Consider the following 72,089-nt stretch of genomic DNA (forward strand, 5'->3'; position numbering starts at 1 on the left):
TAGCTGGGATTACAGGCAGGCGCCACCACGCCCGGCTAATTTTTGTAATAGAGACGGAGTTTCACCATGTTGGCCAGGCTGGCCTGGAGCTCCTGACCTCAAATGATCAGCCCACCTTGGCCTCCCAAAGTGTTAAGATTGCAGGTGTGAGTCACCACGCCCATCCTTAACATTTATTTTTATGTAGAGATGGTGTTTCACCACGTTGGCCAGGCTGGCCTGGAACTCCTGACCTTAAGTTATCAGCCTGCCCCAGTCTCCCAAAGTGTTGGGATTACCGGCATGAGTCAACATGCTTGGCCCCATTTTAACCTTTTAATGCTGGAAGGCCCCAGGACCTAGTCCTTAGCATCCAGCATTCCTTTGAATCTCATCCTTTGAATTCCTACCTCATTCAGGCTCCTGGCTTTAAAATACCATTTCTAAGCCAATAACTCGTAATTGCATCTTTAGCTCAGACCTCCCTCCTGAACTCCAGCAGTCTCCACATGGGTCTAAGACATGTCAAACTCAACATACTTAAAACCCTGAATATTTCCTCTAAAACCTGTGGTCATGCAGGGTTTTTTTTTTTTTTTTTTTGAGACAGAGTCTTGCTGTGTTGCCCAGGCTAGAGTGCAGTGTCATGATCTTGGCTCACTCCAACCTCTGCCTCCTGGGTTCAATAAATTCTCCTGCTTCAGCCTCCTGAGTAGCTTGAATTACAGGCACCCGCCACCATGCCTGGCTAATTTTTTGTATTTTTAGTAGAGACAGGGTTTTGCCATGTTGGCCAGGTTGGTCTTGAATTCCTGACCTCAGGTGATTCACCCGCTTTAGCCTCCCAAGGTGTTAGGATTACAGGTGCGAGCCACTGAGCCCAGCCTTTGCAGCTTTCCTTGTCTCAATTTGTTAGCACCTCCAGCTCTTCCAGGGGCCCAGGACGAAACCCTTGGAGTCATCTTAGGCCCTTTCTCCTCATATCCTACAGGAAATCCTGTTTGCTTCACCTTCTCCACCTCCTTGGCTCAAGCCATTCTCCTGCCTCAGCCTCCTCCTGAGTAGCTGGGACTACAAGTTGCATGCCAGCATGCCTGGCTAATTTTTCTTTTTCTTTTTCTTTTTTTTGTAGAAATGAGGTCTCGCTACGTTGCCCTGGCTGGTCTGAGCTCCTGGGCTCAAGCAATCCTCCCACCTTGGCCTCCCAAAGTCCCGGGATTACAGCTGTGAGCCATCACATCTGGCTACTGTAGCTTGAGTGAGGAAAGTTCATTGACCACTTCCACTGCTAACCCATCTCTTCTGGAATCTTGCCATAGTCTCCTGATAGGTCTCCCTGCTTCTCAATCAAGCAGCCACAGTGGTCCTTCTCAAAGGAAGTTAGATCCTATCACCCTATGTCCCTGCAGTGGTGCTTCTTTTCATGTGGGGTGAAAGCCTATGTCCTCAGAAGATGGTTCCTAAGCCCCATGTGTCTGTCCTGTGCCCTCACTCCTCTGTGATCCCTGTCCCTCGCTCGGTTGCAGTCACGCTGGCCTCTCTTGCTCTGTGAACACACCAGGCACCCTCCTGCTTTAGGACCTTTGCCCTTCCTGCCTGTCTCCATGGAAAGCTTTTCCCGTCTTGGCTAACTCCCTTGTTCTTTGTCTTAGTTCAAATAATCAACTTGTTGGTGAAAGTAGTAGACACTATTCAAACCTGACCACCTTAAAATTGCAACTCAGCCCCTCCTCAAGCCTCCACTCCCAACCACCTTCACCCTGCTCTTGCGTATCCTTTTGCCTTTTTTGCATTAGCATTCATCAACTTGTAATATGTTGATAAATCACATTTTAGTGATGTTTTAAAAATCTGTATATTTATTTTTCAGTTAAATGTAAGTTACATGAGGCTGGGCGTGGTGGCTCACGCCTATAATCCCAGCACTTTGGGAGGCCAAGGCAGGTGGATCACTTGAGGTCAGGAGTTCGTGACCAGCCTGACCAATATGGTGAAACCCCGTCTCTACTAATATTACAAAAATTAGCTGGTGTGGTGGTGCATGCCTGTAATCCCAGCTTTTTGGGAGGCTGAGGCAGGAGAATCACTTGAACCTGGGAGGCAGAGGTTGCAGTGAGCTCAGATCGTGCCATTGCCCTCCAGCCTGGGCAACGAGAGCGAAACTCCATCTTAAAAAAAAAAAGGTAAGTTACATGAGGCCAGGGGTCTTTGGTTCATTGGTACATTCCAGAAAAATAGGATCATTTCTAACATATTGCAGATCATCAACAAATAATTGTTAAACGAGTACACTTTTGGTATTTTTATATATTTTCTTTTCCTTTTTTTTTTGAGACAGAATGTCGCTCTGTCACCCAGGCTGGAGTGCAGTGGTGTGATCTCAGCTCACTGCAGCCTCCATCTCTCAAGTTCAAGCGATTTTCTTGCCTCAGCCTCCCTAGTATCTGAGACTACAGGCATGAGCCACCATGCCTGGCTAATTTTTGTAGTTTTAATAGAGACAGGGGTTTGCCATGTTGGCCAGGCTGGTCTTGAAATCCTGACCTCAAGTGATCTTCCTGCCTTGGCCTCCCAAAGTGCTGGGATTGCAGGTGTGAGCCACCATGCCTGGCCTTTTATATGTTTTCTATGGTAAACATAGGTACCTTGTAATTTTTATATCTTTGTAAAAGATATATAAAAAAGAAGCATCATATTACTTATTATGAAATCAGAGAAGTAAGTGAAGGAAAATAACTAGCTTAGGGCAGTGGGCAGGGCAGGAAGAGAAGTGAAAGGTAGGAAGACAGTTTTGGAGGGAATTGCAGAAGTCTGGATTATAGAGGCCTAATATAAAGTGATGGGGATGAGGGAGAACCTTACAGGTACAATGACGTGGAGTTGGTGAGTCCCTAGTTGTGGAGGGGGCCTAAGAAGATCTTGCTGTGGTGACAGCATGGGGAATATGAGCAGCTGAAGTGTCTTGCAGGAGGCCGGAGCTGGAGGTAAGGTGTGCGCTGAGATAGCAGGGAAGTAATGGTGGTTGCAGGAAAGAACAGTGAATTATTTTCTTTTCTGAGTTCTTTCTTTTTTTTTTTTTGAGACAGGGAGTCAGTCTGTTGTCCAGGCTGGAGTGCAGTGGCACGATCTCGGCTCACTGCAACCTCTGCCTCCCAGGTTCAAGCAATTTTCCTGCCTCAGCCTCCCAAGTAGCTGGGATTATAGGCACCTGCCACCACGCCCAGCCCATGTTCTGAATCATTTCAATTCACTGCCATTAATCTTGGTTTACACAGATGCGGCTCTCTAGTGAGCAGCTGGAAATTCAGCTTTGGTGCCAAAGTATTGTCACCTCCAGCTTTACCCCACAACTGGGATGCATCCTTCAGGGGGTCATGAAGTTTGCCCTAAAGAGTAGTGATTCATGGAGGTTGTATAGCTCATAAAACAAAAATCCACTGTGCTATATATTTGGGAGTCTTTAGAACACAGGCGTCTCTCATGGGAGATGGTCATGTGTCAGAAAATTCAATCCTATGGAATTGTACAGTCATGTAACATCTCAGAGTCTTGGCTCTCTCTGGCTCCTCATTTCCTCTACTTGAAACACCCTCCACCCATTCTTCTCACACGTAACTTTTTAAGAAATTCTTCTCACCCCCCACACCCCATCGTCAAAATGAATGGTCTTTCTCTATGGGTTTGTGTTTCCATTTGTTTATCTATTCAATTAATAACTTTGCTTTTTTTTTAGTCTCACAGAGTGAGACTTTTTTTAGAAGTCTCACTCTGTGACCCAGGCCAGAGTGCAGTGGCATGATCTCGGCTCACGGCAACCTCCGCCTCTTGGGTTCAGGTGATTCTCCTCTCTCAGCCTCCTGAGTAGCTGGGATTACAGGCACCTGCAACCATGCCTGGCTAATTTTTGCATTTTTAGTAGAGATGGGGTTTCACCATGTTGGCCAGGCTGATTTGGAACTCCTAACCTCAAGTGATCCTCCTGCCTCAGCCTCCTTTGGGAGGATTACAGGTGTGAGCAACCATGCCCGGTCTCAAGTAATACTTAAATTGCCTTAAAGGAGTTTATGGTCTGGAGTTGGGTGCCATGCGACACAGTCGCTATGTGTGACCATTTAAATTTTATTTTTTTATTTGTAATACATTTATTTTTTTGAAAGCTCTGTCATCTAAGGCTTGAGTGCAGCGGTGCCATCTCAAATGCCCGAAGACTGTCTCCTGGGCTCAAGCAATCTGAAATATTAATTCAAATGAAATTAAATAAAAAATTCTAAGCCAGGTATGGCGGCTCACACCTGTAATCCCAGCACTTTTGGAAGTTGAAGTGAGGGATCACTTGAGGCCAGGAGTTTGAGCCCAGCCTGGCCAACGTGGTAAAACCCTGCCTCTGCTAAAAATACAAAAATTGGCCAGGCATGGTGGCGTACATCTGTAGTCCCAGCTACTCAGGAGACTGCGGCAAGAGAATCACTTAAACCCAGGAGATGGAGGTTGCGCTGAGCCGAGATTGTGACACTGCACTCCAGCCTGGGTGACATAGTCAGACTCTGTCTTGGAAAAAAAAAAAAAAAATTAAAAATGCCTTCATTGCCCTAGCCACATTTCAAGTGCTTAATAGTTATATGTGGTTAGTGGCTGCTGTAGTGCACGACGCACAGAATAACTCCGTTACCAATATTCTACTGGAGACAGACTCAATCCTATGGAATTCAAATTCCAATCCTATGGAATTGTACAGTTATGTAACATCTCAGAGCCTTGGCTCCATGTCCCTGTCTTGGCTCTCTTTGGTTCATCAGTTCCAGAATAACTCCATTACCAGAATAACTCCATTACCAAAGTTCTACTGGGCAGCACTCTACAGGAGGGACTATAGTCAGACACCACATATACTGCACATACAGATAAAATGGATTAAGGGAAATAAGGTCATAATAGTGAGAGGGACTGTTTGGCTACTTTAGATTGAAGGACCAGTGAAATGTCCAGGGAGGTAACATTCAAGCCAGGATAAAAATGAAAAGGAAAAAAGTGAAAATGGTGGGACCGGGGAGCTAGATGGAGAACACAGCCATGGAAAAGGCCTTAGGGTTGAGGCAAGTTGGAAAGAAAGCTCTAGTGGCTGGGGCTGAGTCAGTAGGGGAGAGAGTGGTAGAAGAAATCTATGGGGTAGGTCAGGGCCAGACCACCAGGGCTTCAGTAATTTGAGTAAAGACTTAGGAATTATTATTATTATTTTTTTTTCTGAGAGAGGTATGAGAGGGTTATAAGTGGGGGAATGACGTAATCTGATCATATATTTACCTTTACCTCACTCATCCTGATTTCATTAGTTGCTTACTTGCCCATGTCACTGCCCGATTGCACAATTCTGGATTTTTCATATCCTTAGTATATTGAGTCATGTCCCATCAACTCAATATGTTAGTAATGACTGGTTGAATTGAATTAGCTTAACTTTTTGTTAAATCTTTTTTTTCCTTAAGAAACAGGGTCTTGCTCTGTCACCCAGGCTGGTGTGCAGTGGCACAATCATAGCCTCCAACTGCTGGGCTCAAGAAATCCTCCTGCCTCAGCCTCCTGAGTAGCTGGGATTACGGGCGCCCACCACCATGCCCAGCTAATTTTTGTATTTTTAGTAGAGACGGGGTTTCACCACGTTAGCCAGGCTGGTCTTGAACTCCTGACCTCAGGTGATTGGCCTACCTCGGCCTCCCAAAGTGCTGGGGTTACAGGGGCAAGCCACCACGCCTGGTCAAGAAATGAATTTTTAAACGCTGCCATACAAAACGCTTGTAGGCCAAATAGTGTCTGGGTCACCAGTTAGTAGCATCAGACATCATGTCAGAGTATAGAGGCTGCTGGCTGCTGGAGTCAGGGGTTCCCACTCCTGGGAGCCTGCGACCCATGGCCACATTAAGCCAAGACCACTTCCTCATGAATCCTGTCATGAGATGCAAGATACAGAACACCACTGCCTCCTTGGAAGTTACCGAAATCTTAGACCAGAAGAGGAGTTAATGAAGTACTAGGCAAGCTTACTTACGTTTGCATGGTTTAATGATTAAGAGCAGAAGTCAACAGCCTGATTTAACGCATGTGGGTGCTTGACACAGAGCCTGCTATATAGTATTCTCCAAAAACCTTAGCTAGTGCTGTTAGTGCCTATGTAGGTTTAGTTTTCGAAGTTCTTCCGTGGCCCTTTTTGCTTATTATATCAATCCCTGGTGGGAAACAGAGGAAACATTTTTAGTGCTATTTTACAACTGAGGAAATAGAGGTTTGAAGAGAACTCAGGAAGGCTCAGGGTTACCCAGCATTGTGAGTGACAGAGCTTGGATCTGAACGTAAGTCTGCTCCAGACTTCTGTTTTCTGAAGCGTTCTCTTGAAATCCCATGGTAAGGAGCTGCAGTCTCAATCACGCTGTCCAGGGGCTTGAAAGGTTAGGCACAGTGATTCATATTCACTGTCAATTCCTCTTGCTAACGGCAAACTTGGCAATGTCACTGTTAAGGCTGGGGATGAATCGTTGTAGCCACTGAGCAGGAAAAGCCCCACGTCCACCAGAGGCCCAGTTTACTCTAAAAAGCAAGTGCAGCTCTGCCACTGGAAGGCTGGCCTTTGCTCTTGTGCTGCCATTGAGCCACGCTGGCTCTCTGCTGCCAGTTTCCTTTTTGTTTGTTCCCTGATCCCCTGTATCAGGACCAGGAGTCAGTTTGGAGGCTATGTGTGGGGAAGAAGCTGGGAAGTCAGGGGCTGTTTCTGCGGACAGCTTTCCCGGTCCTTTGGAAGGCACAGAGCTCTTAGCCGCAGGGAACTAACAGAGCTCGGAAGCCATTGTATGTGGTCTCTCATTTCCAGCAGAGCAGGCTCATATGAGTCATCCAAAGATAAGTTGTAATCTGAGAATTAAGACTTGATCAGATACCGTCTGGTGGGGGGTACCAACCAGCCTGTCTGCTCATTTTCCTTCAGGCTGATCCCATAATGCATCCTCAAGTGGTCATCTTAAGCCTCATCCTACATCTGGCAGGTAAGTGAGTAGGTGCCCTGGGCGGGAAGAAAGGAATAGAGGGGGATTAGAAGCCCAGAGAATGGGGTAGGGGAAGGGGAGGGGATGGTGGTGGTGGATGAAAGTAGATGTTCTTTGTGCACTGTTGTATGGCTATGAATTAACCAGTGAGCAGGACCAGAATAGAGTTTTAGGCCAAAGAAATTGCTTAACTGCTATGAATTACGATATTCATGGCTAAATGAACAAGGCAAGACGCAGCACAGTGTGTCACATTCTGCCATTTGTGTTTAAACAAAAAGGGACTGGTTAGACATATATGCATAGACACATGTATACAGGAAATAGTGACAGTGGGTACTGCAGGATGGGGGCGGAGGGTGGGAGGTGGAGGGAGGGTTAATCCTTATTGTATTCTTTTGTGCCTTTCGATTTTTTCAGCCACATTCAATTCTTTCTTTCTTTCCTTCCTTCCTTTCTTTCTTTCTTTCTTTCTTTCTTTCTTTCTTTCTTTCTTTCTTTCTTTCTTTCTTCCTTTCTTTTCTTTCCTTCCTTCCTTCCTTCCTTCCTTCCTTCCTTCCTTCCTTCCTTCCTTCCTTCCTTCCTTCTCTCTCTCTCTTTCTCTCCCTCCCTCCCTCCCTCCCTCCCTCCCTTCTTCCTTCCTTCCTTCCTTCCTTCTTCCTTCCTTCTTCCTTCCTTCCTTCCTTCTTCCTTTTCTTTCTCTCTCTCTGTCTTCATGAGGTCTCACTCTGGAGTGCAGCTGGGGAATCTTTTTTTTTTTGAGACAGAGTCTCGCGGTATTGCCCAGGCTAGAGTGCAGTGGCACGATCTTGGCTCACTGCAACCTCTGCCCCCTAGGTTCAAGCAATTCTCTCTCAGTCTCCTGAGTAGCTGGGATTACAGGTATCTGCCACCACTCCCAGCTAATTTTTTTGTATTTTTAGTAGAGACAAGCTTTCACCATCTTGACCAAGCTGATCTTGAACTCCTGACCTTGTGATCCATCTGTCTCCCAAAGTGCTGGGATTACAGGTGTGAGTCAGCGCACCTGGCCTAGTTGGGCAATCTTGATTCACTGCAGCCTCAACCTCCTGGGCTCAAGTGATCCTCCCACCTCAGTCTCCCAAAGTGCTGGGATTATAGGCGTGAGCCACCACACCTGGCCTAAGTATTTTATTTTGAAATAAACACTTTAATTCAAAACATTCTATGAGATAAGGAAAGATTGAAATAGGTATATCTTAAATTTTAAACACAAATTTCTGGAGTGATCTGTGCCTTTGGGATTGTGGGGGAAAGAAAACCTCTCATTATATACTTCTATAACCAAATTGTAATAGCATGCATTCTATGTGTAAATAAAAAAAATGATACTAGTATTAGGCAGAAGTAAATAAGAATTTATTGGCGGCCAGGCATGGTGGCTTACGCCTGTAATCCCAGCACTTTGGGAGGCTGAGGTGGGAGGATCATGAGGTCAGGAGATTGAGACCATTCTTTTTGGACATAAGGTCTTGCTCTGTCGTTCAGACTGGAGTTCAGTGGGACATTCTTGGCTCACTGCAGCCTCGACCTCTCCGGGGCCCAAATGATCTCCCTACTTCAGCCTCCCAAATAGCTGGGATAAACTCCTGGGCTCAAGAGATCTTCCCACCTTGGCCTCTCAAAGTGCTGGGATTGCAGGTGTGAGACACTGTGCCCATCAAAAAGCTGTTTTCAACTGATGCAGCAATTGGATCTAGTAGAGCAGACTGGGGGACTGGAGTGGGAGGGGGACTTTTCACTGTATGCCCTTTGGTGCTGTTTCATTTTGAAAAGCCACATGCATTTCTTACCTATTGAAAAATCAATGGTAAGCAGATATCTAACAAACACAGGGTGAAATACACACTCACATTACTTGAATGTTATTTGGTTCAAACCTTTTGGAAAGGATTTTGGCCATATTTATGAAAAAATGGCCGGGCGCGGTGGCTCAAGCCTGTAATCCCAGCACTTTGGGAGGCCGAGACGGGCGGATCACGAGGTCAGGAGATCGAGACCATCCTGGCTAATACGGTGAAACCCCGTCTCTACTAAAAAATACAAAAAACTAGCCGGGCGACGAGGCGGGCGCCTGTAGTCCCAGCTACTCGGGAGGCTGAGACAGGAGAATGGCGTGAACCCGGGAGGCGGAACTTGCAGTGAGCTGAGAGCCGGCCACTGCACTCCAGCCTGGGCGGCAGAGCAAGACTCCGTCTCAAAAAAAAAAAAAAAAAAGAAAAAATGGAAAATGTTCCTGTGCTTTATACTGATAATCTCAGAATTATATCCTATTAGGAAAACTAAATGCCAAAAGTTTTGTGTAGAAAGGTTATGTGAAGTTATTTACACTGGTAAAAATGAGAAACAGCTTGAATATCACACAGTACAATACAATGTTTTACTTGTAAATATATCCCCTGAACAATACTGTTGGAGAATATGCTAAGCCAGGTGCAGTGATTTATGCTTGTAATCCCAGCAACTCCAGAGGATCACTTGAGGCCAGGAGTTCAAGCAACATAGCAAGACCTTGTTTAAAAAAAAAAAAAAAAAATTAAAAGAATGGTAACATAAAAAAATGCTTGTAATCTCAAATTTAAAAAATTCCAGCTGTATCAGCTAACTTGGAAAAAGGGGGAAAAAATTCCAGCTATAATGTCAATTTACAAGGCTGGGCTTGGCGGCTCACGCCTGTGATCCCAGCACTTTGGGAGGCTCAGGTGGGCGGATCACTTGAGGTCAGGAGTTCAAGACCAGCCTGGCCAACATAGTGAAACCCTGTCTCTACTAAAAATACAAAAATCAGCCGGGCGTGGTGGCACATGCCTGTAATTCCAGTTACTCGGGAGGCTGAGGCAGGAGAATTTCTTCAACTCGGGAGGCGGGGGTAGCAGTGAGCCAAGATCTTTGCGCCACTGTACTACAACCTGGGTGACAGAGCAAGACTCTGTCTCTAAAAAATAAACAATTAAAAAATGAATAAAATACATTTTTACAGAAAGTAAAACAAGTAAAAAAATTCAGAGAAAAATTTTTCTGGGCAGGGGTGGGAGGACAGTGTCTGCTCTGTCGCCCAGGCTGGAGTGTAGTGGTGCGAGCTCAGCTTGCTGCAACCTCCGCCTCCTGGGTTCAAGCACTTCCCCCTGCCTCAGCCTCCTGAGTAGCTGGGATTCTACCACCACACCCCGCTAATTTCTGTATTTTTTTTTTTTTTGTAGAGATCGAGTTTTGCCATGTTGGTTAGGCTGGTCTTGAACTCCTGACCTCGGTTGCTCCGCCCGCCTTGGCCTCCCAAAGTTCTTGGATTACAGGCGTGAGCCACCGTGCCCAGCCAAGAGGAAATGTTAAGGCTCATTCTCAGTTTGTCTTTTCTTCATTGCAGATTCTGTAGCTGGTTCTGTATATGTTGTTGGAGTGGCAGGTCCACCTATCACACTGCCCTGCCGCTACAACGGAGCTGTCACATCCATGTGCTGGAGTAGAGGCACATGTTCTGTTTTCTCATGCTCAGGTGGCATTGTTTGGACCAATGGAACCCACGTCACCTATCAGAAGGAGACACGCTATAAGCTATTGAGGAACCTTTCACGCAGGGATGTCTCTTTGACTATAGAAAATACAGCTGTGTCTGACAGTGGCACATATTGTTGCCGTGTTCAGCACAGTGGGTGGTTCAATGACATGAAAATCACCATATCATTGAAGATTGTGCCACGTAAGTTTTTTGACATTTCTTGCTAGTTAATTGAATTTTCTGTTTGGTAGTAATTTTCTTTTTTATTAATAGGGAAAGAGGAGGTTCCTGTAAGTCCTGTTTTTAAATAAACTCTTGTTCTTGGGAAATAGAATAATTTTTGTGTAGATGAAGTTGCAAGGCCAAGCATAATTCAAGGTCAGGCTAGAGTCAGCAAACTAGCTCCTAAAACAGTACAATTGTTCCTTGATATCCGTGGGAAACTGGTTCCAGGGCCCCCTTGATACCAAAATCTGCAGATGCTCAAGTCCCTTATGTAAAATGGTGCAGTATTTGCATGTAAACTATGCACATAGTCCCATATGCTTTAAATCACCTCTAGATTACTTATAACCCCTAATACAAGGCAAATACTATGCAATTGGTTGTTATACTGCATTATTTAGGGAATAATGACCAACAAAAAAGTCCATATTTGTTCAGTACAGCAGACAACATATCCTTCTTTTTCTCCTGTACATTTTCCATCCAAAGTCTTGGTTGTATCTACGGATGTAGAACCCACAAATATGGAGGGCCGAATGTACTTCAAACAGAGTAATTGGTCCAAGAAATAGCATTTACTGTTCCATAGTAAAATACAGTGAATATTTTTATCAAGCTGAATTTATTCACCTTAAAGAACTGTCCTTTTTAATTAATTAATTTATTTTTTGAGACAGAGTCTCACTGTCGCCCAGGCTGAAGTGCAGTGGCACAATTATGGCTCACTGCAACCCTCTGCCTCCCAGGTTCAAGCAATTCTCCTGCCTCAGCCTCCCAAGTAGCTGGGATTACAGGCAGGTGCCACCACACCCATCTAATTTTTGTATTTTGTATTAGTAGAGATGGGGTTTCACCATGTTGGCCAGGCTGGTCTGAACTCCTGACCTCAAATGATCCACCTGCCTCAGCCTCCCAAAGTGCTGGGATTACAGGCATAAGCCACCACGCTGGGCCTTTTATGTTTTTTCTTTTTGAGACGGAGTCTCACTCTGTTGCCCAGGTAGCAGGCTGGAGTGCAGTGGTGTGATTGCTACTCACTGCAACCCCTGCGTGCTGGGTTCAAGTGATTCTCCTGCCTCAACCTCCCGAGTAGCTGGAACTCAAGGGGTGCCTCACCATGCCCGGCTAATTTTTAAAATTTTTTTGTAGAGGTATGGTTTCACTATGTTGCCCAGGTTGGTCTCAAACTTATGGGCTCAAGCGATCCACTTGTCTTGGCCTCCCAAAGGGCTGGGCCTACAGGCGTGAGCCACAGCACCCAGCCTTACTGCTGATTTTTCGTTTTGATTGTTTGAGACAGAGTCTTGCTCTGTCGCCCAAGCTGGGGTGCAGTGGCTTCATCTCAGCTCACTGCAACCTCCAGCTCCTGGGTTCAAGCAATTCTCCTGCCTCGGCCTCCTGAGTAGCTGGGCTACAGGCGCATGCCACCACGCCTGGCTAATTTTTGTATTTTTAGTAAAGATGGGGTTTCACCATGTTGGCCAGGCTGGTCTCAAACTTCTGACCTCAGGCGATCTACCCGCCTTAGCCTCCCAAAGTGCTGGGATTACAGGCGTGAGCCACCACGCCTGGCCATTGCTTTTTCTTAATGAATCTTCTTCCACTAAGGTCTTACAATGATAATAGAACCCAATACCTATGACCTTAATAAGCTGTGTCTCTATTTTCGTTTTAAGTAAGAGGAACTTTAATTTGCAGTCTCTTAGCTTTTGGACTTAGATTGTTTCCCTCATAAGGGTGAGCAAGATGAGGTCAATTCTTTTTTTTTTGAAACAGGGTCTTGCTGTTTCTCAGCCTGGAGTGCAGTGGCCCAGTCTCTACTCACTGCAACCTCCACCTCTGGGGTTCAATCAGTTCTTGTGCTTCAGTCTTTCAAGTAGCTGAGATTACAGGCATGTGTCACCACACTTGGCTATTTTTTGTAGAGGTGGGGTTTCGTCCTGTTGCCCAGGCTGGTCTTGAACTCTGAACTCCTGAGCTGAAGTAGTCCACCCACCTTGGCCCCACAAAGTGCTGGCATTACAGGCATGAGCCACCACACCCAGCCTCTACAAAAAAAGTTTTGTTTTTTTTTTTTAAATTAGCCAGGTGTGGTGATGCCTGTATGTAGTCCCAGCTACTTGGGAATCTGACACAGGAGGATTGCTTGAGCCTGGGAGTTCGAGGGAGCTGATCATGCCACTACAGTCCAGCCTGGATGACAGAGTGAGACCCTGACCCCAGAAAAGTGCTTCAGTGCAAATATGAGGCATCTGCTCTTATTTCTGAATATGCATGCACCTTTCAATATATCTGCTCTTCTTTTGGAAGAAGGGGCATGTCTCCAAAGCTCTCTCCTGTCACAGTTTCTAGCTGGGCAATGACCAAGATTGAGAGTTCAGGAAGTTAATTCCACCTTGGGACAGTCTGTCATTGGTGTGCTAGGGTACAGTTCCAGCCTGAGGCTCTTGTTTCTTGTTTGACTCATGCTCACTCTCATGTTGATTTCTGACTCCAGCCAGAGTCACGACTACTCCAATTATCACAACTGTTCAAACAAGCACCACTGTTCCAACGACAACCACCCTTCCAACAACAACAACTCTTCCAACGACAACAACCCTTCCAATGACAACGACCCTTCCAACGACAACGACTCTTCCAACGACAACGACCCTTCCAACGACAACGACCCTTCCAACGACAACGACCCTTCCAACGACAACGACCCTTCCAACGACAACAACCCTTCCAACGACAACAACTCTGCCAACAACAACAATGGTCTCTACCTTTATTCCTCCAACACCATTGCCCATGCAGAACCATGAACCAGGTAAAACAGATGTGTTTGGGAGCCCAAAGACCTTGCAATGAGGAGCTGTGAAACATCCAGGGCATTGTATCAAGGTAGAAGGACAGTCTAGAGTGAGAAGTCTTACCTGGGTTTCAATCAGGGTCTCCTCAGGATTTGTGATCCTCCCCAACTCCCAAGTTATATGCATCTTTTGCACCAATAAGCATTTTTGGAGTGAGGGGACCCATTGCTTTTTGTCAGATTCTCAAAGAAATTGATTATTAACCGAAAATAGCTGGACCATTTATTGTAGGACATCTAACAGGGATAGTGTGGATCTGATTCAGCTACATATGACTTTATGATGAAAACACAGGGAATGCCAGAGAACCAAGGTCAGATAAATGAGATTCTGTCCTCATGAAGAGCTCTGAAGAGAGATCATTTCGTCCATTCTGAAAGCAGACCTTGATTTCAAAGAAGTTAACATTTACTGTTTTCTATCTACGAGGCACCATGTTTCATGCATTTAATTCTTAGGATAATTATATTGACTGTAGGTGTGGTTTATAATTGTGAGAACTGAGACAGAGTCTAAAAGCTCACTGTTGAAAGTTACACCGATAGAAGCCAGGTGTGGTGGCTCATGACTGTAATTTTAGTCCAGGAGTTCAAAACCAGCCTGGGCAACATAGTGAGACCCTGTCTCTGCATGGTGGTGCATGCCTCTAGTCCCAGCTGCTTGGGAGGCTGAGGTGGAGGAATCGCTTGGGGCCAGGAGGTCAAGGCTGCAGTGAGCCATGATGGCACCACTGCACTCTCTAGCCTGGGTAACAGAGTGAAAAAGAAAGAAAAGAGAAAGAAAAAATAAATTTACACAGATACAAAGTTGTTGAGTCAGGTTTTGATCTCTGTTAGCTTGAATTGGGGCCAGTACTTTTAACTACTGGATCATGCCTCCTATTATGAGCACTGAGTTTTATGTTTGGATGAATTTGCCCTGATCTAATATTTTTACTGAAAAAAACAAAACAAAACAAAACAAAACAAAACCCTTAAACAACCATGCTGTTTTTTCAGGGCAGTCAATGACTTACACATTTTTACTTCAAAGGTCCTTTAATTTATTTATGTACAGTGGAAATTGCGAAAGGTGCGATTTATACTTAGGAAAAAGTAACATTGGATTTAAGGGCTTTAGGGATTTAGAATGTACATGTTTATTTTTTTTCACTTCAGGCCGTATAGTTGATACTTCAAATTCCCTGTAAATAAGACATTAGATTTAATATAAATGGAGGATAACTTGACTTATAGGTGGGGAAATAGCTTGTCATTCTGAGGACAAGTATAGGTTCAAATCTTCCATTTCCGGGATTTAAAAGATAACTTTTAGTGGAGATTCTCAAAGGCCTCAAAAACCCATTGACTCCTTAGGGTGGCTCTGGATTCTGAGGACTAACAAATGTCACAACCTCTTAGCTGGAAAAATCTGATGGAACATATTGATTTCTCTTGACTCTCATTGAATTGTGTGTGTATTTAACCAGGAGGGATCTGAAGGATTGGGCTAGTAGGTCAGTTTGGAAGAGAGGGTATTAGTTAGGTCATAGCTTGGATTTTAGAGCCATGAAAGTTTGTAAGAGAAACAGTTTTGTTCCAGGGAGTCGCACACACTAGAGAGTCTGTTAGACTTTCTCAATGTTGATTTCACTTTTTAATACTTAGCTTGTGTCTGCTAAGGTGGATGGATTAGTGGACTTTTGGAGAACATCCCCAAGTCATTGACTTCATTTAAAGCTGAGATTTGGGAGAAAGTTGCCTTTCTCCTAAGAGTTGGTTTTTATGGCTATAACCTGGAGGATGGTATCAATTGAGATTATTCTTATCTGGATAGTTTTCTAAAGAGTTTGCGTGAGTTGAACATTACAGTCCAAGAATGAGAGAACCCTGGAGCAAATGGAATGCAGGGACATTTATCTTTGCATCCAATCCTCCCTGCTTAGTGTCCCTAATACCTGCTCGCTGCCTAAAACATCCATGGAACAATTGTATGTATGGTTGTAGGAGCAGCAGAGAAAAGAAAGATGCCATAAAGACCCAAACTTAGGAAAGAAGTTAAGCTCAAGAGGTCTTTTGCACAGAACTCAATTGGGTACAGACTGCCCACATGACTCTCCTGTGTTATTCTGGTTTTCGTTCCGAAAGAGAGCCACATCCTCTTACAGGTTTGAGCACTAGAGGAAAACAGGAAAAACAGTCGAGAACAGGAGAAAGAGTGATGTGACGTTGAAAAGTGAAGTTATGGAGACTGTGGTGGGGAAGGAGAAACAGACCAGTGAGAAGCAATAAGGAAAGCCCAGGTTTTGGAATTCATCTAGTCACCATCACTAATTGACTCTAAATTTCTATGGTGCTCTAAGAGAAGGGAATCATGTAAATGTTTTGTAAAGAGGCAAGTGATCAACTTTGCAAATAAGGTGAGATATCTGACAGGAAATAAAGGAGAGATTTCAGGAAAGGAAAGGGGAATGTAGCCCTATGCTGGAGAATTCCTAATGGAAGCTTTCCAGTGAGAAGTGGAAGATGAGTCAGAAAACACAGGAAATCACCCCTAAAGGAATGACTAGAATGCAGATGCGGAAGGACCTGGGGTCAGGGTCTGCCAGGAACCTTACCTTTAGGGTTGCAAATCATTATCAAGGCTGACATTGGGCAATATTGTCAGCTTTAAGAGACCTCAAGGAATTAATATTGTATCTGTTCTGTTAGTTACTGGCTGTGTGGATAATTGAACTTGAGTAAGGCCAGGAAATCCAGAATGGGGCTGTTGTGAAGGGGTTAGAGCATGTTAGTGCAAATTCCCAAGCCCCCCCGCCCCACCCCCGTTTTCTGAAAGTGAAATACTTGTATGAATAAAATAAAAGCTTAATTGGGTGTTCTGCATAAAATGTCCTGTTGTTGACTTTGTGTATTTAGAGGGAACCTGGGGGTATAGAAAGTGTGAGATAATCTTATATATTGATAAGACTAGCTAGAATACCATCTAGATCGCATTTCCTTGTGTTAATGGAATAACTAGACAGCAGGGCAATGCCTGAAGGCCATCTTGGAATACATTTCTAAGAGGAGCCGAAAGGTTCAGAAGTGGGTGGGTAGGAGCCCTGCATGCCCACTGTGGAAGGCCAGGATAAGGGCCCGTGGAAAGTTGATGGTAATTCCTGATACTAGTTTTGTTCTTTATTTTTCTTGGGGTGCACATTTTCCTCCACAAATGGAACAATTCTTCCATTCTTTTCATTCCAGTAGCCACTTCACCATCTTCACCTCAGCCAGCAGAAACCCACCCTATGACACTGCTGGGAGCAGCAAGGACACAACCCACCAGCTCACCATTGAACTCTTACACAACAGGTAACTGCGTTCTCTTTCCTGAACAGCTGGGATCATTCAAACCTTGTGGAGAGCACGTGCTCTGGAATATGACTGATCTGACTTGAGTGCCAACACCAGCCACACAAATGGGTCATTTGACTTGTACAAATATCTATCCTTTCTGAATGTTTTGTCATTTGTGTGTGCGTTTTTTTTTTTTTTTTTTCCTGAGATGGAGTCTCACATTGTTGCCCAGGCTGAAGTGCAATGGCAAGATCTCGGCTCACTGCAAGCTCCACCTCCTAGGTTCACACCATTCTCCTGCCTCAGGCTCCCGAGTAGCTGTAATTTTTTTGTATTTTTAGTAGAGACGGGGTTTCACCATGTTAGTCAGGATGGTCTCGATATCCTGACCTCCTGATCCACCCGCCTCCACTTCCCAAAGTACTGGGACTACAAGCGTGAGCCACCGCACCCCGCCTTTTTCTTTTTCTTTTTTTTTTTTTTTGAGACTGAGTCTCGCTCTGTCGCCCAGACTGGAGTGCAGTGGTGCCATCTCGGTTCACTGCAACCTCTGCCTCCTGAGTTCAACCCATTCTCCTGCCTCAGCCTCCGGAGTAGCTGGGATTACAGGTATGCACCACCATGCCCGGCTAATTTTGTATTTTCAGGAGAGAGGGGGTTTCACCATGTTGACCAGGCTGGTCTCAAACTCCCCAGCTCAAGAAACCCGCCTGCCTGGTCGTCCTAAAGTGCTGGTATTATAGGCATGAGCCACCGTGCCCAGCTGTTTTGTCATTTGTAAAAAGGATGTAATACCATGATCTTGCAGAATGCTTGTGAGAACCAAATGGGATGAAAGATTTGGGACATAGTTACAGGGGGTAAGTGATAAATCTAATAGCAGCTATTATTATTATTCCTTAGAACATCAAGAATCCAAATTCCTGACTGGCACAGGTAGCTTATGTGATTTGGAAACATCCACAGGCATATTACTTTGTTTTTAGAAATCAGATCAACCAGTCTTGAATCCGAACATATTATTTTGACTTGATTCCTTGGGCCAGGGCCTTAAAATAATTAGATCCAGCCCTCTGGTGTTTAGCTCAAACACCAGACCCTATGCTTCTGACAAGTCCCAGGCCTTAAAAAGTACCAAGAGGCTTCCACTGACTCATCAGATTTATATTTACATGAGCATTCTCAGATGGTGCTATGATTTGAAAGTTTGTGTCCTCGCTATTAAGGGAAAACTCCCAAACTGGGTTTTCTCTCTGTTCTCACACCACCTCAACGACAATCATCAACTCAGATGAAGACTTCCGTGACTGAATGTGTGGAGTTTTTTCCCCATACACCAAGCAGTGGACACGGGCTGTGTGTTCAATTCAATTCTCACACTATCTAACCGGAGAGTGGGTCAGATCCCACAGGTTAGGGGCTCAGTCCCAAAGACTGCCCCTCCCACCCCCACCACACACACCAGTTACAAGTTCGGGCCTCTGGAACTTCTGACCTCGTTTCAAGTTGGGGTTCCCACAACCCTCTCTTTGGGTTCTATTAATTTCCTGGAGTGGCTTCCAGAACTCAGGGAAACACTTATGTTTACCAGATTATTGTAAAGGATATTGCAAAGGATACAGATGATGAGATGCACAGGACGAGGTATATGGGAAAGGGTTCCATGCCCTTCCTTGGGAACTCTACCTTCTAGTAACCTCCAAGTGTTTAGCTATCTGGAAGCTCTCCAAACCTAGTCTTCTTTTATCTTTTTTTTTTTTTGAGACGGAGTCTTGCTCTGTCATCACCCAGGCTGGAGTGCAGTGGTACGATCTCGGCTCACTGCAACCTCTGCTTCCAAGTTCAAGTGATTCTCCTGCTTCAGCCTTCCAAGTCGCTGGTATTACAGGCATGCACCATCACGCCTGGCTAATTTTGTATTTTTAGTAGAGATGGGGTTTCATCATGTTGTCCATGTTGGTCTTGAACTCCTGACCTCAGGTGATCCGCCCACCTCAGCCTCCCAAAGTGCTGAGATTACGGGTGTGAACCACCACACCCAGCCCTTTTGGGTTTTTATGGAAACTTCAAGACATCAACATTCCATCCCCCAGGGACACAGGGAAGGACTCTCTCTGGGAAGTGTCTTATGATCCACAATCAGAAAGGCAGCGGAAATTAAAGTTGTGCCTTGTCAGGTGAAAAGAGAGCAGGAGAAAGTCAAAGATTGTTTCCTAAGGTCAAACATACTTATTATAACAAAAGACTATAATTAGGGATATGGGATTTATGAGCCAGGAACCATGCACGGACATCTATCTATCTATATATAATCTCATAACACCACACCCCTAAATTCATGTTGATAGCTAATTCCAAATGCAAGTCTTAAGAACTGGGGCCTTCGGAGCATGATTAGGTCATGAGAGCCCCGCCTTCATGAATGGAATCAATGCTCTTATAAAAGGCCGAAGGTACATTTTCTTGATGGTAGAGAAACAATAAATTAATTAATTAAACAAAAGGAGGCCCAAGGGAGCTTGTTTGCTCCTTCCCCCATATGAGAACAAATAGAAGACATTATCTACAGGGAAGAGGACCCTCACTAGACTGAGTAATCAGCCTGTGCCTTGATCTTGGACTACCCAGCCTCCAGAACTGTAAGCAATAAATTTCCGTTTAAATTACCCAATCTAAGCTCTCTTATCATAGCAGCCTGAACAGACTCAGACAGATGGGTTGAGGACACCCACACCAACATCAAAGAGGTATGCCCCTCTGAGATCCTGCTGCTCTGCTCCAAACCATCCTTACTATTCTTCCAAGTCTGAACAGGCCTCTTAGAGTCTCTGCTCCTTGGAAATGTAGAATTGACCTGTCTTTCCCTGTAATGGAGAAAGGTGATGCTGAAACTTGTCATCTTTCCCAGCTAACTCTCCTTGTTCCCCTTAGTAGTAAGTTCTGGGAGTGCCCTGTGGTGGGTTCCTCTGTGATGCTGAACTGGCTCTGTGTCCTTGTGTGGCATCCAAGCAAGGTCATGCCTTGCAGGCCTTCTTGTGTGTATGACTCATTGTACTCAGCAGTTGCCAATCTGTAGGCAGCTGCTCCCCAGCCTGCATGGCCTACCTTTTTTTGCCAATCATTCCTGGTAGCTGGTTAATTTAAAATGAACCTGCAGTGTGATTCACATAGGGACTCATTCAATTGGGATTAGATAAGGGTGACATTTCGTTTTGAAAGTGTAATCCTTAGCGCAAACTGTTTCCAGGCACAAAAACAAAATGAAAATAGATAAAAACACAAGGTAACAGCAGTAGGAGCAACTGCACCCCACTCTTTGAGAGTGTAAGGAGGAAGAAAGTAGGAGTGGGGAATCATTCTCTGAAATACCATGTCAGTGAAACCTGGTCAAGGTAGAGTTTTCCGGGGTGGAACAGACAGTGGAGCAGCTGTATCCCCAGGATTTGTGTGGCTGCTGCCATTTTGGCCATGTATCCAAGGCTCATGGGCCAAGTTCTTACTGTGCCTGAGTTGGCCTTCAGTTGCCTAAAGCCTCATGGAAGCAAGGAATATTAGGTCTGGAAAGGATTGGAGCTGTCATATGGCCCACTACCCACCTTTGACAGATGGATGTGCCAGGAAATGGATATATTATCTTGTTTAATTCTTTCAAGGCAGGCCATATTTAATGCTATTGCCAGATTGAGGAGGCCCTATAAATCTGCTTTGGAGACACACAACTCCCATTTCAGCTATGAGTTACTAGTTTTGTGCCCACAGGAAAATTGTTGAACATTCCTATTTGGATGATTAGAGAGTATATGATATTTGGAAGCTGCATTGCATAATATCTATCCCTCCCCTCTTCCCATTCCTCTTCCCATTGTATAATAATAATAGCTTAGTGCCAGCCACTTTACATGCATCATCTAATTTAATTGTAACAACTTGATGGGCTGTGTACTATTAATAGGTTGTAGTTCATGCATACTGTAGCTAGAAATATATATATATAGTAGTTTTCCCCTTATCTGCAGTTTTGCTTTTCTGTAGCAGTCAACTATGTTCCTAAAATACTAAGATATTTTGAGAGAGAGAGACTAAATTCCCATAGATTTTATTACAGTTTATTTCTATAATTATTCTATTCTATTATTTATTTGTTGTTAATCTCTTTCTGTGCCTAATTTGTAAATTGAACTTTATCATAGGTATCTATATATAGGAAAAACATGGTATCTGTAGGGTTTGGTACTATTCTTGGTTTCATGCATCTACTTGAGGGTCTTGGAACATATGCCCTATGGGTAAGGGGGCACTACTGTATACACACATACACACACACCCCTTTATATACCTATACATACATACACACATACATACATACCTGTGTGTATGAAAAGGACTTTGAGTATCAAAGTTACATTGCTAACAGACATTGTCAGCATTGAACTCAAATTTTATCTGACTCCAGTCCATGCTGTTTTTCTGCATCACCCCATCCTCTTCCTGAAACTGTTACTTAAGATCATAATACCTGTCACAAACAGAGCTGAGATTCTATATATTGCATAAACCTACATCTGTCTCTCCCTCCCTTTCCTTTCCTTTCCTTTTCTTCCTTCTTTCTTTCCTTCTGTCTTTCTTTCCTTCTTTCTTTCTCAGTCTCGCTCTGTTGCCCAGGCTGGAGTGCAGTGGCATAATCTTGGCTCACTGCAATCCCCACCCCCTGAGTTCAAGCAGTTCTTGTGTCTCAGCCTCCCAAGTAGCTGGAATTACAGACGTGCACCATCACGCTGGCTACTTTTTTATATTTTTAGTAGAGATGGGGTTTCACCATGTTGGCCAGGCTGGTCTTGAACTCCTGACCTCAAGTGATCTGCCTGACTCAGCCTCCCTAAGTGCGGGGATTACAGACCTCAGCCACTGAGCCTGGCCTTGCCTTTGGCTTCCTAGGAAGCCTCAGAAGCAGTGAAATGTAAACACAGTAATGTAAATTTTGGGGAGATATTAGTCCAAGTTTATTCATGTATAACTATAGCATTGTCACCAGTTACAGAATTTCATAGACCTAAGTATTTCCATTTGATGGAAGAGCAATGTGTATGTAGGTTACCAGCAGAGGCTCTTGTCACTTAATTAGAAATCATCACTTAACCATTTCCTGTGTGTTTCTTCATCCATAAAAATGTGATTAAGGAACTAACTGGCTGGTAGAATGTAAAGTGTTCACTACATGGTATATGCTCAGTAAGAAGACAGTTCTGAATTTGACCTATAGTTGTCTAGGAAGGCCAACAGAATATACTCTTTTTCTGGGACAGGGTCTCACTCTGTTGCCCAGCCTGGAGTACAGTGGTGCCATCTTGGCTCACTGAAACCTCTGCCTCCGAGGTTCAGGGATTCTCCTACCTCAGCCATCTGAGTAGCTGGGTCTACAGGCATGTGCCACCATGCCTGGCTAATTTTTTGTATTTTTTGGTAGAGATGGGGTTTCACCATGTTGGCCAGGCTGGTCTTGATCTCCTGACCTCAAGTGATCCGCCTGCCTTGGACTCCCAAAGGACTTAGGTTTATAGGCATGAGCCACCTGTGCCTGGCTGAGAATATACTGTCTATTACAAAGCAGATATTTTAAAACATGTTGAAATTTTAAAATTTCAACTCTAAGAGAAATGTATCTTATATATTACATAAAATCTTTTTTTTTTTTTTTTTTTTTTTTTTTTGAGACGGAGTCTGGCTCTGTCTCCCAGGCTGGAGTGCAGTGGCCGGATCTCAGCTCACTGCAAGCTCCGCCTCCCGGATTTATGCCATTCTCCTGCCTCAGCCTCCGGAGTAGCTGGGACTACAGGCGCCTGCCACTTCGCCCGGCTAGTTTTTTGTATCTTTTAGTAGAGACGGGGTTTCACCGTGTTAGCCAGGATGGTCTCGATCTCCTGACCTTGTGATCCGCCCGTCTCGGCCTCCCAAAGTGCTGGGATTACAGGCTTGAGCCACCGCGCCCGGCCATTACATAAAATCTTAATCCTCATATGGCATAATATGCATTGATCTGGTGGCTGATATATTTTCGAAAGCACTTCTAGATCAAAGCATAAGCACAATGGCAACAACACAGGAGTTATATGCCACCTGTTTTTGATATTATGGCATATTTTACTCATTCTGAACATAAAACCAATATGATGTCCATTCTGGTGAGGGTGGTTCTGGTTTTGGATGTACATGCCTCTGACCATTCATTTACAGCTATTTAGATAGCTTAAAAGTATTGATTGCCTTTAAATGGCATTCTTAACCTGGTTCCATGAATGGGCTTCTGTGATTCCCTTAAAATAGCAGACACAATTCGTGTACACTTGCATTATTTTTTTAATAAAGAAAAAAAAAGAGTCAATTTTCAAAGAGCCTGTGACAAAAAAGTTAAGAAATACAACTTTCCAGGAGAAATTAATACAACATTAATAACTTGGTATGACTCTTACAATGCCTGTAGCATTTGATCGTATTATCATTCAACTTTTCATCACCAGAAGGCAATGTGAATATATTTAGTGTCTGCAGTGAAAATTCAATATTTTTTGTAATTCTAATTAAATTTCCTTCTTGTTGAGTAGATGGGAGTGACACCGTGACAGAGTCTTCAGATGGCCTTTGGAATAACAATCAAACTGTAAGCATATTCGCCCCTATTTGATTAGCCAGATTCAGTTGTATATCTCCCTTGAAGGAAGTTACATTTAAAGACTATTTCTGTAAGACTAACCCACAGATTTTTTTTTTCTTATTAAAAAAAAAGACGAAGAAAATAATTTGACTCTTAAATAGGATGCTTCAATTTGAAAAGTTCACTTAGGTGACCCAGTTTGTTAGGGATGCCCAAAGAGCCATATGTTACTGAATAGCGTACTTAGATACATAGTACATACACTTTCTGCTGGACAAAAATAGGGGAAGAAAGAATTTTTTGAGACAGAGCATCACTGTCTCCTAGGCTGGAGTGCAGTGGCTCGGTCTCGGCTCACTGCAACCTCCGCCTCCTGGGTTCAAGCAATTCTCCTGCCTCGGCCTCCCGAGTAGCTGGGACTATAGGCACACACCACCACGCCCGGCTAATTTTTGTATTTTTAGTAGAGATGGGGTTTCACCATGTTGGCTAGGCTGCTCTCAAACTCCTGACCTCAGGCAATCTACCTATCTCAGCCTCCCAAAGTGCTGGAATTACAGGCATGAGCCACCATGCCGGGCCCAAATGAGCTAATTTAAAGAGAACAAGTTAAGATAACACACCAAGGAGGAATTCAGTTATCAATAGGAAAACAGCATGCTTTGATGGGGTGGAGTAGAGGCCACCCCAAACAAAAGTAAAATGTAAGTGAAACTAACATAATATGTTTATTCCCTAATATATTTCCTCTACCTAATGACTATTTTATGTAGAAATTTTAAAACTTCTATTTTTTTCTATACAAAAACTTCCCCATGGGATGACTTTCTTTCTTTCTTTCTTTCTTTCTTTCTTTCTTTCTTTCTTTCTTTCTTTCTTTCTTTCTTTCTTTCTTTCCTTCCTTCTTTCCTTCTTTCCTTCTTTCCTTCTTTCCTTCTTCTTTCCTTCCTTCCTTCCTTCCTTCCTTCCTTCCTTCCTTCTTTCTTTCTCTCTCTCTCTCTCTCTCTCTCTCTCTCTCTTTCTTCTTTCTTTCTTTCGACAGAGTCTTGCTCTGTCACCCAGGCTGGAATGCACTGGGGCCATCCCAGTGCACTGCAACCTCCTCCTCTTGGGTTCAAGTGATTCTCCTGCCTCAGCCTTCCAAGTAGCTGGGATTACAGGTGCCCACCATCATATCTGGCTAATTTTTGTGTTTTTAGTAGAGATGAGGTTTCGCCATGTTGACCAGGCTGGTCTTGAACTTCTGATCTCAAGTGATCCTCCCGCCTTGGCCTCCCACAAGTGCTGGGATTACAGGCGTGAGCCACTATGCCCGGCCCAGGATGACTTTTTAAGATAACAAAGTTCTAAATAATAACTTTGATTCTGTAAAATGTTCCCATACTTTTTTTCTTAGTGAACTTGAGAAAAATTTAAGGGATCTAGTCTTATGATGCTCATCAAAGTCTTCTGCGCCCATGTAAGTTAGACAGATTTATTAATGAGATCTTTTCTTTTGGCTCCTGTAAGAAACAACCTGCCTTTTAATTGGTGCAAGTAACTTTTTGAAGCAACAAACAAAAAAAGTCTGAGGTTATGAGAATAATCCTTCTGAGGTTTTTTTTTTTGAGACAGGGTTTCACTTTCGTCACCCAAGCTGGAGTGCAGTTTCTCAGTCTCAGCTTACTACAACCTCCACCTCCCATGTTTAAGTGATTCTTGTGCCTCAGCCTCCCAAGTAGCTTGGATTATAGGCACGCACCACCACACCCACCTAATTTTTGTATTTTTAGTAGGGATGGGGTTTCACCACATTGGCCAGGCTGGTCTCAAACTCCTGACCTCAAGTGATCTGCCTGCCTCAGTCTCCCAAAGTGCTGGAATTACAGGCATGAGACACTGCACCTGGCCTGAGAATAATCTTTCTGATAGCCAGTTGTAAGAAATGACAGCATGGTCATTGTATAAAAAATTCAAAATGATCAAAGCGGGGCTATTTAGTGTAGAGCCAAATGACCTTATGCTATACGCCTTAGTGACACTGTGAATGCCACTACATAGGAGTAACATTTAAAAATTTAGCAACTTGTATGGCATGCACTGACTGATCCAACATATTGGCTAAATATCAGAACTGCCACGATGTACATGTTTAATGTGTTGACATATGGCTAGACTTGTGCTGGATTTAAAAAACCACTCAGAATAGTGGGGTTATTCTTGGTCTCAGTTACCTACAGACTAGGTCTGTTTAGAAGCAAGGGAAAACAATTTAGAGGCAGGTTCAAGGTTGGCAGTAGCAGAAACTTGGGCTTTCTGTGCCTTGACTGAAGATGTCAAGATGTCTTCTCCCAGGTATCTTGAAAACATGCAGAATACATTTTGACCCAGTAGGTCATCTTCCTGGGCTCTATCTTAAGGAAAAAATTGAACTAATATATAAAAATGTATGAGGAGAATGTTCATTGTTAATATTTATAATCACGAAAATATTATAAACAACCTAAATGTTTAATAGTAAGAGATTACTTAAACACGTCCATGTATTGGCATAAAGAATGTAGTCACTGGCAGGGCATGGTGACTCATGCCTGTAATTCCAGCACTTTGGGAGGCGGAGGCAGGTGGATCACCTGAGGTCAGGAGTTCGAGACCAGCCTGACCAACATGGTGAAACCTCATCTCTACTAAAAATAGAAAAATTAGCTGGGTGTGGTGGCAGGCGCCTGTAATCCCAGCTACCTGGGAGGCTGAGGCAGGAGAATCACTTCAACTCGGGAGGTGGAGATTGCAGTGAGCCAAGATCACACCACTGCACTCCAGCCTGGGCGACAGAGCATAAGAACATAGTCATTGCAGTGCATTTACTGACATAGGTTATAGCATGTTATAATATGTTGGTTATAACACATTATTAAATGAAAGAAGCAACTTTTAAAATAGGATACAATTATGATATACTATAGTTCATATAGAATATAGTAATTATTTCTGTTAAGAAAAAATTCTAGAAAGATAAAATTCTAGAAAAGTACATAAAGCAAAATGGCAAAAGTGCTCATTTCTGGATGTTAAAGTTGTGGTTTATTAATTTATTTGAGACAGAGTCTCACTCCATTGCCCAGGCTGGAGTGCAGTGGCACGATCACAGCTCACTGCAGACTCATCCTCCAAGGCTCAAGTGATCCTCCCACCCCAAGCCTCCCAAGTACCTGGAACCACAGGCACGCATCACCACGCCTGGCTAATTTTATTTTTTTCTGGAGACAGGGTCTTACTAAACTGGTCTCAAACTCCTGGACTCAGGCTTTCTTCCTGCCTTAGCCTCCCAAAGTGCTGGGATTATGGGTGTGAGCCACTGTCTCTGACCTGGTTATGGTTTTTTTAGTTTTCTTTTTTATGCTTAGCTGTACATTCTAAAATGAGCATGCAGTATTTGTGTATTGTAATTAAAAACTGAAAGCAAAGCCTGCCTCCTGAAACCCCATTCTCCATCTACCCACATTACATTTCCCTCCCACCCCATGGGTAAAGTAATAACAACATAGTTTTGCACTCCCAGACACTGGCTATGCCACTTCTAAGCAAGCATGGCTCAAATGCTGTTACTCCACTATATTCATAGTGTTTACCAGGAAGTACCTAAAAGTACCCTTGCAAAGAACCCTATTGAATCTACTGTTGCTAGACATAGAAATAGGTCCAGACAGGCTAAATAGCTTATCCATGGTCACATAGTGACTAAGTAGAGGACCTGGGATTCCTTTTTTTGTTGTTATTGAGACGGAGTCTCGCTCTGTCGCCCAGGCTGGAGTACAGTGGCCATCTTGGCTCACTGCAAGCTCTGCTTCCCAGGTTCACGCCATTCTCCTGCCTTAGCTGCCCAGGTAGCTGGGACTACAGGCGCCTGCCACCATGCCCAGCTAATTTTTTATATTTTTAGTAGAGACGGGGTTTCACCATGTTAGCTAGGATGGTCTCAATCTCCTGACCTCGTGATCCGCCCGCCTTGGCCTCCCAAAGTGCTGGGATTACAGGCGTGAGCCAAGTCCAGGCCAAGACCTGGGATTCTAACTCCAGAGATTAAGCTTTTATAAATGAGAAGACTTGGCCTTCACTCAGATTCTTCCCTTTCCTTCTATTAAAATACCTACCTGGTGGACTCTCTTTAGGATTAGAACTAAGCCACGAAAGCGGGACTAGCATGACTCCTGGCACATTTCAGGCCTATTCCAGGAGGTAATGATCTCTTGTGATAGGCACCAGAAGACTTAGACAATTCTACATTTCTGCATGATTGTATAGCATTGAATTGTTAATCATAGCCATGTCTGTGTGCACCTACTCTCAAATCTATTTATATAGATAGAGACAGAATCTTCAATTACAGGTAAAAAGACAAGTAAGGACTGTAATCAAGGACAAAATTCAATAACTGAGCACATTAAGATAACATCACATCAAGTCAATTTATGTAAACAAATTCGTTTCTTTCTCTTTTTCTTTTTTCTTTTTTTTTTTGAGATGGAGTCTCACTCTGTTGCCCAGGCTGGAGTGCAGTGGCGAAATCTTGGCTCACTGCAACCTCTGCCTCCTGGGTTCAAGCAATTTTTCCTGCCTTGGCCTCCCAAGTAGCTGGGATTACAGGCATGCACCACCACGCCCAGCTAATTTTTGTATTTTTAGTAGAGATGGGGTTTCACCATGTTGCCCAGGCTGGTCTCGAACACCTGACCTCAGGTGATCCACCTGTCTGGGCTCCCAAAGAGCTGGGATTACAGACATGAGCCACCACGCCTGACATTTTTTCTTTTTTAATATCACAAGAGGATGTATTTATGGAAATAACCTATTGACTTTTAAAACAGTAAATTAAAAAATTTACATACAAACTCATTTTAAGTATACAGTTTTAGTTTTGACAAATGTGTGCACATATGTAAATACAACCTCAAGCAAGCTAGAAAACACCCCCATCATTGTAAAATATGTTTTGAATTTCAAATTGTCCTAGATTTTCACCATAGGGTTATAAACTCAGATCATTTGCTCGTACCCTTATATTCCAGAAGTCCCCAAGCACCAATACAGGTAAATATGGCTGGGTAAGTGATTCTGGGAAATGTTTTCTCTTCATAACTTTCTTACAAGATGCTTTTTTGATCTGTTGTTGTTTCCTTAGCAATTGTCCCCAGAACATAATCCACAGATGGTCACCACCACTGAAGGAATCTATGCTGGCATCTGTATTTCTGTCTTGGTGCTTCTTGCTGTTTTGGGTGTCGTCATTGCCAAAAGTAAGTCATTTCAAGATTGTTCCTGAGGGACTAGAACAAGGGATGTACAGCCAATTTGCCTGGGTTCACTAGTTTCATAAGCCATGTGATTTTGATTTCACACGACTTCCCTTTGTGCCCAAATCCTCATTTGTAAAAGGCACATGGTAATACCATCTACCTCAAGGGGGAAGGGAAACAAAGTTTAAATGCATTAGGACCTACAAAGCACTAAGAATGGGAGGTCATATGCCCGTAATCCTAGCTACTTGGGAGGCTGAGTGAGGCAGGAGGATTGCTTGAGCCCAGGAGTTCAAGACTAGCCTGGGCAACATGGTGGGACCCCATCTCTTTAAAAAAAATTAAAAAAAAAAAAATAACAGCCAGGACCAGTGGCTCATATCTGTAAACCCAGCACTTTGGGAGGCTGAGGCAGGAGGATTGCTTGAGCCCAGAAGTTCAAAACCAGCCTGGACAACATAGTGAGACATTGTCTCTAAAATAAAAGGAAAAGAACAAGAAGAAAAAGCCCTGAGAACGGTTCCTGGCACATGACAAGGGCACAGCAATCTTAAACTGTAATCGTAGTTAGAAAGATCCTTTTGCCATAAATCTTTATAAATCTCATGGAACTTACATTCTAGTGGAGTTTTCACTTAAAACCACTATTTTTTAAACTTGTTATTTTTCAATTATTATTCCCCTATGGAAAAAATTTAATTCTATAAGAATTATTTTGAGACAGAGTTTCTCTCTTGTCTCAGAGGCTATAGTGCAATGGCACGGTCTTGGCTCACTGCAACCTCCACCTCCTGCCTCTGCCTCCCAAGTAGTTGGGATTACAGGCGCCTGCCACCATGCCTGGCTAATTTTTTTGTGTTTTTTAGTAGAGACGGGGTTTCACTGTATTAGTCACGATGGTCTTGATCTCCTGACCTCATGATCCGCCCACATCGGCCTCCCAAAGTGCTGTGATTACAGGCATGAGTCACGGCGCCCGGCCGAATTTTTGTATTTTTAATAGAGATGGGGTTTTGCCATGTTGGCTAGGCTGGTCTCAAACTCCTGACCTCAGGTGATCTGCATGCCTTGGCCTCCCAAAGTGCTAGGATTATAGGCATGAGTCACAATGCCAGGCCAAGAAAAATTAAATACAGATGTTCCTCAGTACCATTGGGGGATTGGTTCCAGAGCTCCTCGATTCCAAAATCTGCAGATGCTCAAGTCCCTTATAAAATGGTGTAGTATTTGCACATAGCCTACTCACCCTCCAGCATACTTTAAATCTTCCCTAGATTACTTAGAACACCTAATATACAAGGTAAATGTCAGGTAAATAGTTGTTATATTGTATTGTTTTTATCTGTATTATTATTGTTGTGTATTATTTTTATTGGGTTTTTTTTTTTTAATTTTCAATTTGTGAGTGGTTGAAACTGAGGATGCCAAACCTGTGGCTATCGAGGGGCCAACTGTATCAAGAAATAGGAGTTTATTGGGTAGTGTTGAGATCTGGAAGTCAACACACCATTGTGATATATAAGATTTAGTCTCTCCGCCCTACAAGATCTAATTTTTGTCCCTGTGGGGGTGATATTGTTAAAATTTTACAACACTCATTTAGCAGAAGAGGCACATGAGACATTGGGAGGGGAAATTGATAGCAAGACAAAGACTAGAAAAGTAAAACAAAAGTTTTCAAAAAGCAACCACTTCATGTCTTCATGTCTCCCTTCTGCTAATTGTGTGGGTATGTTTGTCTCAGTATAACCTGCCTCCAGTAAAAGAACCCTAGTTAGCTGTTTTGCAAGATGTGGTATTTGAAGCCATAACTGATCTAGTTCATGGATCTGGGCAGAGGATAATCAGAAAATTAAGAGTATGTTTGACAAATTTGAGGAAGTTTTTACATAATTATTTTGGAGCTTGGGTAGTCAAAGTGATTATTTAGAAATGGGGTAAAATACCTTTCAGGGAAGTTCAAACTTTCCCTCTGAAAGTACTTGAGTACACTGAAAAAAATAGATTATTAGGAGATTAACAGGAGAAAAGGAATACATGTTTATTATGTGTACAGAAGCCACACAAAATATGAGATGGAAGAAAGGGCCAGATGACTGGAGCTTAAATACCCTTTTCTTTCCTTTTGTTTTGAGACAGAGTCTCTCACTCTGTCACACAGGCTGGAGTGCAGTGGTGTGATCTCAGTTCTGTGGGGGAAAGAAAGAGAGATCAGACTGTTACTGTGTCTATGTAGAAAGAAGAAGACATAAGAAACTCCATTTTGTTCTGTACTAATAAAAATTCTTCTGCCTTGAGATGCTGTTAATCTATAACCCTAACCCCAACTCTGTGCTCGCAGAAACATGTGCTGCGTTGACTCAAGGTTTAATGGATTTAGGGCTGTACAGGATGTGCTTTGTTAAACATGTGTTTGCAGGCAGTATGCTTGGTAAAAGTCATCGCCATTCTCCAGTCTCGAGTACCCAGGGACACAATGCAATGCGGAAGGCCACAGGGACCTCTGCCCAAGAAAGTCTGGGTATTGTCCAAGGTTTCTCTCCACTGAGACAGTCTGAGATATGGCCTCGTGGGAAGGGAAAGACCTGACCGTCCCCCAGCCCAACACCCATAAAGGGTCTGTGCTGAGGAGGATTAGTGAAAGAGGAAGGCCTCTTTGCATTTGAGATAAGAGGAAGGCATCTGTCTCCTGCTTGTCCCTGGGAATGGAATGTCTCGATGTAAAACCCGATCGATCGTACATTCTGTTTACTGAGATAGGAGAAAACCGCCTTATGGCTGGAGGTGAGACATGCTGGTGGCAATACTGCTCTTTACTGCACTGAGATGCTTGTGTAAAGTCAAACTGGCCTATGTGCACATCAAGGCACAGCACTTTTCCTTAAACTTATTTATGACACAGAGACCTTTGCTCACATGTTTTCCTGCTGACCCTCTCCCCACAATTACCCTATAGTCCTGCCACATCCCCCTCAATGAGGTAGTAGAGATAGTGATCAATAAATTCTGAGAGAACTCAGAGACCAGTGCCAGAGTGTGTCCTCCATATGCTGAGCGCCGGTCCCCTGGGCCCACTATTCTTTCTCCATACTTTGTGTGTTATTTCTTTTCTCACTCTCTCATCCCACCTGATGAGAAATATCCACAGGTGTGGAGGGGCTGGCTCCCTTCAAGCTCACTGCAGTCTCTGCCTCCCAGGTTCAAGCAATTCTCCTGCCTCAGCCTCCTGAGTAGCTGGGATTACTGGCGCATGCCACCACACCCGGATAATTTTTGTATTTTTAGTAGAGATGGAGTTTCACCATGTGGGTCAGGCTGGTCTTGAACTCCTGACATCGTGATTCACCTGCCTCCACCTCCCAAAGTGCTGGGATTACAGGCATGAGCCACTGCACCTGGCCTTAAATACCCTTTTCTTAGGGGAGAGAAAAGTGATGGATGTGGGCAATTTTAGAGGAAGAGTAAATGATTTTTAGGGGAGATGAATGGGCCCAAAGAACAGACTATAGGGCAGGACAAATTGCTTTGGACTCTGGATGTGTTGTCAGCTCTAGTCTTCTTCCTGTGATGTGCATCAATTCCCCACCCCCATCCCCCCCAACCCTGCCACCATTGATGAGATATCTGGGGAAAGGATTCACAACAACAGAGTATCTTCTGGAGGATCTGGCCTTTAGCTAGATAGGGGAGCTTCAGAGAAAGCCCTTCCCTGCATATGCTCCTCCCCAGGTACTCTCACTTTGAAGTCCAAAGAAGCCTGTTTGAGGGTTTTGTATTCTGAATCCGAATGACCTCAAAATACGCTTTTCTCCTTAAGCAAAAATAACTCATTATTTCCTTCTTCAGGAGAGAGATGATTGGTAGTACAAACTCTTGCATAGGTATCCTTGGATAGAGGTGACTTTTAAAGTATATGGACTTGTGACCCAGTTCATCTAAAACAAATCTTGGTTGATGCCTGTTGTTCAGCAGCCTGTCAGAAGGATCTTGGACTTACTCATTTTTTAAAAATGAAAGATAATTTAAGAATTGCGTTAAAGTTAGGGAAGATATGTGGATGAATACACCAAAGCATTAATGAAATTGAGATACTGGACAGCAAATGGCTTGTTTGGGTCCTACAGAATCAAAAGGGACATGGGAAGGAGATACCTCAAGGTACCAGGGAAAAATCCAAGTAATAACAGAAATAATACACTTAATTGAAAAAATATTATAAACTCTTGCTGAGATGTTTAATGTTCTCTTCAACTCCTCTCTCCCCACCCCTTTAATTTAGAGTATTTCTTCAAAAAGGAGACTGAACAACTAAGGTAAGCTTGAAAGTATTTCTATCAATATTTTTGAGGTTCCTACTCTGGTAAAATAAAAACAGATTTCTGTCTCTCTCCTAAACTCCCCATCATATACCTTGGATCCTGATGGTCTACTTTAATGAGCAATTCTATTATTTACCCCTTCCAGTGATATTTGTAGCTTTGTGTCTTTCCCTGGAGTTGTGACAAAGCTGGTACAGAGGGAGCATCTCAATCTTAAGCAAACCCCATAGGGCAAGATAACTAAATTGCAAGATTTGCTTGAGGGGACTAAACATTGAATGAGTTGTTGCTTTAGTTTGCTCTTTTATTTCGTTTAATGCTTTGTCTTTTTTTTTTTTTTTTTTTTTGAGACCAAGTTTCGGTCTTGTTGCCCAGGCTGGAGTGCAATGGCACCATCTCTGTTCACCACAACCTCTGCCTCCCGGGTTCAAGTGATTCTCCTGCCTCAGTCTCCCGAGTAGCTGGGATTACAGGCATGTACCACCATACCCGGCTAATTTTGTATTTTTAGTAGAGATGGGATTTCTCCATGTTGGTCAGCTGGTTTCAAACTCCTGACCTCTGGTGATCTGCCTGCCTCGGCCTCCCAAAGTGCTGGGATTACAGGCATGAGCCACCGCACTCAGCCATTTTTTTGTGTTTTTGATAGAGATGGGGTTTCATCATATTCAGTGCTTTGTCTTACTGAGTGTTTATTGACTATCATATTCCAAAGAGATGAATAAAACAGACAAAAACCATGTAAGCAAATAAGCATGGTTCTTTTACGTCCTTACAGATAAACACCATGGGGACTATAGAACAGGTTAAGGGTCTGTTTGAGCACCAGGAAAGCAGCTAGTTTGGAGGAAATAATTCCTGGCTGCAGGAGCAATGAGTGCAAAGGTACTGAGGTAGGGCAAGTGCCTCCAGTTTTCTACAGCTTCCATCATTCCCTGCTGCTCCCTACCCAGCCTGCTCCACTGATCTATATTAGCTGTCTAGCCTTGCAGGCACTTGAATTTGCTTTTAAAGACCTTTCAGTCTATCCTGCTGCCCAGTTACTTTTTTTTTTTTTTTTTGAGACACCCAGGCTGGAGTGCAATGGTGTGATCTGCAACCTCCACCTCTTGAGTTTAAGCAATTCTCCAGCCTTAGCCTGCTGAGTAGCTGGGATCACAGGCGCCTGCCACCATGCCCGGCTAATTTTTGTATTTTTAGTAGAGACGGAGTTTTGCCATGTTAGTCAGGCTGGTCTCGAACTCCTCACCCTAGGTGACCTGCTTACCTTGGCCTCCCAAAGTGCTGGGATTGCAGGCGTGAGCCACTGCGCCCGGCACCAGTTACAATTTAAATACCCTTTACTGCATCTATTCCCCTAGGCCATCTGCCCCATTGCCTGTAATGGTAAGAGACAACTACCTAGTTCTAAAGCCATCCAGCCTACTTCATTTGGTACAGGTTGAGTTTTAAGCAAGGACTTTCTTTAATTCAGAATCCCATCCCTCTTACTTAGGCTTCCATCTATTAAGCCTAGATCTCCTTCACTGGATGCTTGTACACAGACTTTCCTGAGTCTGAGTTAATTACCTAAGCCAATCCACAGAACCTGTCTGAACAGTGCCCAGCATATTGTAAGTGCTTAATATACATCGACTTTTGTTATTGCAATCAAGCCCTTTACAGCAATAAACTGTGAGAGAGGCACTATTCTCATTTTACAGATTGGAAAACAGCTTCAGAAATATTGAGTGACATCTAAGGTCACATCACAGCATATAAAGGACTCAATCTCAGGAATCCGTGCTCATAAATATTTCTGGAATGACAGAGAAATGTGTAAAGTATAAAAACAAACAAAAAAACGCACACTAACAAATTATGAACATTTCCTCATAACATTATCTTCTCGGCAGTTCTATCACACTGAGTTATTTGAGCTCATTGCCACTTAAACTAAGTGTCGTCACACATGGATGACTGACCTGTTTAGGGACCATAGTGGAGCTTTGTTTTTCAAAGTTCTTTAAATGTGTGGACATGTGTTTCATCTGCAGCTAAATGAAGACAAGCTCCATATTTTGGGGGCAGGCTTTGTTAACAAATAGTCACTATATACAAATATACTATATAAAAATAAACAGTTACATCAAAACGCTACACATAAGTTAAATTAAGTCCACCTTCTTCCCTCACTTGTATTTCCACTCTTTCTACCGATTTATTTTTTTGAGACAGAGTCTCATTCTGTTGCCCAGGCTGGAGTGCAGTGGTGTGATCTTGGCTCACTGCAACCTCCACCTCCCAGGTTTAAGTGATTCTCCTGTCTCAGTCTCCCGAGTAGCCAGGATTATAGGCACAAGCCACCACATCTGGCTAATTAAAAAAAATTTTTGTAGAGATGGGGCCTCGCTATGTTGCTCACGCTGTCCTCAAGCTCCTGGCCTCAAGGGATCCTCCTGCCATGGCCTCCCAAAGTGCTGGGATTAGAGGCATGAGCTACTGCACCCAGCACAGGAAGATTTTTAACACTATGATCCAGTGTACACTTGTGAAACAGTACTATTTAACTATATTCAATGTTTCTCTATTCTGTTTTTATCTTGAATATAGGATGTAGATCACTAAGTAGATTTAGCAACCCTCTCTAAAGGATCACAAGCCACAATTGGAAAAACACCAGTCACCCAATTCTTAGCCACATTTGAAAATGTGCATCTTGATTCAGCCACTTAGTTTGATGTCACAGCTCTGTATTTTTAGGTTTTCCATTTTTGTATTCTATTATGTGAGTTTCAAAGAGACCAGTCTGAGTTTTTGAATACTTCTTAGGTTGTCTATCTAGCTGCTTATTAAACAGACTTTTCTTCAACTTAATAATAAGAGCCCCACTTTTTACAACTCTAGAAAAGCACTATTTATTTTATTCTTTGTGTGAACCGGGCTCCTATAGTCTCGAATACCTGATATTGCCTGATCATAAACAAAAGTGCAGCTCCTATGTGAGAAGTGGTCTGCTTTTTTTTTCTTACTCATGTTATTCTTCAACAACTCTTTCTACAGTGTTTCATTTAGCAGCCATCAAATTAAAACTTTGCAAAATGCAGTTAAAAAGGAAGTCCAAGCAGAAGACAATATCTACATTGAGAATAATCTTTATGCCATGAACCAAGACCCAGTGGTGCTCTTTGAGAGTTTACGCCCATGACTGCAGAAGACTGAACATATCGGACGTCTTTTAGACTCCAAGACAATTTTTCTGTTTCAGTTTCATCTGGCATTCCAACATGTCAGTGACACTGGGTAGAGTAACTCTCTTGCTCCAAACTGTGTATAGTCAACCTCATCATTAATGTAGTCCTAATTTTTTGTGCTAAAACAGGCTCAATCAATCCTTCTGATCATTGTAGAGATCTCTGTCAAATATGAACACTTTAGAATTGTATGTTCTCTTTAGACCCCATAAATCCTGTATCCATCAGAGAGAATAGTCACTGGAAACATAGCAAATGAACTTCTATCTTGGCCATCAGAGCTGTGCAGAAGAGGGAAATCTGTCTTAAAAATCAACAAATCCAATGTGAGACTTCATTTGGAAGCATTGCATGATAATCTGTTTCTATATTATACTTCCAAATGTTGCATTTCCTGTGTTTTCCAAAGGTTTCAAATCATGGGTTTTAATTTCCTCCATGGGGAAATAAAGTGAGTTTAATTCACCCTAACAGGTATGGCTGTTTTTTCATGACTCTGGAAATGTGATGCATTAAGTACTGGATCTCTGAATTAGGGTAGCTATTTTACCAGTTAAAAGAGGTGACAATAGTATGGAACACGTAGACACCAGGGAAAGAAAATCATTTGCCAGGTGATTCAACACATTTTATGCAATTTTTTTTTTTTTTTTTTTTTTTGAGATGAAGCTTTGCTCTTGTTGCCCAGGCTGGAGTGCAATGGCGAAATCTTGGCTCACTGTAACGTCCATCTCCTGGGTTCAAGCGATTCTCTTGCCTCAGCCTCACGAGTAGCTGGGATTATAGGCGTCCGCCACTATGCTCAGCTAATTTTTTGTATTTTTTTTAGTAGAGACAGAGTTTCACCATGTTGGCCAGAGTGATCTCGAACTCCTAACCTCAGGCGATCCAGCCGCCTTGGCCTTCCAAAGTGCTGGGATTACAGGCATGAGCCACCATGCCCAGCCCATTTATGCAATTTTTATTACATGTGTGTCACGGTGCTAAGCATTTAAACAACCACCAGGCTTTCTGAACAAATTTTTAGAAACAAAAAGGTCAGAAATAAAGCAAAAAAAAAAAAAAAAAAAAAAAAGGCTGGAGTGGGGAAAAGGCTGCCTTTTTTGCCTTACAAGTTACATTGCAGATACAAGTGTTTGAAACTCACTAGTTTTGACCCAAATTTTAAATTGTCTCCAAACCACTTTTATGTTTAAAATTGTTTTGGAGGCTAGTGCCGTGGCTCATTCCTATAATCCCAGCACTTTGGGAAGCCAAGGTGGGCAGATAGCTTGAGCCCAGAAGTTTGAGACCAGCCTGGGCAACATGGCAAGACACCCTCTCTATTAAGAAAAAAATTAAAAAAAAAAAAGATAAAATTGTTTTGGAAAGGCAAAGTATCTTTCTCATATCTAATCAATTCCTGTATTTTTTTTTTTTTTTTACAATTCAGTTAAGCTTATTGTAAGGATATCTTTAGTCAATATAAAAAACAATATAAAAAACAATTATACTAAACCAGTATAATTGTTTAGAAGTATATATTTGCCGGCCAGGCACGGTAGCTCACACCTGTAATCCCAACACTTTAGAAGGCTGAGGCGGGTGGATCACCAGAGGATGAGAGATCGAGACCAGCCTGACCAACATGGAGAAACCCCATCTCTACTAGAAATACAAAATTAGCTGGGCATGGTGGCGCATGTCTGTAATCACAGCTACTTGGGAGGCTGAGGCAGGCGAATCACTTGAACCCGGGAGGTGGAGGTTGTGGTGAACTGAGATAGTGCCATTGCATCCAGCCTGGGCAACAGGAGCAAAACTCCATCTTAAAACAAAACAAAAAAACAAAAGTATAGATTTGCAAGGGCTAGATTTGTCAGAAAAGAAACATTTCTACATGAATAGTTAAGGCTGGGTATTAATTTCAATTTCAGTTTGAGTAAACTCTGAAATAATTCGTGGTTGAGGTTCAGAGCTACCCATACCATAGTTGTCTGGGACAACAGAATGCTTGCTTTCAGAGGAAACTTTTTGTTTGTTTTTTTGAGATGGAGTTTTGTTCTTGTCACCCAGGATGAAATGCAATGGCGCAATCTTAGCTCACTGCAACCTCTGCCTCCCAGGTTCAAGTGATTCTCCTGCCTCAGCCTCCTGAGTAGCTGGGATTACAGATGCCCACCACCACGCCCAGCTTATTTTTTTATTTTTAGTAGAGATGGAGTTTCACCATATTGGCCAGGCTGGCCTCCAACTCCTGACCTCAGGTGAGCCACCCACCTTGGCCTCCCAAAAGTGTTGGGATTACAGGCATGAGCCACCGTGCCCAGCCAGAGGCAACATTTTTAACACTGTTATCGTTCTAGGAAATTATAGGTCCTTTGAAGGAAAATTCTGTGGGCAAATAAGATAGTGATACACAGTATTTCAGTTTTCCCAAATGTGGCTGGCCTGATTGGTCAAAAATTTTATTTTTTTTAAACTGTAGTGTCTTTTTTTTCCCCTCAAATTTAAGGCAACATGTACAAAACTGGAGATTCGAAATTAAAGCCAAGATTTGTAGCTTCTCTGGAAAGACCTGGCAAGATTGGACTGAATTGCTATGTGACCAGGGCCCCACTAGATGGCCCTCTAATCCCCAAGTCCTTACCGCATGCTCACCTTTGTTACCTGGCTGGCTGGTGTGGGGCTTTTAACTTTATGGCACCTGCTCTAGTCTCTGGATCCTCCCTGGGGATTTATGATGCATGATAAAGACTCCGGGAATCTGGTTAGCTTTGCTTAACACAACATTTCCAAAACTTGTTGGAATGCATGAGCACAGTGACTAGTAGCATTCTGTGAAGTACAATGTATGGGGGGCTTAGGAGTTTAGGGTAGTATACAGAATTAGGAATAGGATTTAAGTCTAATCCTAACTCTTAGCAGTCACACTGGATGACATTAGAGCAAAAGGTTCTTTATGTCTGCATTTTCTTCGTCTGTTAGATGTAATAATTTCCATATCAACTATGATGTACAGTGGTAATTCCAATGAAATGTTACATGTGAGAAGTCTTTGAAATGTAAAATACACTACAGATACTGAAGCAGTTTGGAGAATTAAAAAACACTACGAAAACACAGCTTGGTAAATAATTTTTTTTTTTCTTTTGAGACAGAATCTGGCTCTGTCATCCAGGCTAGAGTGTAGTGGCACAATCTTGGCTCACTGCAACCTCCGCCTCCCAGGCTCAAGCAATTTTCCTGCCTCAGCCTCCTGAGTAGCTGGGATAGCCACCATGTCCACTTAATTTTTGTATTTTTAGTAGAGACAGAGTTCCACCATATTGGCCAGGGTGGTCTTGAACTCCTCACCTCAAGTGATCTGCCTGCCTCAGACTCCCAAAGTATTGGAATCGCAGGTGTGAGTCACTGTGCCCGACCAGGGCTTAGTAAATAATTTCAGTGGTGTTACACCTATAAGTCTCTTGCTGTATGGTATCTTTTAAAATAACATTACTTTTTTGGAACGGTTGATACTGGGTAATTTGGCTATCGTCATATACTGTAGAAAAAAATTGTCAAGTGAGAGGGAGAATAGGTAAGAAGGAAGAAAGGGGAGGAATTTAGTGAATGAATCATTTCCTTTAAATATATTAATCTTGTAGATTACATTGAGTTTATTATTATTATTATTTAAGGTATTGTTGAGATTCCATTACCTACAATCAGTCTTGGGACATTAGAACACTGGTATGATTAAGACTGTATGTTTAGAGCCGGGCGCAGTGGTTCAAGCCTGTAATCCCAGCACTTTGGGAGGCCGAGACGGGTGGATCACGAGGTTAGGAGATCGAGACCATCCTGGCTAACCTGGTGAAACCCCGTCTCTACTAAAAAATACAAAAAAACTAGCCGGGCGAGGTGGCGGGCGCCTGTAGTCCCAGCTACTCGGGAGGCTGAGGCAGGAGAATGGCGTGAACCCAGGAGGCGGAGCTTGCAGTGAGCTGAGATCTGGCCACTGCACTCCAGCCTGGGCCACAGAGTGAGACTGCGTCTCAAAAAAAAAAAAAAAAAAAAAAAGACTGTATGTTTAAATTGAGAAATTTTGCACAACTTTAACAAGCAGCAGAACTAATCCTTCACTGATGGCTTTAAAGATGAAATAATTCTGTGAATACGTGAAACTGTGAGGGACTCTTGGTGGTTGTCTAGGTTTATTTGTATGCGTGCTCATTAATAAAAGTTGTTTTTGTTTGTTTGTCTCTTGAAAACAAAACAGCTTTGTTTTAACAAAACAACAGTGGAACAAATTTGAAAACCGACTCGACATTTTCTCTGGCTCATCCTTTAGTCTGGGTCAGGCATCTGCAACTTGCCGTGAGCTCTAGTCAAAGTGGATCAATTTGTGGCAAGTCACATAGGTGTCAGGTGCTCTTCACAAAACAATCCTGAACTCCAGGTTCTAAGAAGCTTAGGGAAGAAATACAAAACCCATCACTTCTGATACTGTTTATTACTAAGAGAAAGAATCTTGTGATAGAGACTGACTTCTCAACTATGGCATTTGGGGACAGAAATCTCTGTTGTAGGGGGCTGTCCTGTGCATTCTAAGGTATTTAGCGTCATCCCTGGCCTCCACCCACTAGATGCCAGTCACATACTCCAGTGGTGACAACCGACAACGTCCCCTTGGGCACAGTGGAGAACTACTGAGGTAGAGGTGTTTGTTGGGGGATAGGAAGTGGTGTAGCTTTAGCTGGTTGGTCAGCGACTGCTTCTAGGAAAGAGGTGACATTTAAGCTGAAACCAAGAGAAATGTGTAGGTGGCAGCCACTTGAAAATCTAGTGGAAGGAAAACAAATGCAAAGGCTGTGCGGCAGCAGGAAGCTTGTGTATTAAAAGAGAGGACGTTGTGTTCCAATGATTAAAAAACTAGCGAGTGAGGAGAGATGAAGAGAAGCGAGGCTGAAGAGATGCGCAAGGTGTCTGGATAAAAAGGAATCTATAGGCCAGGCACGGTGGCTCACACCTGTAATCTCAGCACTTTAGGGGGCCAAGGCTGGAGGATCACTTGAGCCCAGGAGTTCGAGGCCTGCCTGGGCAACAAAGTGAGCCTCCATCTCTATTAAAAATTTAAAAAAGAAAGGAAAAAGGCTCTACAACATGTCTGCTTGGAAAAGAGTCCCACTCTTAGAAAACCACTTTTGCATATTAAGGGCTAAACCTGCTACCCATCACCAAATTACATGCTAACATTCATTAACATGCTTCAGTGGCACTATTCTAAGTCAGGTATAGCTCAAGAGTCAGGTTTGTTGGGGTGACAGAAGGATATAGGCAGGGGAAAAAGAGGGAGAGAAGGGAACCTCTTGGCAGCAAGGGGCTTTCCACAGGGCTGTGAGACATCCCCAGGCCTAGCAAGAGGGGTTGTGAAAAAAGAGGGAAATGGCACCAACGTTTGGCTTTAACTGATTTAGGCCCAAACTTGCCGCTTTAGGAGGCAGTAGTGGGGTGGTACTGGAGCTGATTTTATTCAGTCCACAAATAGATTTTTAAAATAGTTTTTTTATTTGTATTTTTAAAGATGCATCAAACCTATGATTTAATGGATATTGATTAGGATGAGTAAAATGTTAAAGTTAATTAATCTAAAATAATTTGAGTGAATAATAGCAACAAAGCAATGTGAACAGGGCAAAGGTTATGTAGATGCCTGAAGTCAGAGAGTCAATAGGTGAAATCAGCTGGGAGCTTGTTAAAATACACATTTCTCGGCCCTATTTCTAGACATTCTGGTTTAGCAATACAGATGGGACCTGATGATTTTTGTTTGTTTAAGTGACAGAAGACAAGCTACTATAAAATATTTTACATTTCAATAAAAGCATTCAGACTTCATGAGAGAACGTGTGGAAATAAGAGCATACAATCATCCTTTACTTCTACTTATTTCAGATGTAAATCTCAGGAAATGAACACAAATTCTTTCTTGCAGGGGACTTTGGGTATTGCACTGCTACTTTTGTTTATTTAGTTACTTTTTGAGACGGAGTTTTGCTCTTGTTGCCGAGGCTGGAGCGCAATGGCTCAATCTCGGCTCACTGCAACCTTCGTCTCCTGGGTTCAAGCCATTCTCCTGCCTCAGTCTCCCAAGTAGTTGGGATTACAGGCGCCTGCCACCACGCCTGGTGAATTTTTGTATTTTTAGTAGAGATGGGGTTTCACCATGTTGGCCAGGCTGGTCTTGAACTCCTGACCTCAGGTGATCCGCCCACCTCTACCTTCCAAAGTGCTGGGATTACAGGCGTGAGCCACTATGCCCAACTTTGCACTGTCACTTCTGAGGCTAAATAAAATTACTTGGAGTCTCCAAAATATAGGAAGACCCAAAAAGTGTAGGGGAAGCTTATTTACACTCTGGTTTTCATGGTTTAGTTTGTGGATGTTTCTTACAGGTTCGTAGCTCTCTGGAAGGAAAGGAATGACAATTAGTCATTTGATCTCCCTCTGATTAAGGGTTTCTTTTGTCTTTGATTTCCTTTTGCTTTTTTTTTTTTTTTTTTTTTTCCTTTGAGACAGGGTCTTGCTCTGTCACCCAGGCTGGAGTACAGTGGTGTGATCACGGCTCATTGCAGCCTTGAAGTCCTGGGCTTAAGTATCCTCCCACCTCAAGCTCCCCAGTAGCTGGGACCACAGGTGTGCACCACCTTGCCCAGCTAATTTTTGTGATTTTTGTAGAGATGTAGTTTCACCATGTTACCCAGGCTGGTCTCAAACTCCTGGGCTCGCTCAAACAGTCTCAGAGGGTCTCAGAAGTCATATCCTCTTAAAGCCACCATGCCAGGCTAATTTTTTTTTTTAAAGTCGAGATTAGGTCTTGCTGCGTTGCCAGGCTGAAGTGCAGTGGTGTGTTCACGGCTAACCCCAACAGCAGCCTCAAACTCTTGAGCTCAAGCGATCCTCCTACCTCAGTCTCCTGGGCAGCTGGGATTACAGGCATGAGCCACCATGCCTGGCTCATTTTTGTATTTTTGTAGAGACAGAGTCTCCCTGTGTTGCCCAGGCTCTCTCAAAACTTTATTTCTTCTTTGACTATTGATCGCATTAGATTGTCTAAGGATACATACACAAAGGCTGTTGCTCTACCCACTGCAAAAGCAATGATAGCCAACCAGAAAACATGAGGGTGCCCTTGGTAGCCTAGACACAGAATGTGAGCACAGCGTACATGGGGCTGAGGGAGAAACAGTCTATAACTCAGAACTCCTGGGAATCTAATTGTAGTGTTCCCTTGGGGATTCTTATGGCTACTAAGTACCTTTCCAACTCTTACTTGGAGTCTTGAGTGGCTACTTGTGCCTTACCCCAGTCGCTCCTGAGTCCTTCCTCTGTAGGGCCACCAGCATAATCTCAAAGCCAAGATCTGTTTGTGTTACATCTTAGCTGGAAATCCTGCAACTACTCCCAATTTGGTAAAATTCTCAACTCCACCGCAAGCCCTCCACTGCTTATCCCCAACTCACTTTGCCTGCTTCATGGAGTCCCTTCCTGCTATGTTTCAAAGGCTATAAATACCTCAGATATCCACTCTCTACTCCGTAGGTCATCCCACCTGCCAGGAATGCTTGTCCTCTGGTTCTCCAAGGGGCATGTCATTCCTCAAAGTCCTGCTCCAGCGTCACTGCTTCAGCCCTTCTGGTCCTAATCCTCCTGGACAGAATTAATCCCCTCTTCTGAATACTTCTGGGCAGCCCTTTTTAATTATTCAATAAACATGGAAAAATAGAGTACCTCTCATATTCTAGGCATGGTGCTAGTACCTAGCTGAGATTATTCTGCATGAGGCCAGGGTTTCGTCTAGCCTGTGGGGCACCTTAGGGTAAATTACAAAGAGGCCTTCCTCTTCTTTCTGGCTGACACAGCCCTGAGTCAGGACAGAGCTTGTAAAAAGGAGTGTGACTTAGGATTTTTGTGCTGTGCAAACTAAAACCATAAATGGTGATCCTATAACTTTGTCCCTTGTATTAGAGATATTTACGTTGATGGTGCTTTTTTTACTCAACATTTCGAGGGAAGTGTCTGTATTTTCTCAGCACCTAGCTTATACTTAGTAGGTGTTTGATATATATATATCTATTAAAATTAGTTAATAAATGGATAGGGCCAGGTGCAGCAGCTCACCCATGTAATCCCAGCACCTTGGGAGGCTAAGGGGGGCAGATCACTTGAGGTCAGGAGTTCAAGACCAGCATGACCAACATGGTGAATCCCCATCTCTACTGAAAATACAAAAATTTGCCAGGTGTGGTGGCTCATGCCTGTAATCCTAGCTAGTTTCAGGAGGCTAAGGCAGGAGAATCGCTTGAACCCAGGAGGCTGAGGTTGCAGTAAGCCGAGATTGTGCCACTGTACTCCATCCTGAGTGAGACTCTGTCTCAAACAAATGAACAAACAAATAAATAAAAGTAAAAAGTAAATTGATAAAAGAATGTTTCTTAGAACCTTCCTGTGTACTCTAGGGATGGCATAGAGCAGGGAAGAGTGTCTTTAAAACTCTTTTACAAGTCTATTTATATTACTGGCTGGAGCCAGTGTGAATCTCAATGACTCTCTGAGATCAGTGATTTGCAATCTTAGCTGCGTATTAGAATCATCTAGGAAGGTTGAGAAACTACCCATGCCTAGATCAATTAAATCAGAATTTCAGGAGGTGGGTCGCAGGTATTCTAATTTTTTCAATCTCCCCAGATTTTTCATGTTTTTGAGACAGATTCTTGCTGTGTTGTCCAGGCTGGAGGGCAGCGGTGTGATCAAGGCTCACTGCAGCTTCAAACTCCTCGGCTCAAGCAATCCTCGTCTCTGCCTCCGAGCAGATAGGACTACAGGCACACAACCATGCCCAACTATTTTTTTTATTTGTAGAGACTGGGTCTCGTTATGTTGCCCAGGCTGTTCTTGAACTCCTGGGCTCAAGAGATCCTCCCATCTCAGCCTTTCAAAGTGCTGGGATTCCAGGTATGAGTCCCGTGACCAGCCTTCCCCAGGAGATTTGAGTATGTAGCTGAGATTGAGAACCATCGACCTTGAGATATTTGGGAAGGGGAGATGACATCCTGTTTCCATGTTGTGTGTGTCAAGTGCTCTGGAAGGACATAAAAGACACAGAATTAAACAGGAAAATGTCCACAATAGGCTAGAGCAGGTGAAAAACCAAGTAGGAAAAATGGCAAGAGGTTGGTGACCACAGGTGTGTCCTATGTCTAGCACACATTACAAGAGCATGATGTTGGTGGCACCCCTGGGAACAAGATGGCTGAATGCTGCCATGCTTTTGGAAAGCTTCCCAGGAAGCTGGCTTACAGCTGTTCAGCTGACTTTGTCCCTGGGCCTCCTAGGAACTAAATGTTTCCCCTACAAACTGGTAAAAATAAATAAGAAAGTCCCCTTTGGACTGCGAGGAAATGCTCTAGGGTAACCTCTATTTTGTGCTGTGGACAGCTGAGATGGGGCTTGCTCTGCCTGTAAGTCCCTGCACCTGCTTGAGCCTAAAAATATTTTAAAATATTTTAGGAATGAGGTCTTGCAATAGTGCCTGGCTAGAGTGCAGTGGCTATTCACAGGCATGATTTTAGTGCACTACAGCCTTGAAATCCTGGCCTGAAGCGATCCTCTTGCCTCAGCCTCCAGAGTAGCTGGGACTCCAGGTGAGCATCACCATGGCCAGCTCTAAAAAATACTTTGATGATGACTGATGCACACGTTACTTAATAGACTTTAATTTTTAGAAAAGTTTTAGGCTAACAGCAAAGTTGAACAGAAAGTACAGAGTTCCCACACAGTCACCTTCCTCACACAATACACACACACATGATTTCGCCACCATTGTTGACATTCCCCACCAGTGTGGCATATTTGTTACAAATGATGAATCAACATTGACACATCATTATCAATTGAAGTTCATAGTTTACATTAGGGTTCATGCTTTGTGTTGTACATTCTATGGGTTTTGATAAATGTATAATGACATGTACCTGCCATTATAGTATCATGCAAAATGCTTTTGCTGCCCTAAAAATCTTATAGATCCACCTAGTCATCTTTCCCTCTCCCCAAATCCCTGGAAGTCACTGATCTGATATTTTGACTGTCTCCATAGTTCTATCTTTTTCAGAATGTCAGATAGTTGGGGTCATACAGTATGTAGCCTTTTCAGATTGATTTCTTCCAATTAGCAATATGCATTTACGTTTCCTCCATTCTTTTTGTAGCTACACAAGCTCATTTCTTCTTATTGCTAAATAATGTTCCATTGTCTGGATGTATCACAATGTATTTTTGTTTATTCATTTGCTTTAGTTGCTTCCAAGTTTTAGAAATTATGAATAAAACTGCCATAAACATTCATGTGCACACAGGCTTTTGTATAGACATAAGTTTTCAGTTGATTTAGGTAAATATCAAGGAACACAATTATTGCATTGTCTGATAAGAGAATGTTTAGTTTTGTAAAAAACTGCCAAACTGTTTTTCAAGGTGGCTGAGCCATTTTGTATTCACACCAGCAATGATTGAGAGTTCCCATTGCCCCACATCCTTTCCAGCATTTAGTGCTGGGTGTTAGCCATTCTAATTGGAATGTAGTGGTATGGCATTGTTGCTTGAATTTGCATTCCTTAATTATATGTTAAACATATTTCCTATGCTTATTTGCCAGCTGTATGTCCTGAAAAAATATTTATTAAGAGTTTTTGGCCATTTTTAAATCAGTTGGCTCATTATCTTACTGTTGAGTTTTAAAAGTTCTTTGTATGTTTTATCAGATATGTCCTTTGCCAATATTTTCTCCCAGTACGTAGCTTGTCTTTTTACTGACGGTGTCTTTTGCAGAGCAGAAGTTTTTAATTTTATTAAATTCCAGCTTGTCACTTTTTTCTTTTTTTTTTTTTTTTGAGACGGAGTCTCGCTCTGTTGCCCAGGCTGGAGTGCAGTGGCCGGATCTCAGCTCACTGTAAGCTCCGCCTCCTGGGTTTACGCCATTCTCCTGCCTCAGCCTCCCGAGTAGCTGGGACTACAGGCGCCCGCCACCTCGCCCGGCTAGTTTTTTGTATTTTTTAGTAGAGACGGGGTTTCACCGTGTTAGTCAGGATGGTCTCTATCTCCTGACCTCGTGATCCACCCGTCTCGGCCTCCCAAAGTGCTGGGATTACAGGCTTGAGCCACCGCGCCTGGCCCACTTTTTTCTTTCATACATCATGTTGTATCTAAAAAGTCATTGCCAACCCCAAGGTTATCTAGATATTCTTCTGTTATCTTGTACGAATTTTGTAGTTTGGCATTTTACATTTAGGGCTATGATCCATTTTGATTTAATTTTTGTGAAAGGAATGAAGTTTGTGTCTAGGTTCGCTTTTTTAATGTGTGGACATCCAATTGCTTCAGCACCATCTGATAAGACTCCATTTGCTTGGTTCTATTGCTTTTACTTCTTTGTCAAAGGTGAGATGACTATATATGTATAAGTCTGTTTCTGGGTTCTCTATTCTGTTGCACTCATCTCTTTGTCTATTTTTTCACTAATAATACAGTTTGATTCCTGTAGCTCAAAGTCATTGTAGTTTAATTGTGGTAAGACTTAAAGTTGGGTAGTGTCAGTCCTCTGACTTTGTTCTAACATTTCAATATTGTATTGGCTTCTCTGAGTCTCTTGCTTCTCCATATATACTATAGAATCGATTTGTCAATTTTCACAAAAACAACTTTCTAGGATTTTGATTGGAATCTATACATCAAGTTGCACAGAACTGACAGCAATATTGACTCTTCCTATCCGTGAACATGGTACACCTTTTTATTTAATTAGTTCTTCAATTTCTTTAATCAGTTTTTTAAAGTTTTCTTCATATAGCTCTAGCATATATTTTGTTAGATGTACCTATTTTATTCTTTTGGTGCTAATGTATTGTTTTTAATTTTAAAATCCAGTTTTTACTTTCTGGCATATAGGAAAGCAATAGACTTTGGATATTAACCTAGTATTCTGAACCTTGATGTAATTGCTTATTGATTCCAGGAGGTTTTTTTTTTTTGTCAATTCTTTGAGATTTTCTATAGACAATCATGTCACATGTGAACAAAGAGCTTTATTGCTTCCTTTGTAATCTGTATGCCTTTTACTTGCTTTTCTTGTCTTACTGCATTAGCTAGGACTTTCAGTATGATGTTGGAAAGGAGTAGTGAGAGGGAATATCCTTGCTTTCTTCCTAATGTTAGTGAAAAAGCATCTAGTTTTTCACCATTATGTATGGTATTAGCTGCAAGTTGTTTGTAGATTTAAAAACTCAAAATACAAAAATTAACTGGGTGTGGTGGTGCATGCCTGTAATCCCAGCTACTAGGGAGGCTAAGGCAGGAGAATTGCTTAAATCCAGAAGGCGGAGATTGCAGTGAGCTGAGATTGTGCCACTGCACTCCAGCCTGGGCAACAGAGTGAGACTCTGTCTCAAAAAAAAAAAAAAAAAAGAAAGTAATTAAGTTAGTTACATGAGGCTGGGAGTCTTTGGTTCATTGGCACATTCCAAATGAATAGGATCACCCAGGCTGGAGTGCAGTGGTATGATCTTGGCACAATGCAACCCCTGCTTCCTGGGTTCAAGCGACTCTCTTGCATTAGCTTCTTGAGTGGCTGGTATTACAGGTACATGCCACCACACCCAGCTTTTTATTTTGTATTTTAGTAGAGGGGGGATTTTGCCATGTTGGCCAGGCTGGTCTTGAACTTCTGCCCTCAAGCTATCCATCCACCTCAGCCTCCCAAAGTGCCACTGCGCCCAGCCAGATTCACACTTTTTTGCTTTGCTTAGTTTTCCATAGATTCAAACTTTTTTTTTTTTTTTTTGAGGCAGGGTCTTGCTCTGTTGCCCAGGCTGGAGTGCAGTGGCATGGTCATGGCTCAGTCCAGCATCCACCTCCCAGGCTCAAGCAATCTTCTCACTTCAGCCTTCCCGGTAGCTGGGACTACAGGTGTGCACCACCACACCAGGCTAATTATTGCATTTTTTTGTAGAGACAGGATTTCATCCCGATGCCCAGGCTGATCTTGAATTCCTAGGCTCAAGTGATCTGTTCCCCTCGGCTTCCCAAAGTGCTGGGACTGCAGGCATGAGCCACCACACTCAGCTTCAAACTTTCTTTTTTTTTTCTTTGAGATGGAGTTTCACTCTTGTCACCCACATTGGAGTGCAATGGTGTGATCTTGGCTCACTGCAACCTCTGCCTCCCAGGTTCAAGCTATTCTCCTGTCTCAGCCTCTGAGTAGCTGGAACTATAGGCTCCTGCCACCACACCTGGCTAATTTTTTATATTTTTATTAGAGACGGAGTTTCAACATGTTGGCCAGGCTGGTCTCTAACTCCTGACCTCAGATGATCTACCTGCCTTGATGTCCCAAAGTGCTAGGATTGCAGGCATGAACCACCGCTCCCAGCTGCAAACATTTTAAGAAAAAAAAATTACATTAATTTTTCTTTCATTTTTTTTTGAGATGGAGTCTTGCTCTGTCACTCAGGTTGGAGTGTAATGGCTCAATCTCGGCTCACTGCAACCTCTGCCTCCCAGGTTCAAGTTATTTTCTTGCCTCAGCCTCCCCAGACTAGCTGGGATTACAGGCACCCATCATCACACCCTGCTAACTTTTGTATTTTTAGTAGAGGCGGGATTTCACTGTGTTGGCCAGGTTGGTCTTGAACTCCTGACCTCAGGTGATCCGCTTGACTTGGCCTCCCAAAGTGCTGGGATTATAAGCATGAACCACCGTGCCTGGCCTACATTAATTTTTCTAATCTCCCCCACTCATTGATCTTTCATTCAAAATTTAACAAGTCTTTATTATGCACTTGCCATGCAAAGCATTTATAAGAAGTTATGTAGAAGAAAACATGAGTGTAAATTTTCAATACCTTGGATAGGATGTGACTCTTAGTTATGACACCAAAATCATGAGCAACCAAAGAAAAAAACAGATAAATTTGACTTTATCAAAATATAAACCTTTTTAAAAATTTAAAATTATTTTTATTTATTTATTTATTTATTGTTTTATTATTATTTTATTATTTATTATCTTATTATTATTTTAGAGACTGGGTCTTCCTATGTTGTACAGGCTGGACTTGAACTCCTGGGCTCAAGAGATCCTCCTGCCTTGACCTCCCAAAGTGCTAGGATTACAGTCACGAGCCACCATGCCCAGCCTGTTTTTAAATTATTTTTTCATCAGCTAAATTTAAGATTCATCAAGATGTAAACCTTTTGTGCATCAAAGGACGCCATCACGAAAGTGAAAAGACAACACAAAGAATGGAACAAAATATTTACAAATCACATATCTGATAGGAGTTTATTTTATTTTATTATATTTTATTTTCTGTTCTTCAAATTCTAGGGTACATGTGCACGACGTGCAGGTTTGTTACATAGGTATACATGTGCCATGTTGGCTTGCTGCACCCATTAACTCGTCATCTACATTAGGTATTTCTCCTAATGCTATCCCTCCCCCAAGCCCCCACCCCCCGACAGGCCCCAGTGTATGATGTTCCCCACTTTGTGTCCATGTGTTCTCATTGTTCAACTCCCACCTATGAGTGAGAACATCTGGTGTTTGGTTTTCTGTCCTTGTGATAGTTTGCTGAGAATGATAGCTTCTAGCTTCATCCATGTCCCTGCAAAGGACATGAACGAATCCTTTTTTATGGTTGCATAGTATTTCATGGTGTATATGTGCCACATTTTCTTAATCCAGTCTATCATTGATGGACATTTGGGTTGATTCCAAGTCTTTGCTATTGTGAATAGTGCCTCAGGAAACATATGTGTGCATGTGTCTTTGTAATAGCAATATTTATAATCCTTTGGGTATATACCTAGTAATGGGATGGCTGGGTCAAATGGTAATTATAGTTCTAGATCCTTGAAGAATTGCCACAGTGTCTTCCACAATTGTTGAACTAATTTACACTCCCACCAACAGTGTAAAAGTATTCCCATTTCTCCACATCCTCTCCAGCATCTGTTGTTTCCTGACTTTTTAATGATTGCCATTCTAACTGGCATGAGATGGGATCTCATTGTGGTTTTGATTTGCATTTCTCTGATGACCAGTGCCGATGAGCATTTTTTCATATGTCTGTTGGCTGCATAAATGTCTTCTTTTGAGAAGTGTCTGTTCATATCCTTCACCCACTTTTTGATGGAGTTTTTTTTTCTTGTAAATTTGTTTAAGTTCTTTGTAGATTCTGGATATTAGCCCTTTGTCAGATGGGTAGACTGCAAAGATTTTCTCCCATTCGGTAGGTTGCCTGTTCACTCTGATGATAGTTTCTCTTGCTGAGCAGAAGCTCTTTAGTTTAATTAGATCCCATTTGTCTATTTTGGCTTTTGTTGCCATTGCTTTTGATGTTTCAGTCATGAAGTCTTTGCCCATGCTATGTCCTGAATGGTACTGCTTAGGTTTTCTTCTAGGGTTTCTATGGTGTTAGGTCTTATATTTAAGTTTTTTTTTTTTTTTAATGGAGTCTTGCTCTGTCACCAGGCTGAAGTGCAGTGGCATGAGCTCGGCTAACTGCGACCTCCGCCTCCTGGGTTAAAGCGATTATCCTGCTTCAGCCTCCTGAGTAGCTGGGACAACAGGTGTGCACCACTACACCCAACTAATTTTTGTATTTTTAGTAGAGATGGGATTTCACCATGTTGGTTGGCCAGAATGGTCTCGATCTCCTGACCTAGTGATCTGCCCGCCTCAGCCTCCCAAAGTGCTGAGATTACAGGCATGATCCACTGCATCTGGCCCCATTTAAGTCTTTAATGCATCTTGAATTAATTTTTTTTGTATGGTGTAAGGAAGGGATCCAGTTTCAGCTTTCTACATATGGCTAGCCAGTTTTCCCGGCACCATTTATTAAATAGGGAATCCTTTCCCCATTGCTTGTTTTTGTCAGATTTGTCAAAGATCAGATGGTTGCAGATGTGTGGTGTTATTTCTGAGATCTCTGTTCTGTTCCATTGGTCTATATATCTGTTTTGGTACCAGTACCATGCTGTTTTGGTTACTGTAGCCTTGTAGTATACTTTGAAGTCAGGTAGCATGATGCCTCCAGCTTTGTTCTTTTTGCGTACTATTATCTTGGCAATGCAGGCTCATTTTTGGTTCCATATGAACTTTAAAGTAGTTTTTTCCAATTCTGTGAAGAAAGTCATTGGTAGCTTGATGGGGATAGCATTGAATCTATAAATTACCTTGGGCGGTATGGCCATTTTCACGATATTGATTCTTCCTATCCATGAGCATGGAATGTTCTTCCATTTGTTTGTGTCCTCTTTTATTTCGTTGAGCAGTGGTTTGTAGTTCAACTTGAAGAGGTCCTTCACATCCCTTGTACGCTGGATTCCTGGGTATTTTATTCCCTTTGTAGCAATTGTGAAGGGGAGTTCACTCATGATTTGGCTGTTTGTCTATTATTGGTGTATAGGAATACCTGTGGTTTTTGTGCATTGATTTTGTATCCTGAGACTTTGATGAAGTTGCTTACCAGAATAAGGAGATTTTGGGCAGAGATGATGGGGTTTTTAAAATATACAATCATGTCATCTGCAAACAGAGACAATTTGACTTCCTTTTTTCCTATTTGAATACCCTTTATTTCTTTCTCTTGCCTGATTGCCCTAGCCAGAACTTGCAATACTATGTTGAATAGAAGTGGTGAGAAAGGGCATCTGGTAGGAGTTTATTATCCCACATATATAAAGAACTCTTGCCAGGCACAGTGGCTCATGCTTGTAATCCTAGCAATTTGGGAGGCTGAGGTGGGAGGATTGCTTGAGCCTAGGGATTTGAGGCCAGCCTGGACAACATAGGGAGATCTTGTCTCCACAAAAAACAATTTTTTAAAATTAATTAATTAATAATATAAATGACTCTTTTAACAACAAAAGGCAAATAATTAGCTTAAAAATGGACAAAAACTTGAATAGGCGTATCTCCAAAAAGATAAACAAATGACCAGGCTGGGCACAGTGGCTCATGCCTGTAATCCCAGCACTCTGGGAGGCCGAGGCGAGCGGATCGCTTAAGGCCAGGAGTTTGAGACCAGACTGGGCAACATGGTAAAACCTCGTCTCTACTAAAAATACAAAAATTAGCCAGATGTGGTGGTGGGTGCCTGTAATCCCAGCTACTCAGGAGGCTGAGGCAGGAGAATCGCTTGAACCCGGGAGGCAGAGGTTATAGTGAGCCGAGCTCATGCCACTGCTCTCCAGCCTGGGTGAGCAAGACTCTGCCTCAAAAACAAATCAAAACAAAACCATAAACTAATGACCAATAATTACATGAAAAACTGCTTAACATTATTAGTTCTTAGGAAACTACAAACTAAAGCCACAATGAGATACTACTTTACACCTGCTAAGGTAGCTGTAATTAAGGAAAATCAAAACCAACCAAACAAAAACCAGAAGATAACATTCTTGTACATTTCAGCTGTGAATGTACAATGATGCAGCTACTTTGCAAAGCAGCCTAGTCTGGTCATTCCTCAAAAAGTTCAATATAGAGTCACCATGTGATCCAGAAATTCCACTTTTAGGTATATATCAAAGAGAATTAAAAACATATGTTCATACAAAAATTTGAACATAAATGTTTATAGCAGCATTACTTATAGGAGGAAAAAACAGAAATAAATGTCCCAAACTGATAAATGGATAAATAAAACTTGGTATATCCATCTAATGAATATTACTCAGCCATAAAATGACATGAAATACTTATTCATGCCACAACGTAGGTGAATCTCACATTGTGCTAAGTGAACAAAGCCAGACACAGAAGACAATGTAGTATATTTTATGTTCTATTAAGTATCCAGAATAGGAAAATACAGAAACAGAATGAAGATTACTGGCTTCAGGGGGCTGAAAAGAGGAAAGAATAGAGAGTGGCTGTTAATGAAATATGGAGGGATATGCAGTTTCATTTTGGGATGATAAAAATGTTCTTATATTAGATAGTGGTGATGATTGTACAACTTTATGGATATACTAAGAACTAGTTTAAATTGGTGCATTTTATGTTTTTTACATTACACCTCAACAAAATTAAGAGTAGGAAAAGAACTTGCATTGATTGATAGATGAGTATGTGTGACTTAGGCACTATAAGAGAAAGGATATAAAAAATTTTTCTCCTCTTCCAATGAAGCCCTCCAACAAAAGTTCAGTATAAGTACAGTGGCTTTTTGTCATTCCTTGTTATATTTGATCTCTTTGTAGCATTTGACCCCAGTGACCAAACCATCTTTCTTTCAACTCTGTCTTCCCTTTTGCTCTCATGAAGTGGCACCATTTATCCTGGTTTTCTTTCTACTCCTCTAATATGTTGGATTTAAAAAAATTTTTATTTAAATTTTCTTGTAGAGACAGGGTCTTCCTATTTTGCCCAGGCTGGTCTCAAACTCCTGGGCTCAAGTGATCCTCCTGTCTTCCTGCCTTGGCCTCCCAAAGTGCTGGGATTACAGGCTTGAGCCACTATGCCTGGCCTTTGTTTGGATTTTTGTCCCCTCCAAATCTCATGTTAAAATGTGATCCCTAATGTTAGAGGTGGGGCCTGGTAGGAAATATTTGGGTCATGGGGTAGATCCCTCATGAATGGCTTTGGTGTCCTCCCCACAGTAATGAGTGAGTTCTCACTCTTAGTTCATGTCAGAGCAGGTTTTTACAAAGAGCCTGGCATCTCTCTTAATCCTTTTCTTGTCATGTGACATACCTGTTTCTCTGTGCCTTCTGCCGCCGTGAGTAAAAGCTTCCTGAGGCCTCATCAGAAGATAAGCAGATGCTCATGCTGTGCTTGTACAGCCTGCAGAACCATGAGCCAAAATAAACCTTTTTCTTTATAAACTGTGCAGTCTCAGGTATTGTTTTATATTAATACAAAATAGACTAGCACAGAAAATTGGTACCAAGGAGTGGGGTGTTGTTATAAAGACATTTGAAAATGTAGAAGCAGCTTTGAAACTGCATACTGGGCCGAGATTGGAAGAATTTGGAGGGTTCATTAGAAGACAGGAAGACCAGGGAATGTTTGGAACTTCTTAGATACTTGTTAGGTGGTTGTGACCAAACTGCTCATAGAGATATGGACAGTGAAGGCCATGCTGATGTAGTCTTAAGTGGAAATGAGGAACTTATGAGAAACTGGGCAAGGGTCACCCTTGTTACACATTAGCAAATAGTTTGGCTGCATTGTGTCTGTGCCCTAGGGATTTGTAGAAGGTTAAAATGAGGAGTGATGACAGGGTATCTGGTGGAAGAAATTTCTTAGCAGCAAGACATTCAAGAGGTGGTATGGCTGCTCCTAACAGCCTATGATCAGATGTGGGAGCAAACGAGTAACTCAGAGTGGGAATTTATAGTTTAAAGCAGAGTGTAAGAGTTCAGAAAATGTATAGCTTGGCCATGTGGTATAGAAGGAAAGAGCTTTTTTTTTTTTTTTTTTTTTTTTTGAGACAGAGTTTTGTTCTTGTTGCCCAGGCCAGAGTGCAGTGGCACAATCTCGGCTCACTGCAACCTCCGCCTTCTGGTTTCAAGCAATTCTCCTGCCTCAGCCTCCCAAGTAGCTGGGATTACAGGCACCCACCACCACGCTCAGCTAATTTTTTTGTGTTTTTAGTAGAGATGGGGTTTCACCATGTTGGTCAGGCTGGTCTTGAATTGCTGACCTTGTGATCCATCCACCTTGGACTCCCAAAGTGCTGGGATTACAAGCATGAGCTAGCACGCCTGACCCTGGAAAGAGCTTCTTTAGGAGAGGAATTCAAACAGGCTACAAAGCGATTGCTTGCTAGAGAGGCTAGAACGACGAAAAGAGAGTTCAAAGGGCTGCAAGTTCAGCTCTGGTTGCCACTTCAGAGAATGCAACCTGGAAGCCACAAGCCATAAGCTTTGATGACTCCCATGTGGTGTTAAACCTGTAGGTGCACAGAATGCAAGAGTGTAGAAGGCTTGGCAGCTTCTACCTGAGTTTCAGAGGATGAATGGAAAAGCCTGGGTGCCCAGGCAGAAGCCTGCTGCAGGGGTGGAAACCTTCCCTGCAAAGAGCCTCTACTATCACAATGCTGAGGAGAAATGTCGGGTTGGAGCCCCCACACAGAGTCCCCAGCTGGGCACTGCCTAGCAGAGTTGTTGGAATGAGACTGCCACTGTCCAGATTCCAGCATGGTGGCACCACCAGCAGCCAGCAACCCTAGCATGGAAAAGCCACAGACATCAGACTCCAACTCCTGAGAGCAGCCACTTGAGCTATACCTAGCAAAGCTATAGGGGTGAAGCTGCCCAAACCTTGGAAGCCTACCTTTCCCACCAGTGTGTCCAGGATGTGAAACGTGGAGCCAAGGGAGATTACTTTGGATATCTAAGGTTTAATGTCTGTCCTGCTGGGTTTCAGACTTGCATGGGACCTGTTGCCCCTTTCTTTTGGCCAATTTCTCTCTTTTGGAATGGAAATATTTACCCAATGCCTGTTCCACCATTGTATTTTGGAAATCAATAACTTGTTTTTGATCTTACAGGCTTATAAGTGGAAGGAACTTGCCTTGAGTCTTAGATGAGGCTTTGGACTTTGGACTTGGGGCTTTTGAGTTAATGCGGCATTGAATTAAGACTTTGAGGGACTATTGGAAAGGCATTATTATATTTTGCAGTGTGAGAAGGACATGACATTTAGGGGCCAGGGAAGAATGATATCATTTTGATTTTTGTCCCTTCCAAATCTCGTGTTGAAATGTGATCCCCAATGTTGGAAGTGGGTCCTTGTGGGAGGTATTTGGATCCTGGGGGCAGACCACTCATAAATGGCATGGTGCCCTCCCTGTGGTAATGAGGAAATTCTTGCTCTAATAGTAAATGCAAGAGCTGATTGTTTAAAAGAGCCTGGCAGCTCTTTTGCTCATTCTTTCTCCATGTCACATGCCTGCTGTCCTTGTGCCTTCTGCTGTGAGGAAAAGCTTCCTGAGGCCTTACCAAAAGCTGAACAGATGCTGGTACTATGTTTGTACAGCCTGCAGAATGGCAAACCAAAATAAACATTTTTCTTCATAAATTACCCAGCCTCAAGTATGCCTTTATAGCAACGCAAAACAAACGAACACATCTTCTACATTTGTTCTTAGCAGCGGTGGCTGGATCCTCTTTTTCTATGTCGTTTCGTGTTTATGTCCCTCAGGACTCATCCTACTGTGTACTTCTTTCTAGGCATCTTCTCCCTACTCACTGGAGATTCCTAAATCTCTATTGCAGTCAGGTGTCTCTCCTGAGCTACAGAACGAGTTGTAAACTGCTAGCTTCACATTTCCACCTGGGTATTTCACAGTCAGCTGCAGCCTTCTGTGTCCAGACGAGAACTTAACCTTTTTTAGCCCCTCCTTCTTCCACAAACAGCATTGAGTCCAAAAACCAGATGTAGCCTGGATTTTTCCAACTTGCTTCATTCTTTCCCAAAGCTCTTCTTCCATCCATTACAAGCAGTAAGTACAGCCTATTGATTATATCCCATGACTGCCTTTAATCCATAACTAGCCTTCCATTCCCCACAGCTGTGCTTTCAGTTCTAATTTGGTTAACTTGTACTAGATTACTGCATTAGCCTCCCCTGTCTACTCTCCCTCTCCCTCTCCCTTCACTTTCCTTCAGCTAATTCTCCATGCAACCCCTGCAGAGATGAGATTAAAGTATGTATGTGTTATATTTCTCTCCTACTGAGGACTCTGTCTTTTACCTCATGACCTAGAGAATTGGTACATCTTAATGTGGCCCCTGGTACTACACCTTTTCTTGGGTCACTGTCCACTCTTGGTTCTTCCTGTTTCTTTGACTTTATCCTCCAGACAAGCCAAAAGGTTCATTATCCTATAAATACACAATGCTGTTTCTCATTTTGCTCTATTGCAATGCTAGTTCCATGGCTTAGCATAACTTCGTTTAACTCATAAACTCCCATTCACCTCTTAATACCCTGGTCAGGCTTCGTCTTTTCCGGACAGACCCCTCTATATCATCCTCTTTGCCATTCTGTACATTGCATGTGTTTTTTATTTTTATTTTTATAGAAACTGGGTCTTGCCATGTTGCTCAGGCTGGTCTTGAAGTCCCAGGCTCAGGTGATCCTCCTGCCTTGGCCTCCCACAGTGCTGGGATTATGGGTGTGAGCCACTGTGCCCAGCCCCATTGCATGTGTTTTTATTCTTGCATTTATTACACTGCAATTTCCTTAAAGGTCTTTTTCTCCTTTTGGCCTATGATCTCCTTGGGGGCAGTTGTGGTGTCTTATTCATCCCTGTATTTCTTGGGCCTGCTCTGATGCCTGAATGGCACATAGCTGGCACTCAGTAAATATGGTCAAATGTATTAATATTTGCCAGTCTCCTTTTAGCCTTTGGCAGCAAGCTCCTGTGGCAGATTAAAGACAGCCCTGAATTCTTTTGTACTTGTGGTGGGCAGACTTTCAGAGGGTCCTTAATGATTCACACTCCTGATATTCACATCCTTGTGAAATCCCCTACTCATGAGTGTGGACCAACCTAGTGATTTGCATCTAACCAACAGAATGAAGCAAATGAGATTGTAATTTTTGTTTTGCTACCAGTTTCTCTAATGGCTCTCTTCCTTTCTGGCTTTAATGAAGTAAGATATCATCATACGGAGAGACCCCCAGGGTGAGGAACTCGGGGAAGCTTTTGTGTGATGGCTAGCAAGAAGATGAGGCCCTCAGTCCAATAGCTCACAAGGAACTAAAATCTGCCAATAGCCATGCAAATGAGCAGTGTATCCTTTCCCAGTTGAGCCTCCAGATAAGACCCCAGCCCTGGCAGATACCGTGGTTGCTTGCTCGTAAGAGACCTTAAAGCAGAGGACCCAGTCAAGCCCTGCCCAGATTCTTGACCCATAGAAACTATGAGTTAATAAATATATGTGATTTAAAGTCAGTATAGTTGCTTTTCTTTGTTCATTTGTTTTTACCAGTAGTAGATAACTAATACAGTGTCCAGTCATTGACAGGTGAAGTATAATCCCTCTCACCTTGAATCTGGATTAGCCTCAGTGATCTTCAACCTATAGAATGTGGCAGAGGTGATGTTATGGGAACTTTTGAAGTTAGATCATAAGAAACCTTGCAACTTTCAGGCCAGGCGCAGTGACACATGCCTATAATTTCAGCACTTTGGGAGGCTGAGGCAGGCAGATCACCTGAGGTCAGGAGTTCAAGACCAGCCTGGCCAATAAGGTGAAACCCTGTCTCTACTAAAAATACAAAAATTAGCCAGACATGGTGGCACACACCTGTAATCCCAGCTACTTGGGAGGCTAAGGTAGGAGAATTGCTTGAACCAGGGAGGTGGAGGTTGCAGTGAGCCGAGATCGTGCCACTGCACTCCAGCCTGGGCAACAAGAGTGAAACTCTGTCTAAAAAAAAAGGTTTGCAGCTTTCACTTGGACCACTTGGAATACTTGTTCTTAAGATGCTCCCTGTTTGATGCTCTTATTCAGAACCCAACTGTCATAATGAAAGCAGCCCAAAGCAGATGAAGAGTCTGGGTAGATACTGTAGTTGACAGCCCAGCTGAGTTTTCTGCCAAAAGCCAGCATCAACTGCAAGCCATGGGAGGAGCCATCTCGGATGTCCAACCCAGTCAAGACTTCAGATGATTGCAGTCCCAGCCATCATCTGATAGCAACTGCATAAGTGACCCCAAATGAGAATGCTCCAGAAACAAGAGAAATAATAATATAATGTGATTTTAAGCCACTAAGCTTTGATGTATTTTGCATGTAGCAATAGGTAACTGAAATGACCCCTTAGAGTGAAAAGAGCCCTTCTGCCATTTAAAAAATTTATTTTATAAAAATTTTTTTGTAGAGACAGGATCTTGCATGTTGCTGGTCTTGCTGGTCTCAAACTCCTGGCCTCCCAAAGTGTTGGGATTACAGGTGTGAGCTACCATTCCCAGCCTCACTGATGCCATTTTTGATAATAGCCAACAAGAGGAGGGCTTGATGGACTATAGGGCCATTATTCTTCCATTTCTGACAAAGCAATACCCTTAAAATGTGAATTATATTATGTAATCTATCTAGACATGGTCCTTAGAATAAACCCCCAGTTCTTCCATTGGCCTGTGTCATATGGCTTTTTTCTGGTTGTTATTCAAATATGGCCCACACCACCTTTCCCTCACTCACTGTTTTCTGGTCATACCGGCTTTCTTTATATGTCTAGGAAATTCCAAGTTATTTCTCAGCTTAGTGTCTTTGCACATTCTGTTTCCTCTAATTGCATGGCTATGCCTTTGGCTCACTTCATGGCATCTCTCGCTCTCTCTCTCTACCTATAAAGGAAGAAATGTATTATATGGTATTGGCTCATACAATTATGGAGGCTGAGAAGTCCCTTGGTATGCTGTCTACAAGCTGAAGACATAGAAAAACTGGTAGTGTAGTTCAAAGGCCTGAAAGACAGAGGGCTGATGTTGTAGATGACAGTCTGAGTCTAAAGGCCTGCAAACTAGATTCACTGAGGACAGAGAAGATTGATGTTCCAGTTCAGGTGGTCAGGCAGAGTTAATTTCCTCCACTTTTTGTTCTATTCAGATCCTCACAGACCGGAGGGTGCCCACTCATATTGGGGAGGGCCATCTGCTTTACTCAGTCCACCAATTCAAATGCTAATCTTGTCCAGAAACATTCTCACAGACAGACCTAGAAATAATGTTTAGCTATGTAGGGATCCTGTGACCAAGTCAAGTTGATACATAAAATTAATCATCATAGTCAGTTTCTCAGAAAGACCTTTACTGATCAATATTTCTGCCAACCTTTTTTTTTTTTTAATCTATAGCTTTGTTTCTTTTATTCATAGCATCTGTTACATCATTTAACTGATGATTTGTTTTCTCTTTCTCCACATCTAGAGGCTAAGCTCCATGAAGACAGTAGGTCATGATAGTTCTAAAGGGTGGAACATCTCAGGTATGTGAGAGGGGAAGGAAAATAGCTCAAGGAAATAAGTAGCCTTAGAGACCCAGGAAGGTAACCAGTAGTGCCTCACTGCAAAAATGTGAGCCTAAGCCAGAGAAGTCTCAGGCTTCTTAGGAACCCACAGATCAGTCATTTCTGACTTTATACCATTGCCCATTTAATAATGTCAGCCTTAACTTGTAACTGGGTAGAGGGAAAAGTGGGACCCAAATTGCATTTTTTTTCTATTCATGGAAGAGACTGTACAAAACCAGTGAAGTTTTAGCTTTCAAAAAATATATTTTATAAAACTTACAAAGGAAATACATGTTTATTGTACAAAATTTCAAAAGTACACAAAGTATTAAATAGGAGGTGACATAATTATATCAATGTATAAGTGTGGTTCTGAGGAGATTACACAGCAACCTTACTAGTAAAATATTCCTATCATCCAGATTCCATAAATGAAGAAACTGAGGCATTCAGAAATGTACTTGTGTTTAAATAACTTGAAAGTGGTGGAAAAAGGCTGTGGATACATTCATTTTGATTCTAGAGCTGTGCTGTTCACTAAGTCAGCCACTAGCCATTTATGGCTATTTTAAAATTAAAATTAATTAAAATGGAATTAAATTAAAAATTCAGTTCTCAGTTGCATTAGCCACTTTTCAAGTGCTAAATAACCACAATTGGCTGGGAGCTACCCTGTTGAACAGCACAGTGTTGAACATTTCCATCATCACAAAATGTTGGTTTTTTTTTTGTAAACAGGTATTCTTAATTTTTATTTTGCTTGATTATTCTTTCACACCATCTTCCACAATGATTAGCTAATTTACATTCCCACTAACAGTGTTAGAGTATTCCTATTTCTCTACAACCTCACTAGCATCTGTTGTTTCTTGACTTTTTCATAATGGTCATTCTGACTGGTGTGAGATGGTATCTCATTGTGTCTTTGATTTGCATTTCTCTAATGGTCAGTGATGCTGAGCTTCCTTTTCATATGTTTGTTGCCTGCACGAATGTCTTCTTTTGAGACATGTCTGTTCATGTCCTTTGCCCACTTTTTAATGGTTTTTTTCCTTGTAAATTTGTTTGAGTTCCTTGTAATATCTAATTCTGGATATTAGACCTTTGTCAGGTGGATAAATTGCAAAGATTTTTGGACAGGTGCAGTGTCTCAAGCCTGTAATCCCAGAACTTTTGGAGGCTGAGGTGGGTGGATCACCTGAGGTCAGGTGTTTGAGACTAGCCTGGCCAACATGGTGAAACCCTGTCTCTACAAAAATACTGGACACGATGGCAGGTGCCTGTTATCCCAGCTACTCAGGAGGCTGAGACAGGAGAATAGCTTGAACCTGAGAGGCAGAGGTTGCAGTGAGCTGAGGTTGTGCCATTGCTATCTAGCCTGGGTGACAGAGTGAGACTCTGTCTCAAAAATAAAGGCAAAGATTTTCTCCCACTCTGTAGGTTGCCTGTTCAGTTGATAGTTTCTTTTGCTGTGCAGAAGCTCTTTAGTTTAATTAGATCCATTTGTTAATTTTTGCTTTTGTTGCAATTGCTTTTGGCAATTTTATCACGAAATCTTTGCCTGTGTCTATGTCCTCAATAGTGTTGGCTAGATTTTCTTCTAGGGTTTTATAGTTTCGGGTTTTACACTTAAGTTTTTAATCCATCATGAGTTAATTTTTGTATAAGATGTGAGGAAGGGATCCAGTTTCAATTTTCTGCAAATGGATAGCTAGTTTCCCAGCACCATTTATTAGATAGGGAATTCTTTCTCTAATGCTTGTTTTTGTCAGGTTTGTTGAAGATCAGATGGTTGTACATGTGTGATCTTATTTCTGAGTTCTCTATTCTGTTCCATTGGTCTATGTGTCTGTTTTTGTACCAGTACCATGCTGTTTTGGTTATTGTAGCTTTACAGTACAGTTTGAAATTCAGTTGGATGATGACTCCAGCTTTGTTCTTTTTGGTTAGGATTGTCTTGGCTATACAGACTCCTTTTTGGTTCCATATGAATTTTAAAATAGTTTTTTTCTAATTCTGCATCACAAAATATTGTATTGCATAGTGCTGCTATAGAGGCTACTTCTAATCACATCTGGAAAATGTGTTTTCCTCAATCTCCTTTCTTATTCCATAGCAAAGAGATTACTGCAATTCATGGTTGCCCATATATCCCTTCCACAACTTTTCCTAGGCAAATACAAATATAAATACCCATATATATTTTGTTTTGTGTTGTGCTTTTAAAAATAAGATCAACCTTACTTCTGCAAAAATGGCCATAATTAAATAATAAATGAAAACAGATGTTGGCATGGAGGTGGTGAAAAGAGAACACTTCTACACTGCTGGTGGGAATGTAAACTAGTACAACCACTATGGAAAACTGTGTGGCGATTCCTTAAAGAACTAAAAGTAGAACTACCATTTGATCCAACAGCCCCACTACTGGGTATCTACCCAGAGGAAAATAAGTCATTATATGAAAAAGACACTTGCACAGCATGTTTATAGCAGCACTATTCACAACTGCAAATATGTGGAACCAATCTTAAAATGCTCATCAACCAACAAGTTAGATAAAGAAAATGTGTTTTATTTATATACCATGGAATACTACTCTGCCATAAAAATTAACAAAATAATGGCATTCACAGCAACCATTATTCTAAGTCAAGTAATTCAGGAATGGAAAACCAAATACCATATGTTCTCACTTATAAGTGGGAGCTAAGCTATGAAGATGCAAAGGCATAAGAATGATATAATGAACTCTGGGGACTTGTGGGGAGGAGTGGGAGGAGGGTGAGGAATAAAAGACTACACATTAGGTACAGTGTACACTGTTCAGGTGATGAGTGCTCCAAAATCTCAGGAATCAGCACAAAAGAACCTTTCCATGTAACCAAACACCACCTGTTCCCCCAAAACTATTGAAATAAAATTTTAGAAGAAGATCAAATTATGTATATTGTTCTGTAACTTATTTTGTTACTTAACAATTGATTTTGGATCTACTTGTGCATTAGATTTTTAAGAAACTACCAAACAATTTTTCAGAATCGTGGCACTGCTCATATTCCCATTAGCAAGAATGGGTGATTTTGTGTTTCTGGACACGTGTCAGCATTTGATATCGTTACTATTTTTAAATTTAGCCAATCTGATGGATGTGTCATGTTACCTAATTGCAGTTTTAATTTGCAATTTTTTGTATTATTTTGTTTTATTTTTGTAGATACAGGTTCTCACTATATTGTCCAGGCTGAAGTGCAGTGATGCAATCTCACCTCACTGCAACCTCCACCTCCTGGGCTCAAGCCATCCTCCTGTCTCAGCCTCCCAAGTAGCTGGGACTATAGGTGCATGTCACCGCACCTGGCTAATTTTTTTGTTTGTTTTTTTTTTTGTAGAGATGGGGTTTTGCCATGTTGCCCAGGCTAGTCTCGAACTCCTGGACTCAAGCAATCTTCTCACCTCTGCCTCTGAAGGTGTTGGAGTTACAGGTGTGAGCCACCGCTCCCAGCATTAACTTGCATTTTTCTAATGGCTAACAATAGTAAGTATCTTTCCACGTCCTCTTTTGCCACCTGTACATCCCCTTCAGTGAAATTTCCATTTATATCTTTTCTAACTAGATTTTTTAAACTGTTGAGTTTTGAGCTCTTTATGTTTTCTATACATGTTCTTTATGTATTTTATAGATTCAGTTCTTTGCTGGATATGTGGTTTGCAAATATTTTCTCCCAGTCTGTAGCTTAGCTTTCTTCCATTTTTTTTTTTTTTTTAGACGAAGACTCACCATGTAACCCAGGCTGCAGTGCAGTAGCAGGATCTCAGCTCACTGCAACTTCCACCTGCTGGGTTCAAGCGATTTTCATGCCTCCCTCCTGCATAGCTGGGATTACAGGTGTGTGCCACCACGCCTGGCTAATTTTTTGTATTTTTAGTAGAGATGGGGTTTCACCATGTTGGCCAGGCTGGCCTTGAACTCCTGACCTCAGGTGATCTGCCCTCCTTGGCTTCCCAAAGTACTGGGATTACAGGCATGAGCCGCCATACCCGGCCTATCTTTCTTCCTTTTAACAGAGTCTCTTGCAGAGAAAGAGTTTTAACTTTGATGTACCTCAATTTTTCCTTTTACAGATCATGCTTTCGGTGTCTAGTCTGAACACTTCTTGCTGAGTTCTAGATCCAGAAAATTTTTCTAGTAAGTTTTTTCCTAAATGTTTCATAGTTTTATATTATATATAAACTTAAGTCCATGATACATTTGAGGTTTAATTTTTATATGAGGTCTGAGGTTAGGTTGAGGTTTATTTTTTGTTTGTGAATATATATTCAATTGCTCCATCATCAATGGTTGAAAAGGCTATTTTAATTCAATTATGCTTGCAACTTTGTACAAATTTATAGCAAATACCCTGACTTGGTCACTGTGTGTAACAAAATATCACATGTACCCCATAAATACATACAAATACGTTGTATCAGTAAATACAATTTATTGGGTCTACTTGTGGGTTCAATAAATACATACAAATATGTTGTATCAGTAAATACAATTTATTGGGTGTACTTGGGTCTATTTCTGGATTCTCTTTCCAGTTCCATTGATTGAAGACTCTATCACTCACCCAATACTACCCAATCTTGATGACCATAGCTATGTAAATATTGAAATTGGGTAGAAAGATTCCTCCTAAATTGTTCTGCTTTTTTATTTTTACAATTATTTCAGTTATTCTAGTTCCTTTGTTTTTCATACACATTTTAGAATAATTTTGTGTATATTAATAAAATCTTGCTGAGGTTTTGATAGGAATTGCATTAAACATATATATCAATTTGTGGATAATTGATATATTTACTATATTAAATCTTGCAATCCATGAACACAGTATGTGTCATTTATCCTCTTCCCCTTCCTTCTCCTCCTCCTCCTCCTCTTCCTCTTCCTCTTGTTTTCTTCTTCTTCCTTTTTTTAGGGCCAGAGTCCTGCTATGTTGCCCAGGATGGTCTTGAACTCCTGGCCTCACGCAATGCTCCCACTTTGGCCTCCCAAAGTGCTGGGATTGCATGCATGAGTCACCACGCTCAGCCTAGATCTTCTTTAAAGTTAGTTTCCTAAGTATTTTGTAGTTTTCAGCATACAAGTCCCATACATTTTTGTTAGACTTAAGTATTTCTGTTTTTTTTTGAACAATTTAAAATAGTGTTGTATTTCTAATTTCAGTGTCTATATATTCATTGCATGTATATAGAAATACAATTATTTTTTGCATATTTATCTTATATCTTGCATATTTACTGAACTCACTTATTCTAGGAGGGGTTTTTTTTGAAGATTTCTTAAGGTTGTCTATGTAGATAATCATGTTATATAGAAGCAAGGACAGTTTTATTTTTTCCTTTCTGATTTGTACGTCTTTCATTTCCTTTTCTTGTCTTACTGACCTGAATAGAACTTGCAGCCCTCATCCTCATGAATAAGGATGGTGAGAGGAGAAAGACATCCTGGTCTCCTTACCAATTTTAAGGGGAAAATATTCAGTTTTCATTAGTATGATGCTAGCTGTAGGTTCTTATGTATGTGCTCTTTATGTTCTTGGGGGAAGTTCTCCTCTATTTTTATGTTTATGAGAATCTTACTCATAAATGAGTTCTAAATATTATCAAATATTTTCTGTGTTAATGATATGGTCCTTTGATTTTTCTTCCTCAGTCTGTTACTATAGTAGATTACACTGACTGATTTTTGAATGTTGAATCATATTTACATGCCGGGAATAAACACCACTGGGTCATGTTGTATAATTTGTTTTATACAATGCCAAATTCTATGTCCTAACATTTTGTTAAGGATTTTAGTATTTATATTCATGTGGGATATTGGTGATATTCTCTTCCACACCGTCTTTGTTTGGTTTTGGTATCAAGGTGATACCAGCTTCAAACCAAAACCAGACAAGGACACAACAAAAAAACCCTACATGCCAACATCTTTGATGAACATAGATGCAAAAATCCTCGATGAAATACTAGCAAACGGAAGCCAACAACACATCAAATAGATAATATGCCATGATCAAGTGAGATTTATCCCAGGGATGTAAAGATGGTTCAACATATGCAAATGAATAAATGTGCTACATCACATCAACAGAATGAAGGACAAAAACCATATGATCATTTCAATATACAAAGAAAAAACATTCGATAAAATTCAAATCCTTACATGATAAAAACTCTCAAACTATGAACATAGAAGAAATATTCCTCAACATAGTAAAGGCCATATAAGGCAAACCCATCATACTAACTAACATCATACTGAATGGGGAAAAGCTGAAAGCCTTTTCTCTAAAAACTGGAACTAGACAAGGCTGTCTTTTTTTTTTTTTTTTTTTTGTAGACAATCTTGCTATGTTGCCCAGGTGAGGATGCCCACTTTTATCACTCTTGTTGAACATAGTACTAGAAGTCCTAGCTAGAGCAATCAAGCAAGAGAAAGAAATAAAAACCATCCAGATTAGAAAAGAAAAAGTCTTTTTTTTTTCCAGATGATGTGATCGTATATATAGAGAAATCTAAAGCCTCAACCAAGAAATTCCTAGAACTGATCAACAAATCAGTAAAGTTGCAGGATACAAAATCAACATATAAAAATTAATGGCATTCCTTTTTTCTTTGTCTTTTTTGAGGCAGGATCTCACTTTGTCACCCAGGCTCACTGCAATCCCCACCTGGACTCAAATGATCCTCCTGCCTCAGCCTCCTGAGTACCTGGGACTATTGGTGCATACCACCATGCCCGGCTAATTTTTTGTATTTTTTGTAGAGATGTGATTTTGCAATGTTGCCCAGTTTGGTCTTGAATGTCTGGCCTCAGGTAATTCGCCTGCCTCGGCCTCTCGAAGTGTTAGGATTACAGGCATGCGCCTGGCCTGTTTTTTTTTTTTTTTTTCTTGAGACAAAATTTCTCTCTATTATCCATGCTAGAGTGCAGTGGTGTGAGAGAATGGCTTACTGTAGCCTTGACCTCCCAGGCTCAAGCAATCTTCCTACCTCAGCCTTCCAAGTAGCAGGGACCACAGGTTCATGCCACCACACCTGGTTAACTTATTTATTTATTGGTAGAGGCAGCCATTTGCCCTGTTGCCCAGGCTGGTCTTGAACTCCTGGAAGCCAAGGTGGGCAGATCACCTGAGGTCAGGAGTTCGAGACCAGCCTGGCCAACATGGTGAAACCCTATCTCTACTAAAAATACAAAAGTTAGCCAGGCATGATGGTGCATGCCTGTAATCCCAGCTACTCGGGAGGCTGAGGCAGGAGAATCACTTGAACCTGGGAGGCGGAGGTTGCAGTGAGCTGAGATCATTCCACTGCACTCCAGCCTGGGTGGTAGAGTGAGATTCCATCTCAAAAAAAAAAGAAAAAAAAATGTCCTTTCACTATTTGTATGCCCAGCCACCCACTGCCTAGCAATTTTCTTCTGTACATTTATATTCCCGTGTACATATTTATATACACATAATTGTAATCATACATGGGATTATTCTATGCATAATATTTCCCAACTTTTTTCATGTACCAATATATCTTAGTTATTTTCATGTTAATAAATATAGGAATACCTCTTTCCTATTTGCATTTTCCACTATTAAGTATTAAAATTTATTTTTTATTTTATATAATAAAAATTTTCAAACATTTTAATGGAGCTAAGCAATGATCACCAAAGGTTCTTAACATCACAGAAGAGAAACAAGCAGATATAATGTGCCTCCAGACAGAAAGTCACATCCCCAACTCTGCCAAAAAAATCAAACTGTATCAAGTCTGTAGATTAGGATTAATTTATAGGAAATACAAAGGAAAGATGAACATGTTAAACAACACTGTGAGAACAGAATCGGCAACATCTAGATTTTAGAAACCACTAGGTCACAACTAACCTGTTTTTTCAAAAAAAATTTAAATAAAAAAAAGAAAAAGAGATGGTAGAGGATCTGTAGATCAAAAGACCCTTAAAAAGCATATTGTAGTATATAAATTTTACTTTGATCCTGATTCAGACAAGTCATAAAACTCAAAAATATTTTAAGACAAGGAAATTTAAGCACTTATGCTTACTTGATGATACTGAGAAATTATCGAATGATTGTAGGCATGATAATGGTATTTTGATTATGTTAAAAAAGAGTCCTCAGGCACACGTTCTCAGGACCTCCTGAGGGCTGTATCATGGAAATAAAAATAAAAATAAAGAGTTCTTATTATTTGGACACACATTCTAAAATACTTACAGATGGCATGATATGAGATATTGGATTTGTTTTATACAATCTAGGATAGAGAAATGGGAGGTGATATAGAGGAAGCAACATTGACCGTGAACTAATGTTTGTTGACCCTGGGTAATGGATAAAAGGGAGTTCATTTAATATTGTTTCTACTTTTACATGTTTGGAATTTGTTAAAATAAAAGAGTTCAGATATTTTTCTTTCAAACACAGATGAAATGGAAAGCACTGAAGTAAGCCTGCATTTACCCATCACCTCAATTTAGGCTTAGTGAGAGTTATTAAATTTGATTCCCTTATTTTTTTTCCTGCAGTATTTTAAACAAATTCAGCTGGGTGTGGTGGCTCACACCTGTACTCCCAGCACTTTGGGAGGCCAAGGCGGGTGGATCACTTGAGGTCAGGAATTTGAGACCAGCCTGGCCAACAATGGCGAAACCCTGTCTCTGCTAAAAGTATAAAAATTAGCCAGGCGTGGTGGCATACACCTGTACTCCTAGCTACTTTGGAGCCTGAGGCAGGAGAATCACTTGAACCCAGGAGGTGGAAGTTGCAGTGAGCCAGGATCGAGCCACTGTACTCCAGCCTGGGCGATGGAGCAAGACGCCATCTCTCAAAATAATAATAAACATAAACTAAATAAACAAATAAATAAAATAAAATTAAAATTAAACAAATTCTAGACATTTTTAGAGACCAGGATACCACTCAACATAGTGTATTATTTAAGTATTTATCTAGAATAGTGACTTTCCCCTTTTTATCATGCCATTGACTTGATGAAAATACTAGATGAATTTTTCTGTAAAATGTCCCACATTGTGGACTTTTCATATAGTTTCATTTCCTATAACTTTCAAGTTGGAGCTGGATGGTTTATTAGATTCAGCTTTATTCACAATTTTCCATTTGTTATTACTATTTTTAATTTCTTTTAGTTTTTTTCTGCTTGCTAGGAAATATTAGATTAAGTTTTAATATTTTTGAAAAAATTACTTCAGGTGGTGTTATTACATATTGTTTCTAATAGTAAAAATTTGGGGAGGGGGAGAATCTATCCCATAAAGGGGACTTAATATAAAGTAAATTATAACATATCCATGTAGAATGCAAACAATCATTATGATATTAAAAATACTTAGAAAAAGCCGGGCACAGTGGCTCATGCCCATAATTCCAGCACTTTGGGTGGCTGAGGTGGGAGGACTGCTTGAAGTCAGGAGTTTGAGACCAGCCTGGTCAACATAGTGAGACTTCATCTGCAAAAAAGAAAAAAAGAATACTTAGTAAGGCTGGATATGGTGGCCCATACCTGTAAGCCAGCACTTTGGGAAGCTGAGACAGGCGGATCGCTTGAGCCTAGGTGTTCAAGACCCAACCTGGGCAATATAGCGAGACTCCATCTCTACAAGAGTACAAAAGTTAGCCGGATGTGGTGGTGGGTGCCTGTAGTCCCAGCTACTTGGGAGGTTCAGAGGTGGGAGGATCACTTAAGCCTGAGAGGTTGAGGCTGCAGTGAGCTGAGATCATGCCACTGCACTCCATCCTGGGCAACAGAGTGAGACTCTGGTCTCAATTAAAAGAAAAAAAAAAACTTAGTAAAGTTTAAATTAAAATTTAAGAATATGAAACATGTTCATGGTGCAGTGCATGAAAAAGAGCAGATTAGAAAGCATATGTATGCTATTTGTGATTATGACTGGCAGAATCTACATCACAAACTTGATTAGTGGTGGGATCACACGCAATTTGCCTTTTTTTCTTTGTAGGAAATAAATAGATGAATAATAACCATGCTTTATTTTTGTAATAATACTAATATAAAACCAACGGAATTTATCTATAAAAAGCCTCCCCCAGAAATTAAATGATATAAAGGCAGTGTAAACCTTTGTGGTCTGTAGGTTTTTCAGCTCTTCCAGACTACCGTCTTTAATGAAGGAATTTGTGATGAAGCAGACATGATGGGTTCAGGGCTCTATTACCAATATTAGGAGCCCAGAAACCTGTGAAAGGGGGAAGACAAGACACATTAGACACAAAATGTAAATGTAGAATAGTTTTGTTTTATATTTTTATTTTATTTTTGAGACAGAGTTTCACTCTGTTGCCCAGGCTGGAGTGCAGTAGCACGATCTTGGCTTACTAAAAACCTCCACCTCTTGGGTTCAAGCAATTGTCATGTCTCAGCCTCCCAAGTAGCTGGGATTACAGGCGTATACCACCAAGCCCGGCTAATTTTGTATTTTAGTAGAGATGGGGTTTCATCATGTTGGCCAGGCTGGTCTCAAACTCCTGACCTCAGATGATCCACCCACCTCGGCCTCCCAAAGTGCTA

The 72,089-nt window shown here is 41.9% G+C and overlaps 1 protein-coding gene across 3 annotated transcripts; it reads left to right on the forward strand.

Annotated features, from left to right (window-relative positions):
* The first annotated feature begins 6,103 nt into the window (after window positions 1-6,103).
* On the forward strand, window positions 6,104-36,875 carry HAVCR1 (hepatitis A virus cellular receptor 1). 3 transcript variants are annotated; one of them, XM_033180489.1, is made up of 9 exons: window positions 6,104-6,375; window positions 6,953-7,010; window positions 10,396-10,728; window positions 13,250-13,567; window positions 16,835-16,942; window positions 23,527-23,582; window positions 28,738-28,852; window positions 33,132-33,165; window positions 36,214-36,875. In XM_033180489.1, exons 1-9 carry the CDS (start codon window positions 6,373-6,375, stop codon window positions 36,356-36,358), a joined length of 1,170 nt encoding a protein of 389 aa, XP_033036380.1. In that variant the 5' UTR covers window positions 6,104-6,372; the 3' UTR covers window positions 36,359-36,875. The 3 variants fall into 3 exon arrangements, with proteins under 3 accessions (XP_033036380.1, XP_033036381.1, XP_033036382.1); XM_033180490.1 differs by having other exon boundaries at window positions 16,838-16,942; XM_033180491.1 differs by having other exon boundaries at window positions 6,104-6,323.
* Window positions 36,876-72,089: the final 35,214 nt, after the last annotated feature.

Source organism: Trachypithecus francoisi, unplaced genomic scaffold (assembly GCF_009764315.1).
Source record: "Trachypithecus francoisi isolate TF-2019V2 unplaced genomic scaffold, Tfra_2.0 Lachesis_group2, whole genome shotgun sequence".
NCBI lineage: Eukaryota > Metazoa > Chordata > Mammalia > Primates > Cercopithecidae > Trachypithecus > Trachypithecus francoisi.

Coding starts and splice junctions, on each gene's coding strand:
- HAVCR1 (XM_033180489.1), top strand. Junction 10,729..13,249: donor ATCATTGAAGATTGTGCCAC/GTAAGTTTTTTG, acceptor TTCTGACTCCAG/CCAGAGTCACGACTACTCCA. Junction 13,568..16,834: donor CATGCAGAACCATGAACCAG/GTAAAACAGATG, acceptor TTTTCATTCCAG/TAGCCACTTCACCATCTTCA.